This window comes from Macaca mulatta, chromosome 13 (genome assembly GCF_049350105.2).
Source record: "Macaca mulatta isolate MMU2019108-1 chromosome 13, T2T-MMU8v2.0, whole genome shotgun sequence".
NCBI lineage: Eukaryota > Metazoa > Chordata > Mammalia > Primates > Cercopithecidae > Macaca > Macaca mulatta.
The window spans coordinates 16,431,381-16,503,469 of NC_133418.1; the positions used below are offsets into that span (position 1 = coordinate 16,431,381).

Here is a 72,089-nt window from a genome sequence, read left to right on the forward strand (position 1 = left end):
CCCCTTGGCTATTGGGAGCCACCTCGCAGGGGGGTGAGCCACCCCCCGCGAGGTGGGGACCAAGAGCCACCCCCTCTCCCCCCCTTGGCTATTGGGAGCCACCTCGCAGGGGGGTGAGCCACCCCCCGCGAGGTGGGGACCAAGAGCCACCCCCTCTCCCCCCCTTGGCTATTGGGAGCCACCTCGCAGGGGGGTGAGCCACCCCCCGCGAGGTGGGGACCAAGAGCCACCCCCTCTCCCCCCCTTGGCTATTGGGAGCCACCTCGCAGGGGGGTGAGCCACCCCCCGCGAGGTGGGGACCAAGAGCCACCCCCTCTCCCCCCCTTGGCTATTGGGAGCCACCTCGCAGGGGGGTGAGCCACCCCCCGCGAGGTGGGGACCAAGAGCCACCCCCTCTCCCCCCCTTGGCTATTGGGAGCCACCTCGCAGGGGGGTGAGCCACCCCCCGCGAGGTGGGGACCAAGAGCCACCCCCTCTCCCCCCCTTGGCTATTGGGAGCCACCTCGCAGGGGGGTGAGCCACCCCCCGCGAGGTGGGGACCAAGAGCCACCCCCTCTCCCCCCCTTGGCTATTGGGAGCCACCTCGCAGGGGGGTGAGCCACCCCCCGCGAGGTGGGGACCAAGAGCCACCCCCTCTCCCCCCCTTGGCTATTGGGAGCCACCTCGCAGGGGGGTGAGCCACCCCCCGCGAGGTGGGGACCAAGAGCCACCCCCTCTCCCCCCCTTGGCTATTGGGAGCCACCTCGCAGGGGGGTGAGCCACCCCCCGCGAGGTGGGGACCAAGAGCCACCCCCTCTCCCCCCCTTGGCTATTGGGAGCCACCTCGCAGGGGGGTGAGCCACCCCCCGCGAGGTGGGGACCAAGAGCCACCCCCTCTCCCCCCCTTGGCTATTGGGAGCCACCTCGCAGGGGGGTGAGCCACCCCCCGCGAGGTGGGGACCAAGAGCCACCCCCTCTCCCCCCCTTGGCTATTGGGAGCCACCTCGCAGGGGGGTGAGCCACCCCCCGCGAGGTGGGGACCAAGAGCCACCCCCTCTCCCCCCCTTGGCTATTGGGAGCCATGGTGGTCCCACAGCCTGTTTCGAATATTATGAGTAGTATCGTCTCGACCTCTGCAAATAATGATCTATTTCACTGACCTGTGTGCATCTTTAGTGTATTGCTCAGAAAACGATATAATTATTTATTAAATATCAATAATCAATTGTAATAATTATCAGAAATACTATCAATTAATATTTTACTGTTAATATTGATGATTTTAATTAGATGATGGATGTCAAAAATTAATTTTTAATAATTATGTCATTTATTAATATTAATTCGTAATATTAATTATTTTTTTGCAGCATCACTTAGTTTTGATTTAAGTAACATTAATTTTTGATATCATTATTTTATTATTAATAGTGTTAATATTAATTATTAATACTAATATTAAAATTTTTAATCCCTATTAATATTTTGTATCTTTATTGTCATTGTTAATGTCAATGATTAGTATTAATTTCATTATATTTATTAATATTAATAATTAATGGACCACTTCCTGATATCCGATGTGGAGAAGATGATTTTACTCCCAATATCGCAGAAAGTGTACATTCCTCTATGATGTTGTTCCTAATAACCAGGGGGTAGAGGATGACATAATTGAATCTACCGCAGTGTTTTTACGTCGTTTCGGTCATTTTATTCCTTCTATCCAGGGAGCGAGAGGATGATATTACTCCCAATATCGCAAGCGGCGTGGAGCTCCATTTTGATATTTTCCCTCAAATCCAGCAGGGGTGAGGAAGTTATTACTAATAGCCAGCCGGGGAGAGGAAGATATCATCCCCAATATCACAGGGATGTACATCCCCTTTTGATATTGTTCCTTATATCCTGGGATGGACAAGATAATACTAGTGGCAATATCGCAGGGGTTTTACACACCCACTGTGCTTTTGTTCCGAATAACATGATATGACTCTTAGTATCACAGGTAGGGTACACCCTCCTGTGATATTGTTTTTTATATTCAAGGGGAGAGAATATTACCCCCAATATCGCAGGGGTTGTACACACCTCCTGCGATACTGTTCCTAATATCCGAAGAGGAGAGCATAATATTTCTCTCAATATCTCAGCGGGTGTACACCTCGTTTCTAATATTTTTCATACTATCCAAGATGGGAGAGGATGATAAGATTCCCAACATGCCAAGAAGTGTACAGCTGCCTGTGATATAGTTCCTAACATCCAGGTGGGGATAGGAGGATATTACTGCCCATATCGCACGAGTTGTAAAACCGTTTCGATATTTAGCCTACGAACCTGAGGGAAGAGGATGATATTACTCCCAATATCGAAGAAGGTGTACACCCCCCTAAGACACTGCACCCAATATCCACGTTGGGTGACGATGGCAATATGCCCAATATAGCAAGGGATGTACACAATCCCTGGAATATTGTTCCTTATATCTAGAGTGGGAGAAGACGCTATTACTCTCAATAACGCAGGGACTTTGGCTGTACACCCCTCCTGTGATATTATTCTTAATATCTTAGGCAATAGAGGATGATACTATGCCCAATATCGCAGGGGGAGTACACCCACCCAGTGATGTTGTTCTTCATGTACTCCACCTCCCTCCACCAGGGATATCGTTTCTAATATCCAGGGGAAGAGAGGATAACATTATGCTCCATATTGAGGGGAGTGTACACATCCTCTGTGATGTTGTTCCTAGTATTTAAAGGTAGAGACGATGATGTTACTGGCCATATTGCAGGGGGTGTACACCCTTCTGTGATGTCATTTTTGGCATTCAGTTGGGGAGAGGATAACATGAATCCCAGTATCTCTGACGGTGTACAGACCCCTGTGATGTAGTTCCTAATGTACAGGGGAAAGAGAAGAATATTGCTCTCAATATCGCAGGGGCTGTAACCACCCTGCCCCCTGTATGTTGTTCCTCATATGCAGCGGGGTGGAGGCTGATAGTACTCTCAATATCCCAGAAGGTGCACACGCACCTGTGATATAGTTCCTAATATCCAGCGGGAAAGAGGCTGATTTTACTTTCGATATCGCAGTGGGTGTACACCGCCCCCTGCCCCGGGGTATCGTTCCTAATATCCAGGCGGGAAGAAGATGACATGACTGACAATATCGAAGGGGGCGGACAACTCTTCTGTGATATGGTTCCTGATATCCAGGGGGTGAATGGATGTTATTACTCCCAATAACGTAGGAACCGTACAGCCACCCTGGGATTTTGTCCTTAATAACCACAGGGGAGAGGTGAGATTACTACCAACATTGCAAGGGGTGTACACCCTCCTGTGATATTGTTTCTTAGATCCAGGAAAGGAGAAGATGGTATTACTACCAATATTGAAGAGATATACAACCCCCATGGGATATTGTTCTAAAGATACAGGTTGAAAGAGGATGAGACTCCATCCAATATAACAAGGGGTGTACATCCCGCCTGTGATGTGAATCGTAAAACCTAGAAGAAGAGAGAATGACATTGCTTCCAAAAACACGGGGTGTACACCCACCCTGTGACATCGTTTCTGTCATCTAAAGGTAGAGATGATGATACTACTCCCACCACCAGAGAAGGTACACACCCCCCTGTGATATTGTTCCTCATAACTTGGGGGAGAGCATGATATTACTTCCAGTATGAGAGTGGCTTGACACCCAGTCTGTGATATTGGTTCTGCACGCCAACTCTGTGCCCCTCATTTCCCATGCGTTCTCTCCACACTTTTGGAACCTCGGGGAAGGCTTTGTCTTTGGTTACAGATGAAGAGACGAAGGGTCTGAGAGGTTAAGCAAGTTTGTTACTGGAAAGTGGTTCCGATCCAGACCCCAAAAGAGGTTTCTCGGATCTCACAGAGGAAAGAATTCGGGGCGAGTCCATAAAGTGAAAGCAAGTTTATTAGGAAAGAAAAGGAATAAAAGCATGGCTACTCTGGCCGGGCGCAGCGGCTCACTCCTGGAATCCTATAACTTTGGGATGCCGAGGCAGGTGGATCACCTGATGTGAGAAGTTCGAGACCAGCCTGGTCCAACATGGCAAAACCCTGTCGCCACTAAAATACAAAAGATTAACTGGGCGTGGTGGCAGGTGTCTGCAATCCCAGCTACTAGGAAGGCTGAGGCAGGAGAATCGCTTGAACCCAGGAGGTGGAGGTTGTAATGAGCCAAGATCACGCCACTGCATTCCAGTTCGGCCAACAGAGCGAGACTCCATCTTAAAAAAAAGAAAAAAAGAAAAAAGAAAATAAAGAATGGCTGCTCCATAGGCAGAGAGGCACCAAAGGTCGCTGGTTGCCCATTTTCATGGTTATTTCTTGATCATACGCTAAACAAGGGTTGGACTATTCATGAGTGTTCTAGGAAAGGGGTGGACAATTCCCAGAAATGAGAGTTTCTGTCCTCCCTTCTGAGACCATGTAGGGAAACCTCCAGATGTTGCCATGGCATCTGTAAACTGTCGCGGTGCTGGTTGGGAGTGTCTTGTAGTAGCTAATGCGTTATAATTAGCACATAATGAGCCGTGAGGACAATCAGAGGTCACTCTCGTGGCCATCTTGGGCTTGGTGGGCTTTGGCCGACTTTACTGCAACCCGCTTTATCAGTAAGGTCTTTATGACCTGTATCTTGTACCGACCTCCTATCTCATCCTGTGACTAAGAATGCTCAGCCTCCTGGGAATGCGGCCCAGCAGGTCTCAGCCTCCCTTTACCCAGCCCCCATTCAAGATGGAGTCGCTCTGGTTCACGTGCCTCTGACAAGTTGGCCTGGGTTGAGTGTTCCCTAGTGTGTGGTTGTTGGAGCTGTTCCTAGGAGTAAGAGGTATTGTCATTAGGAAACAGGCCTCTGTTAGCCCGGGGGCTGGCACTCTGCCCCATTATATCGGCCTCATTTTAGTGGTGACAAAACTGGGGCTCAGAGACATCAACTCCCTCATCCCGAACCCCCAGACTGTCAGTGGGGGGCTGGGGTTTGAATGTGGGGCTTGAAGACCCATCATCTCCTCTGGTCCCCCAGTCTCTGCTGCCCAAGAGGAACAGGATCCCAGGATCCAGGCCCCTCATGGCACCAGCCAGGGTGGGCGTAGATGGGGAGGCAGAGTTCCAAAGCCCCCCGGACTCTGAAGCAGGTCAGGGACCAAGAGCAACCCGGACCTACGGGCCCCACCCCGAGAAGAATGGCTGCAGGCCCGGCCCAGCGGGCAGGAGGTCTGTGTCCTCAGTCAACGTGACGGCGCTTCCGGCTGCTCCAGCCAGGCCGTGCTGTCTTCACGTTTCCAATCATGCGGCCTCCCCTCCAATTCCCAAACCCAACCCACAGAGACAGCGATCTGGGGTCTACGTGAGGTTTGTCAGCAGCTCTGACCCGCTGCTTCCCGCCAGCCCCGCGGCCGGTTCTGGAAAGCTCTCTGCTGCCCCCTGGTGGGGAGGCTTAGGGTAGGGCTCTGGCTGCAAGCATGGGGTCCCAGAAGCTCCTGGCTCTGTCACTTCTGCTGGGTGGAAAACCAACCCAGGACTGAACCAGTGACACCTGTGGCGCTCCCAGAACTTCCTGGCTCTGTCACCTCTGCTGGGTGGAAAAGCAACCCAGGGCTGAAGCAGCAGATGGGTGCCTGATTCCTTATTATCAGAGCGCTGCCCACTGGCAAGTCTCTCTCCGGGCCTCAGCTTCTCCTTCCATTAAACGAGGGGCTTGGGGGATACCAAGGAGGGGTAACTGCTTAGTGAGGATGGGAGGTTTCTTCTGGGGAGATGAATACATTTTGAAACTAGATGGCGTGGGTGATTGCACAGGACTGTGAATGTACAAATGCCACCACATTATTTGCGTGGAAATAGTTAATTGCATGTGATGTGAAAATCACCTCATTTAAAGTGTTTAAAAGAGGGGTCTGGGAGAGTGCAGTGTATGTGAGAATCACGTGGGACACCCACAGTCTCTGAACGTCAGTTTCCTTGCGTAAACTGGCAACGAGACCGTGTGAACTGTATTCCCTGGGGCCAAGAGATTCCAAGAAGGAAAACCTGGGATTCCTGGGACTGGGATGAGGGCCGGGGTCCGGAAGGGGAGGGGGTGGGTGGGGACAGCTGGGGGGCAGCCCAGATAAGGCTTTCAATACTGGGTAGCAGGGTCTACACAGGCGGAGATCCCTGCATCTCACTTCCCGCAGGGCTGACCAGTGGCCAGAGGTGGGACTGGCCAGGCTCGGCCCAACCAAGTCTGGGAGCAAAGGACACTGAGTGAGGGATCCCCGGGGCCACCCTCACTGGCCTGCGGCTCTCCTGACACCACGAGAGAGGTCCAGGAGCTGACCTTGGGTCCTAATGGGGGACACCTTCCTGGCTGCAGGCTGGCAGGGTGGTGTGGTGGTCAGTGTACTGCGCTCTGCGTGTCCGCCTCTACCTGCTGTGTGACGGTGGGCCAGACACCTAACCTCTCTGTGCCTCTATTTCTTCAATGGCGAACAGGGACACTAGCAGCTCCCACATCCGGGCACAGTGGCCTGAAGGTTAAAGGCAAGGGTGGCATGAGACCTACAGCAAGAACTCTGAGCAGGGAGAGCAGGGAGCTGCCCAGAGTTCAATCACCATCTCCCCTCTGGCCGCCGAGGAAACCGAGGCTCATGGTGACCTGGCCCAGGTCTGTTGGACTCACGGTCCTTCTCATCCCCAAGATCAGAGGGCTGCCACCAGGGAAGGAGCTGGCCCCTAGACACAGCCCAGGAAGCACACAGGGAAGGATGCCATGGGGACTTTGGTATGTTTTTGCAAAAAAAAAAAAAAAACATTTATTGCTATTTGAACCCTGCTTTTATGCTTCCATTACCCAGAAAATGAGCTACGGGAGACACCAGGAGAGGCAGGAGATCATCCTCCTTGCACAAAACCCACTCCCTCGGATACTGTCCTCAGCGAGGGTGGCTGGAGGCCAACCAGGGGGCCCACCCGCAGAGTGGCAGAGGAGGTAGGTTGACCCTGTGGACGCTGAGCTCTGTGGCGAAGGTCCTGGCCTTCTGGTAGAAGAAGAGCCACTTCTCGCAGTCCAGGAGGAAGTTGTGGGAGATGGTGGCTGGCCGCGTGTAGATCTTCAGCTGTGCCTTCTTGTTGCCCAGGTCCACGGCGGCTGCCAGTGCCAGCTGGTAGTACCCGGCTGCATCAAACGGGTCCTGAAGGGGACAGGTCATGGTCAGCAAAAGGGGGACTCGGAACCCGTCTTCCCAGAGGCCGTTCCTGTCTCCCGGTCATTCCACATGTCCTTCCGATGCTGGCTCGCCCCAGGAGCCCCGAAGCCTGTGACACTGCTGTGGTCTCAGCTGCAGGAGGTGGGGATGACCCTGACACTCCTGGAAGCCTTCCTGACTGTCCCTACGCCCCACTCACCCCAAGCCTCCTGCCCCAGTGCCACCCTCTCTGCAGGCAGTGGCTGCTTTCCCCATGGGCTGAGGTCAGGGCAGATCCTGCCTGCTCTGAGAGTTCCATGCAGGACCCGTGGCTCCAAGCCACAGCAGGGGCACGGTGTTGAGTGACCCAGGCTCCCCTCTGGCCCCTGTCCATGCTGACCATTTCCAGGCCCTCCACGGGCCAGGCCAGGTACAAAACCATCTCACAGGTGTCCTCTCTGGCAATGTTCCCTGAAATATCCACGGAGCGTGACTCCCCAGACATCCACTCCCATTGTCAATGCGTCTTTGGCTCAAACTCACCATCCCTGGGTTGGGATGCCGCCTCCCAGACCTCCTCCTTCACCCTCCCATCCCCCACCCGGCTTCTCCCCAGGCACCTCCTCCACATGGCGGTCACCCAAGGGACCTCTCTAAGACCCATGCGTTGCCTGTCCCTCTTTACCATCTCAAGATGGCTCCCAGGGCCAATGACAAAGTCCAAGATGCCGCAGTCCATTCCCTCACTGCCCCGCCCCACACACGGAGCAGGGGTGTGAGAAGGCCCCGAGTCACCGCCACTGCTCATCCAATGCCCCCTGGCCCAGCCGAACACTGGACTCTGTGCTGGGTGCATGGTTGAGCCTAACGTCCTTGCTTCCAGTCTGAGGGACCTGGGAGTGAACACTGACCACACAGGGTGGCCCGGGCTGTGGCAGAGGGAAGCCCAGGAGGCCCCAGACTCAGCCGGGGGTGGAAGGCAAAGGCTTCCTGAAGGGGTGGGGGCTTCCTGAAGGGGTGGGGGCTTCCCAACTAAACAGGAAGGAGCCAGGCAATACATATGTCTCTGCGTGTGCCTGTGCATGTGAATGTGCGTGTTTGTGTTCCTGTGCGTGCATGTCCCTGTGTGTGTGCCTGTGTGTGCATGTCTGTGTGTGCATGTCTGTGTGTGCGCGCCTGTGTGCGTGTGCGTGTGCCTGTGTGCATTTGCGTGTGCATTTCCATGTGCCTGTAGTGTGTGCTGCAGCTAGTGAGTGACAGCGTGAGCCAGTGAACACTTAATCCACCCTATTCCAGGGCTCACTCTCATGTGTAGACTCCAGGGGACCCCATTTTAGAGGCAATTGGCAAAGATGCTCATTTACCCCTGCTTCTCTGCCAGCCTTCCAGGTCCCATCAAGCCTGGCTTTTTCTCCCACTCCTCTGGGCCCTGGGTCCAGAGCCTCCTATACAAGGAAGAGGGTGTAGCCTTGGAAAGACAGCCGCCCTTGGGGAATTCCAAGGGGGCCTCCCTCTGGGAAGCTGGCCTGTGCTGACAGCATAGTCACGATGAGGCCCAGAGGGCTGTGCATGGGAAGGAGGGCTGTGCATGGGAAGGAGGGCTGTGCATGGGAAGGAGGGCTGTGCATGGGAAGGAGGGTTGTGCATGGGAAGGAGGGCTGTGCATGGGAAGGAGGACTGTGCATGGGAAGGAGGACTGTGCATGGGAAGGAGGGCTGTGCATGGGAAGGAGGGTTGTGCATGGGAAGGAGGACTGTGCATGGGAAGGAGGACTGTGCATGGGAAGGAGGGTTGTGCATGGGAAGGAGGGCTGTGCATGGGAAGGAGGACTGTGCATGGGAATGAGGGTTGTGCATGGGAAGGAGGGTTGTGCATGGGAAGGAGGACTGTGCATGGGAAGGAGGACTGTGCATGGGAAGGAGGACTGTGCATGGGAAGAAGGGCTGTGCATGGGAAGGAGGACTGTGCTTGGGAAGGAGGACTGTGCATGGGAAGGAGGACTGTGCATGGGAACGAGGGCTGTGCATGGGAAGGAGGACTGTGCATGGGAAGGAGGACTGTGCATGGGAAGGAGGGTTGTGCATGGGAAGGAGAGCTGTGCATGGGAAGGAGGGTTGTGCATAGGAAGGAGGGCTGTGCATGGGAAGGAGGACTGTGCATGGGAAGGAGGACTGTGCATGGGAAGGAGGGCTGTGCATGGGAAGGACGGTTGTGCATAGGAAGGAGGACTGTGCATGGGAAGGAGGGCTGTGCATGGGAAGGAGGGCTGTGCATGGGAAGGAGGTGAAGGAGGCCTCTGTCCCTCGACCCCAACCGTCGACTTTGGTCTCTCAGGTACTACTTGGCGCTTTCCTTTCTCCTGGACGGGCTGAGTGGGCGGCAGGCTTGACCAAGAGAGATAAAGGCCTCTTCTGGGAGGTCCGTCCCCCTGGGTCCCCGGCGTGCCCCTGAGCGGTGAGCAGCGTTCCCCTGGGCCTGATACTTGGCACCTCCCTGTCTGGCTGGGACTTGGGAGGCCACAGAAACCACGTCTGACCACCAGGTGTCGCCAGTACTGGGCGGGGGCCTCCCGGGCAGCCCCAGGCCTGCGGTGGGGTATACGGGGCAGGGTCTTAGGGCTGCCCCAGCTCCCCATGTTGTTCTAAGGCCCCCAAGATCTCGGTCCCTGGACTGGAGTGCCCTGGCCCCTCAGCCCGTAAGGAGCACTGACACGAGGCTGGTGTGATGCTAAGGAGGGGCGGTGCCTGCTGGGCAGATGGGTGGAGACACCACAGGTCTCAGTATGCCAATCTCAGCTCTCCACCCCTACAGGGCTGGGGGCAGAGGGAGCACAGCACCTCCCCTCGAGACACACCCGACCGAACAAGGCCTCAGCCTGGCTGGCTGGGGCCCCGCCCCACTGCACCTGCCCTGAGCTGGGGTTTCCCTGTCTGTGAACCCAATGGTAAGACACTGGTCCCACCCCACCCTTCCTGGGTGATGTGAAGATTCAAGGTGTCTCGGGACTCCAGGAAGGAGTTGCTCAGTGCAGGCTGGCACCCTGGGCAGGCTTCCTAGAGGAGGCGCCAGGATTTGGGTTGGATCTTGCAACGTGGATTCAATGTGAGGATGATGCCGTCCTCTGAAATGTCACTCTCCCAACCCTGTTTTCTTTGTTAAATGCACCTTGACACTTGACTGTCAAGACTCAGCTTTGGTGTCACCTCCTCCAGGAGGGCCCCCTGACTACAATCCCCCTTCTTTACCCAGAGGCCACCATTGCCCACTCATGTGGCAGCCTCCCTGGCTGAGACTGAGTTGAGGGTGGGGCCTGGCCATCTGGGGAGCTGGGTTTTACCTGCTAACCTTGCCGGCTCCTCCAGCTGGGTGTAGAGCTCGAGGGAGGCCACTGGGCCATTCCTAAGAAAGGCTGGAACCCAGGCCTCTGGGGTCTGGGTGGAGATCCCACTCCAAGGGGGCCAGGAACACCCCGAGCCCTGCTCCTCCCCACCCACCTTCAGGTCGTAGAAGATGATGTCACCGAGCACCAGGTACACCTTCACGTAGTAGAGGGTCTCCTCGTCGAACTCCAGCGGCGAGTTGCAGAGCTAAACGGCCTTGAGGTAGAAGTGCTCCGCCAGCTTGCCATGGTCCAGCCGGTGGTGCAGGGCGGCCAGCCGGTGGTAGGCCACGCGTTCGTTCAGCCGGTCCCCTGGGGTGCAGGCCAAAGGGGCAGGTGTGAGGATGTGGCTCCCTGGGGCAGGGAGGGCACAGGTCCCTCAGGAGCAGGTATACAGATCCCAGGCAGCACACCTGGCTTGTCTCCAGGCACCTGTGGTCACCCGGGCAGCTCTGGCCATTCCCTTCCAGGTTCCCAGACTCACTTTCCCATCTGCAAAGCAGAACTAATAAGGCCTGCCCCTGTCTACTGAGAGGCTTTGGCAAAGTCGGACTTGGATGGCCCAGTTCTGTGCCTACACATAGCCACCTGCCTTTGCTCACTGGTTTTAACCAGGGGAGCCCAAAAGCCATGCAGTGCAGGTGCTCCCGGGCTCCCCGGCTCCAGGCAACCCACAGACGTGACATCCGACTCCTCCTGGGTGTGTCATGATCAGAGCCCCCTACCTTGGGGAGTCAGCTGCATACCTACTATGTACTGGGCCACGGGGCACAAGGCGCTGGGGCATGTGGCCTGCCTAGGGTTCCCTGTCTCTGGAGGGGGACAGACAACCCTGGCACAGCACCAAGGGATGCACGGCCTTAAGGGGCAGACTGCTGGAAGGGGAACTGGGATTTTATCAGCCAGAGAACCGTGTGGTTGATGAGGGTGGGAAGGGCACAAGAGAAAGGGAATGTGCCACTCAGTCTGGCACATACAGGGACCAACGAGATGCCTGGCATGTCTGGAAGGCAGAGGGCACACTGGACGGCCCTTGTGGTCAGCAGCGGGAACAGGCACAGGAAGCAGAGCTCAGTCAGGCAGGGAGCTCTGCACTGCGTGAGAGACCTCGGGCTGTGCCCCACAGCCGGACGGGGAAGCCAGTTGGGCAGATCTGCCTGCCTGGACAGGAGACCAGGAAAATCCAGCAGCTGTTTCAACTCCTGGCCTGCAGACCTGGAGGCTGGGCTCTGGCAAAGTGTGGGTCCTGGCAGGGCGGGGGCTCAGGGGACTTACCCAGAGTGATCCTGAGTGCTAGGGCCATGTAAGCAAACTCCAAGTCCTCCTGGGGCTCCTCCAGTGTGGCCAGCAGTGACACCAGCTTGTTGCACAGCTGTAGCTGCAGCTCCACCTTGCGGATGCCCGTAGTCACTGCCGGGGCAGGGCCCGGTCCTACCACACAGGCAGGTGGGGTCAGGTTTCCCGCAGCACCCACCTTGCCCAGCGCCCTCCTCAGAGCTCAAACACGTGCTTGGAGCTTCCCACACCCCAGCTACCCCTGCACCTCGACACAGCTCTGTGCTCTGGGATAACACACAGTTCAGACATCCAAGTTGGGGGCTGAAGAGTCACCTGAGGCCCATCCAGCTACACCCGATAGCCGCAGACCAGCCTCTCCCACCTGGGCACCGGAGGTCTGACTGGGGGGAGCCAGTACTCCTCTCTGCTCTAAAAACACCACATTGATCTGTGCCCAGGGCTGAGCCACACCGTGAGCTCAGAGGAAGGGAGAAGCCATCCCACTTCGGGGTGCGTGCAGACCTGGGCCTCCCACTGATATGCTGTGTGTCCTTTGACATGTCCCTGTGCCTCTCTGAGCCTCAGTTTCCTCATCTGGAAGATGGGGACAGGACTTCCCACTCATGGTTGCTTGAGGTCATCAGGTACAAGGGTAGAGCCATTATCACGTCCAGGCCCCGAGAGTTTGTCCCAGGCAGGGGCATGGTCAATATCATTCCCGGTCAGACCACTTGGAAACTCATCATGTGCATGGGTGGCCCTGCTTCCATTTGGGAGGCCTCTACCCTGCCACACCTGTGCCTCAGCCCTCCAGGTGCCCCACTGAGGCCCACCCACATCAGCCCACAGGCCAGCTCACCCGGTAGAAGGACAGGCCTTCCTCCCGCTCCCAGGCCCCATTGAAGAAGATGTCTCCAGCTGCCTCAAACAGCTCCAGCCCCAGGTTGGGGTCGCCTGTGTACATGTCCACATTCTGAGCCACCTGAGAGGAGACAGAAGTTCCCTCAAGACTCACACCTGGCGAGGTGGCTATGCGCATCTTTGCCAGGCTCCTTCCTCTCCCACAGTACAGGTACACTTGAGCATTTTTCAGAACCTGTGCATGAGGGCTGCCCCCACCACTGGCATGAGGACAATGAACTGATGCTCCTGAGTGCTAGGAAGTGACTGAGCAGCTGCAGCCCAGGAGCCCGACACCTGTGAATCCTACCACCAGGGCTAGCCCTAGCCCACTCCCCCTGCACTCAAACCAGTCTCCGTGGCCCCCAGATTGCTGGGAGCCCAGCCCCTGGCTCCTTTCTGCGTTGCCACATCCCTGCCACATCAGCAGTGTTTGTGGGTGGGCCTGGTCCCCTCTTGGCCATAAGCTCTTCATCCCTCTCCTCAGCTCAAGGAGGTATACAGCAGGTGCTCAATAATGAAAGCTTCATCAGTCTCGTGGGCTTCACAATTTGTTCCAGATCACACTGTGTTTGGGAAAGCCTCTGAAAAGAGCCACTATGATAGATTCATTTTGTAAGTAGATGTGCCACATGTGGCTTGGAGCAAGTTCTTCTGTGTGTTAATTGAGTGGTCACATTATTTGAGCATGTGCTGTATACCAGCAGGTGCTGTGCACTGTGAGGGGCCGCGCCTCTGCCCTCAGGGAGAAGATGCTGGCCACCGGGGGAGGATGTGAGGGAACCAGTTGGAGGAAGGGAAAAGGCACACAACAGGTGCTCAGCAGTGGCTTAGGAATGAGTGGGTGGATGGATGAATGGATGAGGAGATGTAGACACATGGATGGATGAATGGGTGTGTGGATAGATTAATGCTTGGATGGATGGATGGATGGATGGGTGGGTGGAATGATGTGTGTATGTATGTATGTATGCGTGGATAGACAACGTATGGATGGGTGGAGGGTAGATGATGTATGTACATGTGGATGGATAGATGGTGGATAGACGAATGTATGGATAAACAAATGGAGAGATAGATGAATGCAGGGATGGATTAATAGGTAGATTGGTGGGTAGATGGATGAATGATGGATGGATGAATGGACGAACAGCTGGATGGATGGGTGAAAGGATGGATGATGGATGGATGGAAGGATGAACAGGTGAATGGATGGATGATGGAAGGATGAATGGACGGATGGATAGATGAACAGATGAATGGATGGATAGACGGGTGAATGGATGGATAAATGGATGGATGAATGAATAGATAGATGGATGATGGATGGATGGATGGATGGAAGCATGAACAGATGAATGGATGGATGATGGAAGGATGGATGGATGGATGGATAGATGGATGAATGATGGATGGATGGAAGGATGAACAGGAGGTGAGTGGATGGATGATGGAAGGATGGATGGATGGATGATGGAAGGATGAATGGATGGATGGATGTACACATGAAAAAGTGAATGGATACACGGGTGAATGGATGGATGATAAAAGGATGGATGAATGATGGATGGATGAATGGACACTGGGATGGATGATGGATGAATGGTTGGATAAATGGATGGATGGATAAATGGACGGATGGATCGATGGAAGGATGAATAGATGAATGGATGAATGATGGAAGGATGAACAGGAGGTGAGTAGATGGATGAGGGAAGGATGGATGGATGATAGATTGATGGATATATGGACGAATGGATAAATGGATGGATGAATGATGGATGGATGAATGATGGATGGATGGAAGGACAAACAGGTGAATGGATGGATGATGGAAGGATGGATGGATGAACGGATGGACGGACGAACAGGTGGATGGATGGTTGCTGAATGGATGAACGATAAAAGAATGGATGAATGATGGATGGATGAGTGGATGATGGATGGATGAATGGAAGGATGAACAGGTGAATGGATGGATGATGGATGGGTGGATGGATGGATGGAAGGATGAGCAGGCGAGTGGATAGATGATGGAAGGATGGATGGTGGAAGGATGGATGATGGAAGAATGAACAGGTAAATGGATGGATGAGGGAAGGATGGATGGAAGATGGATGGAGGGATGTATGAACAGGTGAATGGACAGATAATGAAAGGATGGATGGATGGAAGGATGAGCAGGTGAGTAGATAGATGATGAAAGGATGAATGGATGGAAGAATGAAGAGGTGAATGGATGGATGATGGAAGGATGGATGGAGGCATGGATGAACAGGTGAATGGATGAATGAACAGGTGAATGAATGGATGGATGGACAGGTGAATGAATGGATGATAAAAAGATGAATGATGAATGAATAAATGGACAGGTGAATGGATGGACAGGTGAATGGATGGATCATGGATGGATGGAAGATGGTTGGATGGATAGAAGGATGAACAGCTGAATGGATGGATAATGGAAGGATGGATGAAAGGATGGATGGATGGACAAACAGGTGAATGGATAGATGAACAAGTGAACAGATTAATGAATGATGGATGAACAGTTGGATCGATGACAGAAAGATAGATGGAAGGATGGATGGATGGACGAACAGGTGAATAGCTGGATAAAAAGATGGATAGATGATGGATGGATGCCTGATGGATGCGAGGAAAGACGAACAGGTGAATGGATGGATGATGGAAGGATGGATGGATGGATGGATGGAAGGACCCACAGGTGTATGGGAAGATGATGGAAGAATGGATGGATGGATAGTTGGTGGATGGATGGAAGGATGAACAGGTAAACAGATAGATGACGGAACGATGAATGGATGGATAGACAGGTGAATAGATGGATGATAAAAGGATGGATGAATGATGGATGGATGAAAGGACAGATGGATGGATGATGGATGGATGGAAGGATGAACAGGTAAATAGATGATGGAAGGATGAGTGGATGGGTGGATGGACAGAGAGTGAACAGCACAGGGGCCCTCCTGCATCCCTTGCCAGTCACCTGGATGTACAGGTCTACCAGCTCGCTCTGCTGCAGGAGGTAATAGATCTTCCCTGCTTGCAGCCAGGCATGCGCCTCCTTCTCTTCTGGAGGTCAATGAAAATTCCCAGACTTCGTTTGGTGTAGTCCAGAGCGGATTTGTAGGCCCTGGAATCACTGGAATCAGACACAGGTGTCAGAACAAGGGCTCTCATCCTCCTGGAACCAGTCTGCCTCCTCCCGTGGGTCTGGTGACAGATGAATCTGGCATGTGGGGACTGGGAACGGCCCTCTTGTGTGTGCAGTGTTCTGCCCTTCCCAGGCTGCTGGGAGGGCCAGGGTGAACACACACGGCATGGAAAAGATGAAGGATATCCTTCTGAGGGAATCGAGCATCATGCTGCCCTGTGGCAGGAGGAGTGTGCTCGTCCATCTCCCCTGCCTCCCAGACATGGCCTGTGTCTTCTCCAGACGCACCAGGAGCCGTTAGTGTTCAGAGGCTATCTAGGCCGATGGTTCTCAAGGTGTGCAGGCATCAGAGTCACCCGGAGGACTGTCCTTATAGCTTGCTGGCCCTGCCCCTAGAGCTTCCGGCTCCACAGGCCTGGGGCAGGCCCTAGAACTCCCACTTGCCACAAGCTCCTAGGTGACATGGATGCTGCTCTGCTGGTCCAGGGACTACACTTTGAGAAGCATGGCTCTAGCACACTGGCCCATTTTCCTTCTGTGAACCTGAGGCCAAGACTGGAGCCAGTCTCCCGGGTCCCCATGGAATCTGGCCCCTTCCCTGCTCTCTCAGTAAGTCCAACACTTGAGGGGCTGTGACTGCAGCAATGTCACCAGGCCCTGTGGGTGGGGTGGCCAGGGCCATGGTTACCCCACCAGGTCAGCATGCTCGGGGGAAGACCAGTGGGCCACATATGGGACGTGAGACCTTGAAACCCTGCCCCAGGGAAGCAGGTGACACAATTGGCTCTGTCATCTGTGGGAGAGAAGCCACAGGTGGCTGCTGTGGTCACATTTAAGGGGACAGATGAAGGCCAGGAGTGAAGACTCGGGGCAGGCAGAGGTCAGATGACAAAGGCCACCATAGTAGGAAGAACAGCCCAGTGTGCATGTACTGTCTCTGCTGGGGTTGAGATGACCTTTGACCCAACAAGGGAGACTCAAGCTGGGACTCACAAGCCAGCAGCAGCCCTGGGACGACCCCAGACCCACCAGCTCAAAGCATCTGATGCCAAGGAACCAAATGATCCAAAGGAAAGGGGCTGAGGAGGCCCTGGGCCAGCTTCCCTGTGCCCCCCTCCCAGCCCCCTCAACCCCCTTGCCCCCCTCCACACCCCCACCACTGCAAAGCCAGCCCTCACCGCTCGGTGCCCAGGGACCGGTAGAACTGACTGGTGGTCTCCAGGAGCTGCCCCCTCCAGCACCTTGTCGGCCACCTTGCGGGCAAGGGAGAGCTGGAACTCGTGGTAGATGACACACTGGGTCTCGCTGGGCATGACGACGCTGTAGAAGTAGCACAGCCGCTGGACGGCCCGCAGCTGGCCTGGGCAGAAGACAAAATGGAAGACGTCAGCCTCCCAGCATCGAAGCGAGGCTGGCTGGGTTCGGAGGCCCCTGCTCTGTGCTTGTCTCTTTCACACCTCTGTGAACCTGGGCCCCATAGGCGGGGAGCCTGGGCTCAGACAGGCCATGCACCTGTGCAAGGGCAGGCGCCGAGCACACCGTGACATGGGCACAGCTTGGTGCACATGTTCATGGTACAGGCTGGCCTTCTTTACAACTCCCAGGGCCAAGGTCCTGGCCAGGCTCGGCCCCTGCACCAGGCCATCTATTTCTGCTTCACAAAGCCCCTCTGGCCAGGACCAGGGCCGTCTTCAGCCTGAGATGATGAGACCAGGGGCACAAGTAGCCCCTGTCGCAGATGGAACCCTGAGAGAGCAAAGCCAAGCGTCATGTCTGCCACACATGGCATCATGTTGGGGGAATGGGGTTCAAAGCCGGCCCCTGGCATTTCCACACATGCTTCTCTCATGCAACCAGGCTCCAAACCCACAGGCTCGCTGGCCTCTCCCAAAGCCAGGGCGCTGGGAACGGTGGAAAGCTTCTGATTTTCTAGTGTCAGAAACATTCCGAAGATTAACACTGGAAACCAGGTACGCCAAATGGACATCTGTCACACACGCCCCCCAACAACAGCTGAATACACAGTCCTCTTGAGCGCCCATGGGACATTGCCCATGACAGACCATGTGCCAGGCCACAAAATGAGCCTCGGTGAAGGGAGAAGGACCGAGACCAAAGCAGAGGTGTTCTTCAGCTGTACTGGCACGAAACTGGAAATCGACAGTGAAGGAAACGTGGGAAATTCAAAAATATGTGGAAACTACACACTCCTAAACAACCAGTGAGTCAAAGAAGAGACCATCAGGGAAACTGAAAATTAATTTGAAAAGAATACAAACAAATGCACAGCCCGGGCCAGCACGGTGGCTCACGCCTCTCATCCCAGCACTGTGGGAGGCCGAGGCGGGAGGATCGCTTGAGTCCAGGAGTTTGAGATCAGCCTGGGAAACATGGTGAAACTCTGTCTCTATAAAAAAAATACAAAAATTAGCCGGGTGTGGTGGTGCACATCTGTAATTCCAGCTACTCAGGAGGCTGAGGCATGAGAATGACTTGAACCTGGGTAGAAGTTGCAGTGAGCCAAGATTGCACCACTGCAACCCAGCCTGGGCAATAGAGCAAAACTTTAAAAAGAAAAAAAATAGCACAGTGTATCAAAAACACCAAGATGTAGCTAAGGCAGTGCTGAAAGGGAAATTTATAACTGTAAATGTCTACATTCAAAGAAAGAAGAAAAATCTCAAATCAAAAGCCTAACTTTCCACCTTGAGAAACTAGAAAATGAACTAAACCCAAAGTGAATAAAAGGAAGAAAATAATAAACGTGAGAGTGGAAATGGGAAGTAAAAATACAGAGAATGGAAAAACAAAAGAGATAATCAACAGAACCAAAAGTGGGTTTTTTGAAAATAATAACAAAATTGACAAATCTTTCACCAGACTGACCAAGAAAAGAAAGATGGGGCACAAACGACTAAAATCAGAGACTGAGCACCATGGCTCACGCCTGTCATCCCAGCACTTTGTGAGACCGAGGGGGAAGGATCGCTGAGGCCAGCATTCAAGACCCCCCTGGGAGAACATGATAAGACCCCATCTCTAATAAAAATAAATAAACAATTACAAACCCAAGTTTCTAAAATCAGAAATGAAAGAGGAAACATTATTGCCGACCTGACAGAAATAAAAGGATTCCATCAAAACACTACGAACAATTGTACACCAAGAAACCAGACCATCTAGACACAACAGCCAAACTCTTAGAAGGACACAAACTACCGAAAGTGACTCAAAAATGACCCCAAGGAAGCATGTGGGGTGTCAGCCCCGCCCTCGGTCTCCTCGACCGTTCAGCGCAGGGTGGGGAGACAGGGAAGCATGATCCCCGTTCCCTGGCCTGCATTTCCAAGTCTGAATCCCCCAGCACCCAGGGGAGGGCCTCGTAGGAGGAGGTGCCACAGGCTATTGTGCCAGGAGCCACCGGAGGCTGCAGCGGGGGCTGGGGCGCTGGGTTCCTGGAGGGTCTTCTTCCAGTCACAGAATGCCCCTGGGGAAGAAGCCTGGGTCTGAACCCCCCAACCCTCCTTGGGCAGATGTGTGGGACCGGGGCCCCTTCACACGGTCCTTTCCAAAATCTCATCCCTCCTAGGGCCAAGAGTGGGTGCCAGGCCTGTGCTGGGAAATGAGCACATTCAGATTTGGGCACAGCCCCTGGAGCTCTGGTCCAGGCCACAGGAGGCACCTCTGAGTAGTCTCACTATGCCATGACAAAGCGCTGCAAGGCAGAGGGGAGTCAACAGTATCCCTTGTGTCAGCCATTTCCCTGCACTCAACTTCCTCATCTATTCTCTGCGACCTACATTTCGGACAGCCCTGCCCACCTACTGTCCGTTCACTGCTCGGTCTGCACTGACTGTTCGATAGCACTCCATGGCTCCCCAGTGCTCTTGGGGAAAAGGCCAAGCCACAGCCTGAGGCCCCAGACCCTGCTTAGCTCTCCAGAAGAGCTTCTCACTATCCAGCACCCAGCCCACCTACTCCCAACTCTGCACCTCCCTGCATAAGCCCTGCTCACTCACCCCCACTCACACCCCACTCATCCCCGCTCCCACTCCCGTTCACTCACCCCCACTCACACCCCACTCACACTCCCGCTCACTCACCCCCACTCACACCCCACTCATCCCCACTCACACTCCCGCTCACTCACCACCACTCAAACCCCACCCATCCTCGCTGACTCACCCCCACTCTCTCACCCCTGGGCCTTCACACAGGCTACACCACCAGCCCCTCATCCACACCTATTACTTGACTAAATCCTCTCAACCCTCTGGTCCCAGACTAAAGAGGCTTCCCTCATCCGGGGCCAAGTGCTGCCCCGCCATCACGCCACTCACCCTTTTGTGGCTTCTCTGGCCTGAAGCTCACATTCCCACGCTCAGCACCTCCCTCCCGAGGACCCCACAAGCCCCATTTGTGGGTGTGGCCTGGCACACTCAGCACAAGCTGCTTTTGCGTGAACTGCTCTGTGGCTTTGGGCAATCACCCGCCCCGTGTCCTCTGTGAAGTGGGATGACCGGTACACAGGGCTGCCGAGATTCCAAGCAAACACAGGCACAAGAACTGGCGTTCAGGGCCTGGCTCATGGAGGGGCCCCAAGTCCCAGCTCAGCACAACATGCCTTGATCCCAGGGTTATGTCTAGGGATTCCCAGCATGCAGGACTTTCCATGCTCAAGGCAGGATGGTCCCTGGGCAAACCAGGAAGAACTGGCTGCTTCAGTAGGGCACAGAGGGCCTGGCCCTGCATGGGAACGGCCTGTCTCCAGGGCGTTTGCCAACATCTGCTGCTGGCCATGACTCAGCACTTTCGATGGTGGAAAAACCACCACTTGTTTCCGAATCACAAACCCTAGGTGTGCCCTGACCCAAGTGGTCCCAGAAGGCGCACAGGAGGAAATGGGGCACTCACTCTCCACGTGGTCCATCTCCACGGCGACCAGAAGGGCCCACTCGTAGTAGCCCTTGCACTGCTGGGCCGGGTCCTGGCGGGTGAAGAGGTAGCCCAGGAGTATGTGGGTGAAGTCCCGGCCACACTCCCCACGGGGAAGCCTCGAGAACAGACGTACAGCCTCCAGGAGGTAGTGCTGGGCCAGCCTGCTGGCACCCGCGTGCAGGCACAAGGTGCCAAAGTTGACCAGCAACACTGCCTGGTTCCTCCGCTGGCCCAGGTCCCAAGCCACCCATAGGGCGTGGTAGTAGCCCTCGGCTGCCTGCCTCGTCCGTCCCGTCCTCTTCAGAGCCACGGCCACCAATGTTGGCAATCACACCCTCCTGGTCCTCGCTGACTACCACTGCATCCTGGACAGACTGCAGGATGTTCAGGGCCACCAGGCTCTGCCCATGAAGCACATGCAGCCAGGCCAGGGCCACCAGGGGGTCCACGATGGCACGGACTCCGGCAACAGCACTGGTTTCCACCGACTGTGTCATGAAGGTGATGGCTGGGCCATGGGGTAGCCATGGTGGCTGTACGGCTGGGCCAGGCTGGCGTGGAGAAGGCCGCGCAGTGCCTGGCCTGTGCCTGGGGTTAGGGAGGCCAGCGCTCGCCTGAGGTAGTGGGAAGTCTGGGTGGGGAGGCTGTGGGGCTGGAGGGCGTTCTGGAGCACCAGGTTCACGTTCCTCAGCGAACCAGCCAGCGAGTCCTGTGTCCTCAATGAGGCCACCTTGACACAGGTCAGCACCAGGTGGGGCAGGCACTCGCGGCTGTAGATGTCAGCCAGGAGTAGGCAGCAGTCTGAGAGCCACGCAGCGTCTGGGGCTCCCGAGTCCCCGTGCAAAAACAACAGCTGCTCTAGGAAGGGCAGGGCCTCCTCAGGCTGCTTGAGGTGCACGTGGTGCCTGGCCAGCAGGAAGCAGGCCCGGGCCTAGGCCTGCTGGCTCTGGCCACCCACCGCCCACTGCAGCACCAGCTGCAGGAGCTCCCCGTCTGCCTCGGTGCTGCAGATGTGGCCGGGCGTCCCCAGGAGCAGGGCCATGGCTTTGGGAACCACCTGTGTACACTTCTCCTGGTTCTGCTTCCAGTAAATGCTGGCCAGGTTGGCGTACACAGCCACCACCAGGAACAGGTCCCCAAAGCTGCCCTCCAGGACCCCCAGTGTTTCCTCCAAGTACACCCGGGCCTGGGACAGCTTGAGCCTCCTGCTGCACAGCCGCCCCAGGAGGAAGCAGAACCTGGCCAGGGCCATGAGGAGGCCACCTTTCTTGGCCGCCCCTGGGGCCTGTGCCAGGCGCCCAGTCAGCTCCTCCTCGTCGCTAAAGCTGCTGAACATGCTGCTCAGCCATGGCAGCGCCACGTTGTACAGGCCACAGAAGCTGGCCTTGAATCCAGAGGTGTTCAGGAACAGCAGCAGTGATCTCAGGGCCTCTGGATCCTCCCAGTTGTCCTCAGCTTCCAAGCAGAAGGAGGGCTCCTCGGGGTCCTGCAAGCTCACGTTGCTGGATGCTACACAGAGACCCCAGGACGCTGGCTCCTGGGGGCAGCCTGGGCAGGTCTTGCATTGTTCCAGAACATTCTTCACCTTCGGCAGGGTCTCCTGTGGCTCCAGGCCCAGGCAAGGTGGAGGTATTTCTGCAAGTCACAAAAACACCTAGACAGATTAGAGTCCAACAGTGAGTCCTTGGTCCACTTGGGGCAGGATCCCCGCATCCCCGTCCTCTGTGTCCCTGGCGCAGCTTGCCATGAGCCCTTGAGAATTATGCGCAAGGCAAACCCGGGGTCTGGAGCACGTACGAACTCCGGGGACACACAGAACACGCAGGCCCGTGGCCCGACTCTCCTACAAAATCACCCTTCTGTCCTGCTTTGTCGCCACCTCACAGCATGGTTTTAGGAGACTATGTCAGCTCAGTGATCCCTCAGAGATGCCTTTCCCTTTAGAAAGAATCAAAGCCTTCTAACTGGACCCATGTATATGCAGCACAACAACTACAAATGTAACTTTTGTCAGCATGTTGGGCCCCCCGGTGGGGTACAGGAATCCATGAAATCCTCAACAGCCAATCAGAGCTATGGATCAGCTCAAAAGCTGCTATGCAAAATTGGTAAAGCCACCGACGGCACAGGACAGGGGTGTTGTACCCATGTACCCAGCTCCGTGCAGGGAAACGGACCATCCCTGCAGGAAGGATGGGAAAGCTTCCAGGCCCCTGTGGCCACTTTCACCTTGGATGGTCTGAAAACCTGAAGCCCACAGTTCCTAAAGGGTTAACCAAGGCCAGACTGCTCCAGCAGCCCACTGGTGTCTGCTGGCTTTGGTGGATTCCTAGCCAAAGCCCCCTCCCAGAGGTGAGCAAACAAGCGCATTTCCTGTTGGAACACCTGGGATGAAAGGAGGCATTACTGGGAAGGAAAAAACTAGATTTAAACAGACTCTCTGTTTCAAGCTCACATGTAAAAACTATTTTCAATACAAACTGTCTCCTTATTCATCTGTAAAGCCTTGGAATTAAAAAAATAAATAAATATGATTTAGAGGCAAATGTGACTTGACTACACTAGATGAGCTAAGAAATCTCCCCCACCCGGCAGAGGCACACAGCCCCTCCCAGCCACTACCCTGGCCTCCGGGGCAGCTGGAGAGCCACGTGCCTTTGCTCCAGAGACTTTGGCAGAGAGTGGAACCACCCCCTCCCCGAGGCAAACCTACAACAGCCTTCCCTTCCCCACTGGCTTCCCGGGCCTCCTCTGGGACCTTGTGCCTGCATCCCAAATGTACTGGGATGGATCCCATTCCCAGGGAACTTCCAAGGGCCCTTGGTGCATCCACATCACCAGGCTGTCCACATGCGGGCCCTGTGTGAGGGGAAGCGACAGAGTCGCACAGGGGAGACGGGAGGGCCTCCCTGAATCAGCCCCTCAGGAAGGAGCAGACCCTTCAGGGACCTCAGTCGAGGCCCCTGCAATCTAAGGCTCTGAATTCTGCTCCCCGCTGAGGGCTGTGTGGCCTCCCATCTCTGAGGCAGAGCACAGGGCAAGCTGCAGCTTCTCCAGGTCATGAAAAAGGAACCCACAGCTACGTGTGGGCCCCAGCAGTGGAAAGGATGCCCCACCTCGGTCGGGGACCAGGCGGGGGTCAGCATGTTCATTGGAAGAAGTGTGGGACCCCACAGCCTCCAGTGCCAGAGTAGACGGGAGGTTCAGGCCCACCTCAGGCGACGTCCCCCAAGCCCCCAGCCCGCACCACAGAGGGGTGACTGTCGCATCCAATGCCCACTGTACTCAGCTCTGTCCCCTCCCCCGGCATTACCCCAAGGCCCAACTCATAACCAGAGGAAGCCTGAGCCACTGGCAAAACCCACCTTGTTCCTGTGGCTGTTCGGTCTCAGCTTCCTCTACTGAGTCTGGCAAGGGAGAAAAGAGAAGCAATGAACACCCCCAGCCAGCACCTCTGCTCCCATGTCAGGTTGAGCTGGTGTCGGTGTTGCAGGGTGAGAGCATTGCAGGGTGCAAGGGTTGAAAGTCATATCATCCTCTTCCCTCCTGGATCATGGGAACAACATCACTGGGGGGTGTACACTTTCTGCGATATTGGGAGTAACATCGTCTTCTGTGCCTTGGAATATTAAGGACAATATCACGGGGGGGCGTGTACATCTTCTGCAATATTGGGAATAATATTATCCCCTCTCCCCATGCATACTAGGAAAGATATCAGAGTGGGTGTTCACCTCCTGCGATATGGGGATTAATACCATCTTCTCCCCTTCTGGATATCAGGAAGAGTATCACACGGGGGTGTACGGTGTCTGCGATACTGGGAGTAATATCAACCTCTCAGCCTTGGAATATTAAGAAGAATATCACAGGGTGGATGTACACCCCCTACCATATTGGGAGTAATATCAGCCTCTCCTCTCCGTGGATATTATGAACAATATCCCAGGCTGGATGTACGCCTCCTGCTCTATGGGGAGTCATATCCCTTCCAGGATACTCATAACAATATCACAGGGCGGGTGAACACAGCCTGCGATACTGGAACTATTATCATCCTCTCCCCATCCGGATACTGGGAACCATATCACAGAAGAGCTGTACCCTCCCTGCGATATTGGGAGTAATATCATGTGCTTCTTCCATGAATATTAGGAGCAATGTCACCGGGTGGCTGTCCATTCATTGCTATGTTGGGAGTCATGTCATACTCTACCCCCTGGATATTAGGATCAGTATCACAGGGTGAGTGTACACCTACTGCGATATTAAAACTAAGATCATGTTCTCTGTCCCTGGATATTAGGAACACCACCACAGGTAGGTGTACACCCCCTGCAGTATTAGGAGCAATAATATGATTAATTAGTAAACATCAATGATCGATTTTAATAATTATCAGGCTGATCTCGAACTCTTGACCTCAGGTGATCTGCCTACCTCAGCCACCCAAAGTGCTGTAATTACAGGCGTGAGCCACCGCGACCAGCCAACACTTCTTGACATCTCTTTTTGGACCTCAAATTTAGCATGCCAAAAACACATTTGATTCCCCCTGCTATAACCCACTCCTCCCATAGTCTTCCCGATCCCAATAACAGCATCTCTAGTCTTCCAGTTACTCAGGCCAAAATCCTTGACATCATCCTGAAAACTTCTTTTTCTCTCTCTTGTCATCCAACCCATTTAAACTCTCCTTTCAATATATATGCCAGACCTAACCACTTCTCACCTTCCTCATCATTTCCAACCAGGTCCAGCCCTCATCATAGCACTTTGAGTTACTGCAAAAGCCTCCCAATCGCCAGGCACAGTGGCTCATGCCTGTAATCCCAAGCACTTTGGTAGGCCAAGGCAGGTGGATCATCAGAGGTCAGGAGCTCAAGACCAGCCTGGCCAACATGGTGAAACCCCTCTACTAAAAATACAAAACATTAACCAAGCATGGTGATGGGTGCCTGTACTCCCAGCTATTCGGGAGGCTGAAGCAGGAGAATCACTTGAACTCAGAAGACAGAGTTTACAGTGAGCCGAGATCGTGCCGTTGCACTCCAGCCTGGGTGACAAGAGCAAAACTCCATCTCAGGAGGTTAAAAAAAAAAAAAAGCCTCCCAACCCACCTCTCTCCTTCCACCTTTCACCCTGCCCTGCATTCTACCTTCCTCTCTAAAACATTTCAGAAGAGAAAAAAATTATATCCACAGAGAGAGAAAGTACAAATGGGGTGAAATGTTTGGGGAATCTGAGGGAAGAGTATATGGGAATTCTCCGTACTATTTTTGCAACTTTTCCATAAGTCTGGATTATTTCGAATTGAAGAATTAAACAAAGAAAAAAAAAAAAAAACACTATCTCCCTTTGTGAATCCATCCTGTCTTTCCCCTGGCAACTTAAGGACGCTCTCAACTAACACATCTATTTTTTCATGAACACTAAAAGAAATGTTGCCTAGCTTTGACTTTCTGTGCTTGGCAGTAGAAGTGTGTGTGTGTGTGTGTGTGTGTGTGTGTGTGTGTGTGTGTGTGTTTCATATATATGTGTGTGTGCATATATATGTGTGGGTTGTATGTACATATAGAGAGGGAGAAATATATATGTGTGTATATATATAAATATATATTGTATATTTACAACGGTAATGTGTGTATATATATAAATATATGTGTGTGTGTAGATATATATAATACATACCCCATAGCCTGTCCTTAAGCAGTTCTAAACTTAGTCAGAAAAATACATACCTAAGCAGAGAATTTCAATTTAATATGATGAATATTTTGATAGAGGGATGTGTTGCTTTGGAACACGTTGCTAAGACACAAAACCTCCTAGATGGGACAATGAATGAACGAAGTTTTCCACCTATAGGCACCCCCTCTGATATCCCCTCAAACCTTTATAGTTATATGCATTTGCTTCCCCCAGGACCCTCGTTTCATAACGGTTAGTCCTAGAGCCTAGCAAGTTCCTACTACGGCTGGCACACATATGCCATTCAAGAAACAGTGGCGGAGTGAATGACGAGTTAAGAACCACTTGTCAGCCAGTGCTCAGTAATACAACATGCACTGGTATGCAAATTATATTTTTGTTGAAAGCAACAGCAGGATCACAAATTATCTTTCCAGAGAAAGCAAACCTCAAAAGCTTCTTTATCCTACTAAAGCACGTTATAAGAAGTTCCCCTTATATAAAAGAAAACCTCCTCATTCGTTATCAATGGCATGTAAACCTAATAAGCCTCCGCCTCTGATGACATCTCTTCCATCCCCAGGGCTAGATAAAGGAGGTTCCGGAAACCCTGGTAGTTGTGAAGGTGGCTCCCAGCTCTGACAGTCTTGAACCCTGCGGGCGCGGAGGTCACACAGCAGAAGAACAACCGAGGGAAGCATCATCAGGCTTCGAGCATGTTTGAACCAGAGACGGCAAATAGGCTGCAGCCAACTGAAAACACCAGAGATTCATGGTGGCCACCTGAGGGGTTGTGCTCTTAAAAAAATAATAATAAAATAAAAATTAAAAAATTAAAAAAGGAAGAGGTCAAGAATCCATCAGGTCTGACTGAGACGTGTATCAGTGACTAACACCCCGTATGGCAAAAGTACTGTGGTGCGCTTTGGGTACTCACAGCTGCAGCAGTATTCAAAGGCGTGTGTTTCCCTAAGACTAAGCCACGGGAATACCCCCAGCAACACTGCCAGGAGAAACGTCTCCCATGGATTTGGTAGAAACACAGTTGTCTTTAACAAATTAACACTGAATAAATCCTAACTTATTAGAGCCTGTGAGAATGACATTCTCAATGATAACAGTTATCACTACAATCTCCAAACATCTGAGATCCTGCAGGGAGGAGCTGTGACAGTGCAGGCCAAGTATCCAGAATGCTTCCCAGACTGCCTGTTAAAGAATAAAAGAAATGAAACCCCCTGTAAGAATGTCTTCCCTCACATTTAGCCAGTTGTTCCTTTGTGTGCATCTCTGGGCTAACATGGCCATTCTTCCCCACAGCCTGAAGTCATATGCTAAAATCAATGAGACTCACATGAAGCCAGAAACGTGCAGATGCGAGGAAACCACCACAAAGGAAATGGGCTGGAGAGTGTGGCCAGGAGGATGGTACTTCCTAGGAAGCAATTACTTCATCTCTGCCCATGAAGCAGGCAGCTGTCATTGTCCCCCAGGCCCACGCCAGCCACTCGAAGTAGGTTCTAACCAAACTACCTCCAACAAGCAATGTAAATACACCACACAATCGGCTTCTGAAAGGACACCTTGCAACCAACAAGAAACTGTAAGCACAACTTTGACAAACTGTGCAACTAAAAACCTTGGAAAGGGATAAACACTGCCACATTTTGACTCAAATACTGTTACGTGGTAGCACTGCGATAATTCACTGAAACAAAAGAATGAATGAGGAATACATTTATATAGGAATCAGAGGAAGCATGACTAATCATTTAAAGAAATAGGTCAAGAAACTGCTACGTTCAAATGCTACCGTGAGACACTGTCTGGGCCTTAGGCAAATTCACTTCTCTTGGTCCTGTTTCTAGGTTCATCAAAACCCAGCTTTGGACTAGGGAATCTGTTGCTTCCCAAAGCCTTCCTTCTGTGATTCCAGCCCAGATTTTAGGATTTTAGGACTGCTCTCCCACTTGGTATATGAAAGCACTTTCGATGTAGAACAGCAAGAGTACATTTCTGTGTTGAATGTGGTTTGGGACCTACTCTATGAGGCAGAATATCATCATGTAACTTTAAGCATGATGCCAAGGCACACTCTAGATAAGGATAACACATAAGATGTGGCCATACACCTGTGCGTGCCTGGCAGGGAGATGGAGAAGTCTCATTTAATGAAGCCGGGGTGCCTGTTGCACCTGAACATCCTCAGTCCACATCAGGTTCACAACGTCCTTCTGACATCATACCACAGGTTTCACATACTTTTCCATACTTTCCACCCAAGATTAAAATATGCAGAGCACCGTGATAAAGACGCCTTCATTCCCAGCATGTTGGCTCTCATTCCGTAGAATTACATACTTTCGGTGCAAAATGGTGACCAGGTTGCAGCGGCAAGCAAGACTGGGCTCCGTGGGAACAGCAGGCCCTGCAGGAGCCACCACTCCTGTCTCCACAGTCTGATGCAGCTGCAGAGAAGCTGTGGCTGAGGCCATTCACTTTGTGAGAGAACCGCACAGGAGGGAAAAGGTAGGGAAGGTCGGGAAGAGGGCAATGTCATGCTTCTGAGCCCAAGCCGAGCCATCGCATCCCCTGTGACTTGCAGGTATACACCCAGATGGCCTGAAGTAACTGAAGAATCACAAAAGAAGTGCAAATGCCCTGTCCCGCCTTAACTGATGACATTCTACCACAAAAGAAGTGAAAATGACCGGTCCTTGCCCTAAGCGATTATATTAGCTTGTGAAATTCCTTTTCCTGGCTCATCCTGGCTCAAAAAGCTCCCACACTGAGCACCTTGTGACCCCCACTCCTGCCCACCAGAGAACAACCCCCCTTTAGCTGTAATCTTCCTTTACCTACCCAAAACCTATAAAACGGCCCCACCCTTATCTCCCTTCGCTGACTCTCTTTTTCGGACACAGCCTGCCTGCACCCAGGTGATTAAAAAACTTTATTGTTCACACAAAGCCTGTTTGGTGGTCTCCTCACACGGACGTGCATGACAGACAGCTGCAGAGCCAGGGAAGGACCTGCGATGAGAACAGAAAAGAATGTGTCTCCCTGTACGCACACTCGGATTTTATGACAATGTGCGCAGGGGGCTGAACTGGATGCCTGAGAACATTCCTCCAAGTTCTTTTGCTGATTTTCTAAATATTGGTGTAAAATCTGAACTCAGACAAAATTTTTTAAAATCACTTCAATCAACATTTTTGTCTAGTGCTCAGCATCATGTCTACGTGATCATCTAGAAAAGCAACTTCTCTTCTAAGGCTCACAGCCTCCTATAAAGTCCCAGGGATTTTACCAGGGAATGCACCTCTCATTCACATCAAGAACACACACAACTACCATTAAATAAATGCTTAATTTGCTTATATAATTTTTTAAACACCCAGATTTGAAATACAATAGAGAAGATAACTTTTGATAGCTCTGCTTTCCAACTGCGAACTGCGGGTGAAGAAAATAACCTGCCATGATTTCTAACCAGTCAACAACCTGTCTTCCCTGGCTGCAGTAGGAACAATCTTTCTGAGCTCAGGAGGAAAAAGAACCCAGCTGGTTAGGGGACAGACAATCATCAGTTCTCAGTGGGCTCCCCGAGTCCCAAATCCCCATGTGATACGTGGAAGTAAAAAGCTATCAATGACCAAGCATCTGAACACTTATCCCGCCTCGCCATCTGATTCTCCTGCCATGCAAATTTAAAATTAATAAGCCTGCTGTTAGAGAACAGAGTTGGTGCTGCATCTGTATTCCTAAAATTATGGATAATTACCAGCCCACAATGGCTTCTAATCAGATTTGAGTAGTCCCTTAGACAGGAAGCTAAAGTACCTCAGCCCTAAACTGAGAAGAAAACAGAAACTGGAATGCTCTAGGTTTGATTTTTTACCCTTTGTTCTAAAGTTGCTGTTCCCGAATCTCCTTCTAATGTCTTGTTTATAAAATGTATGAGAAACAGGGAAATTTAAAGACATGATAGAAATGGCCACTTTTTCTAGGTACAAACTTTGTGAACATTATTTTCAGCTGCTGGGCTTTTTCTCCACAAACTGTGAGCCTGGAGTACATTTTCTCCCTCGTGGTTACACATTCAGAGTCAGGGAAGGTGGCTTTAGCAGTAAAGAGGGGAGTGCAGTGAGAAGTGCCCGGACACTGAGAAGGGCAGACAGGGACTCTACCTCGGTGGTCTGCAGCACTCCTGGCCCTTGGCCTTTATTTTTCTATCTGTACAGGGGATCTAAAGGCTCGTGATTCTAGGCCACGACAGCTCTTCATACACACATACGCAAACATCACACGCCTGTGTGAAAAGCTGTGACACTTGGCTGATTTTCTGAAGAAGTTATCTTGTATCATTTCTACTCAAGTACTCCACCTCCTTCCAGACAAGTATCTGAGGATGATGGGCTATCCCACAGCCATGTGTGTAACCTCTCCTGCTTATGATCCCTGTTCACATAGCGTTTTCCAAAAGCATTTGGTGGGAAGTGACAGAAGAAAGAAGAATAAGGTTCTTTCAGCCCATTCATTCATTCATTCATTCATTCAACAAATATTGACTATCTATGTGCCAGGCACTGGTGATATAACAGGGAACATATATTTTTGTAGGTAGAAACAGACAAACAAAAAGTATGTTAAAGAGAGATCAATACTCTAGAGGAAAATACACCAGGAAACAGGAAAGAAGAATACGCCTAGCCACCCTACACTGGGGTGACGCTAGCGTTACAAAATGGAAACAGCGGCCGGGCGCAGTGGCTCACACCTGTACTCTCAGCTCTTTGGGAGACTGAGACAGGCAGATCACCTGAGTTCAGGAGTTCAAGATCAGCCTGACCAACACGGAGAAACCCTGTCTCTACTAAAAACATAAAAATTAGCTGGACGTGGTGGCACACGCCTGTAATCCCAGTTACTCAGGAAGCTGAGGCACAAAAATCACTTAAACCTGGGAGGCAGAGGTTGGAGTGAGCCGAGATCACACCACTGCACTCCGGCCTGGGTGACAGAGCAAGGATCTGTCTCAAAAAAAAATAATAATAAAATAAAAATAAAATGTAAACAGAGAATAAGATACCAAAAAAAAAGAACATGAACGATTAATTGTAACAAAAGCCTTTGTAAGCTGATACTTCCCTTCCTGGATCCTTGTCCCTTACAAATGGAAAAAAAGGGCGGATAGTGGGTAGCATCAAAATGATGTTTTAAGATGGCTTCGGGTTTCAGATGTCTGACAGCCATACTCATGTACTTCAAGGAAAAAGCTCTAGCTCTAGAAGCCATCTGGGCAATGGTTTAATGTCTTTTTTTTTTTTTTTCCAGAGAGTTTTAAAATACAGGAAAATGTGTGTGTTTATTTGGCTGCTCTGTGCCCGCACACGTGCAAACTGTGCTAACGAGTTTTTCCATGTTTTGCTGAATTTGCCAGCTTGCCATAAACAGGCTTCCATGTCTTAATTGTCTATAAATAGCACAAACACACAAAAATGCAAGTCAAGACAAACTGTCCCTTCCGTTGCTGCTACCATGATGACAGCGAGCGACAATTGGCCAAATCAATACGCGGAGACTGAAGCTGTCGGGCAGAGAGCACAGGGTCCACGGCTTTTCCCATAGCATTTAAAGAAACAAGCGGAAACGGCTCTCCACACAGGACAGACACGTCCTTTGTTCTTTGAATCAATACTGCCAATGCCCAAAATACTTTCTCCATCACACTATCTATATGGAATTCACGTTCCTTCCAATACCATGAGTAACACCAGTGATAGACTATATTTAGCCATAATGACCCATTAGCATTCATTTTCCTCTAAAATGTTGAAATAACAACATTGAGTGTGGGCTCACGAGGTGCCAGGCTCTGAGTTTGATCTCGTTTAGTTCTCATTGAAATCCTGCAAGATCAGTACCATATTCTCTCATTTTTCATAGATGAGGAAACTAAGGCAGAGAAAGGCTAAGTAAGTTGTCCATGGTCACAGGTATTTAGGAACTGTTCTCCAAACTTTCAAAAGTTAGCTACTGCTACTATTACACATGGGTTTTTGTTTGTTTTTGGATTTTTGGGAAAAGGTCTTGCTCTGACCAGGCTGGAGTGCAGTGGCATGATGATGGTTCACTGCAGCCTCGACTTCCCGGGCTCAAGTGATTCTCGCACCTCAGCCTCTCCAGTAGCTGGGATTACAGGCATGAGCCACCACACCTGGCTAATTTTTTAATTTTTATTTTTTGTAGGGATGGGCTTTCACCATGTTGCCCAGACTGGTTCCAAACTCTGGGCTCAAGAGATCCTCCCAGATCAGCCTCCCAAAGTGCTGGGATTACAGGTGTAAGCCACTGGGCACAGCCCTACACATGTGACTTATACAAAGTCAGAGCAGTGACAGGAAGAGAACAGAGAGTTCAGCGAGTCTCCTGGCTGTTGTAACACCATATCCCTCCTCCGTACCGTAATGTGTCTACACCCACCAAGCTCCTAGACGTTGAAGGCAGGCCAGCTCAGAGACGAAACAGCAGTCAAGAAAGGGAAGATGCAGACATGCGTCTTGATTTCAGCTCGAGCGTGCCTCTCTGCCCTGCAGCTGCACAGGCAGAAACCAGGGGCCGTGAGTCTCAGGCAGTGTTTGGTTCCTGGCAGGTCATCTTTTGGGAGACCATCCCATACAATTAGTGTTACACTTCTCAAAAAGGAAGTGTGACTTTTATAGAAAAATCGATTCCATTTGGGAGAAAGGCCTAATAAAACCACAAATGCATAGCACATTCATACAACAACAAATTCAATTCATCTGTCACAAACTGAAATCCCAAAGCCCTCTGGGCACACAGCTGCTTTTCTGAGCTGAAATTCAACTCTAGTTGAGAAACAGGTCAACTTTTCTAAAAAGATTTCTTTTTCACATGCCTTCAATAAAAATTCCTTTCCTTCACTTGCCATTTCCCGGATTTAATGGCTCTGTTGGCCTTCCTCTCATTTAGGCCATGAACACTGACTGCATGTCTGCTACGGCCGGGACTCCAAGGGAGGCACACTAGGGAACACAGATGACCGCCACACAGCGACAACCTCAAGAAAGACACACGGGGAAGGCAAGATGATACAATCGCAGACTTCACACAGAAAAGAACTTGGCATCCATACCCCGTCCCATTTCTAGAAAGCAACGATGCTGAGTCAGGAACATTTACCAAACAGCCTGCAGTGTGGAGGCAGCACGAGGGGGTTCCATGCCGGGAAGAGAACCTTCAGAAGGGAGCATGCAAACAATGTGGAGGCAGGAGACGCCCCCATGGACAAGGGCCAGCCTGGGGGCCTGCAGAAATGCCCATGCATCTGGGAAGAGGGAGAGAGGACAAGATACTTAAATGCTCCAAAATGAATAGAAGCCTCCCAAGAACCTCCCCCGAAATGGGGCAGGGATTTACAAAAGACCAAACCGAGCATGTGCCCTTACCTGAGCATAGCGCCACGAGGGCGAGCTATTCGAGGAAGAAACAGGGTCCCTAGAAACCTGAGCCTCTACTCCCAGCTCTGCGACTCATTCACCCTGTGACCTTGGTGAAGGCTCTTAGCTTCTGTGAGCCACAAGAGAATCACGGGAAAACAGAAGATAGGAAAACTGCTCTGCCTTTTTCACAGAACTGCTGAGGGAATAAAATCAGATAACGGATTTTTAAATTCTCTGTGAATTACAAAGCAAAATGCAAACGTATGAAATCATTCTTACCATTCATAACAGCACCATCAAATTAAGAGCAGAGTTAAGACCACAGCATTTTCCAACCCCCGACTCCCGAGAGAAATAGTGAGTCCAGCCAATATATTTGGGCAACCCCAGTATCTAGGCTTTGAGAGCCTCAAACCGCTCATGAACTCTGACAGTGTCACTCCAGCCCAGTGCTCATTAAGTTCTCCAAGACAGCCAACTGACATAAAATACTACAGCTTTTCCAGCTGGCCTTGAAGCCCTCCAAGCTCACAGCACAGCTCAACAATGAAGAAGAGGTTTTCTGCCACTAGACTCAAAACCTGGCTTTTGTAGCTTCCCATAGAAAGAACATTCAAGGCCAGGTGTGGCGGCGCATGCCTGTAATCCCAGCAATTTGGGAAGCCGAGGCAGGAGGATCACCTGAGGTCAAAAGTTCAAGAACAGCCTGGTCAATATGGCAAAGCCCCATCTGTACTAAAAATATAAAAATTAGCCGGGCATGCTGGTGAGCACCTGTAATCCCAGCTACTCGGGAGGCTGAGGCAGGAAAATCGCTTGAACTCAAGAGGCCGAGGTAGCAGTGAGCTGAGATCACGCCACTGCACTCCAGCCTGGGCGACAAGAACGAAACTCCATCTCAAAGGAAAAAAAAAAAAAAAAGAAACAGCATTCTTTTTTGCTGATGTTAAATTTCCTGTGCTTAACACAGAGAAATCACACAACACTGACATCCTGAAAAACATATCACAAAAAGCATTTAGTGACTGAAAACACATTCAATATAACCTGTAACAGTGAGTTCTCCTCCTCTTTCCAGCCTGCTCCACTAACGCTGTCACCCTTAACAATGCTTCTACTACCACAGAGGAAAATTAATAGAACCGCTTACCCCTCTCAGCGGACAGCTAAACCACTGTTTCTCCCTGGGCTCACTAAAGATGACCTTTACCCAAAACTAGGCTGCAACAACCCTGTAGATGTTGACTAACAATTTCAAAATTCCCATATTCTTTGTCCACTCCTAAGGAAGATGAACTGAAGCCAGGTGTCTCCAAGTCAAAACTAACAGAGACCTTCAACATCAGACGGCCCATTCCCTTCTTTGACAACCGGGGGACCTAAAGCTGAGCTTATGGGAGAAAACAGCCTGTTTAGTAACAAAGCGAAAACCAAACCCTAGTCACCCAACCTCTGGTCCGGAACTCCTGCAACAACCCAGCGCCCATACAGGATGAGTCTCCCTAACCAGAAACTCCGAAATCCACAACTTCTGAGTGCCGGCGTGACGCTCAACGAAATGTTCATTGGAAGAGCTCAGACTCTGGATTTTTGAATTCAGGATGCTCAACCAGCAAGTATAATACAAATATTCAAAAATCCAAAAATGCAAAAAAATCTGAGACACTTCTGGTTCCAAACAGTTTGGATGAGGGATTTTCAACCTGCATTTTTTTTTTTTTCCTCTAATGAAGGAAATTAAAAACGAGGCCTGAGCAAAGTCATTCAATCCATACTAAAGTCATTCAATAGTTTAATTAGTACCCATTTAAAGTTAAGTGCTACCCGCAGATATTTAAAAGGATGAATACATACATGCCTATAATCCCAGAACTTTGGAAGGCCAAGGTGGGAGGATCACCTGATGTCAGGAGTCCAAGACCAGCCCAGCCAGCACGGTGAAACTCCATCTCTACTATAAATGCAAAAATTAGCCGGGCGTGGTGGTGCACACCTGTTATCCCAGCTACTCGGGAGGCTGAGGCACGAGAATCGCTTGAACCTCGGGGGAGCACGTTGCAGTGAGCCGAGATCACACCACTGTACTCCAGCCTGGACCACAGAGCAAGACTCTGTCTCAAAAAAAAAACAAAAAAAAAAAGAAAGAAAAAAGAAAATTTAAATTGTGTTTTCACATGGAGCCCCTGTTCCCAGAACACAAGCCCTGCTCTATGCTCCAAGGGCACACAGGGTGCCCCTTTATCTTAATGCTCACCATATTCCATGGCAGCCATTGGCACGTGTCTGTCCATCGCACTAGACTTCCTGTGCATGAGGCAGGGATCATATATTATTACCTTTCTGTCCCCAATGTCTGGCCTAGAAGACATTCAGTAAATGATTCCTGAACTAAGTCAGTTACTAAGATATGTTAAACTTGCATTAACAAAATTGATTGAATAAGTTTGCCAATGCAGCATTCATACCACACAGCTTAAATCTCAACCTGTGGATTTATCTTGTGTTCTGCTAGATTATCACCTATTAACATTCAGGAAGCACCTAGTATATGCTAGGCATTACTAATTGCTAGGGACCTAGCAGTGACAAAACAACATTCCTTGTTCAAAGAGAAGTTCTAGTATAAAGAGGAATAGAAGGAACAGGCTAGATTGATGAGAGAGCTAAGAAAAGGACAGGCTGCCATGGGAAGCACCTGCTCTTGTCTGGATGGTACACAGTTAACAAAGTCTGAGTGCTTCATATAGCATAAGATCATCTCCTCCAAAGAGGTTAATGAAACTTTGATTCCCCAGTACCAGAAGTCATCATAAAGGTGTGCACAGCCGCATGCTTAGTGTAGGAAGTGAAACCAAACAAACAAACAAAACTCCAACTTCCAGAGGCAATGGTCCAATTATGAAATCCTCTGGCTACGTTCAATTGAAATTCAAGGTATTCAAGAGGCCAATATTTAAGGCATAAATTAACCCAACCACTTAAAACTAAAGTAGTCTTTGGTTCAAGGGGTAAAGGTATAGTACCTTTTACAAATTTATTAGCTCTTAATATTTACATTTAAATATGATGATGATGGTGTAATAATAACTTTACTGAGTAGTTACTATGTGTTAGGCACCAAACTAAGCACTTTACACACACATTTGCACGATCCTGTAAGATGATAATGACCCCTTGTCATCCCATTTCATAGATGAAGGTCAGGTTTATATAAGCTTAAAAACTTGTCCCAAATGGCACAGCTAGTTAGCAAAACCCAGGCAGCCTGACTCCATAGGCCTTGTTTAAAGAAGTAATATCTATAAACTGTCCAGCACAGCGGTGGTACAAACAAGAGTTCAATAAATGTCTAAAGAGTACTTCATACCCAAAATCGTTTCCTGCCAATCAAACTAGACTTACTCTGGTTCTGCATAACCAACTGTCAAATTATTGTTCCATGAAGAAAACGTGGAATGGGTAGAGATCAGAACAGAGTGAATAACTGGTAAATATACTTCATGACAGGTAGTAACAGGATGTGGCATTTAGGCTATTTCCACATTTGTTGCATAACACTTTTTCACAGTTCTAAAGCATAAGAGCCATTCTAAGCTGGTGAAAGCGTAAGGCATGTCTATGATCCAGGACTCCAATTCACTGTGGATCAGTGGATCTCAACCTGTACGGTATATCAGAAACACCTGGGGTTTTTTTTTTTTAACAGCACTACAGCTGCCCAGGCTCCATTCCTGCAGATTCTATTTCAACTGGTCTGGAGTAAGCACGCATGCTTTTTTCACAGCCCCCCAGATGCAGCTAGGTTTGCAAACCACTGTCCAAGATGCTCTCACACTTTCGCTCCGTTCAACACACACTCACTGAGATTCTAAGCACTACGAATCGGGCTAAGTTAACAAGTCAGGCTCCACTCCCTAATAATATTGGCAAAGAAACCAATAGCAGAGATTTATTCCAGTCCAAACCAAATAAATTGCCAGGTGAAAAAAATGCCCTGGCATAGTTTGTCATACAAAACAACTTCCTGTATCTTCCCGGTCAGTAGCCTAGAGACTGACTCTGAGCCATGAGAAATCAGAATTCAGAAAATGCCAATCTCAGGCATCTGCCACACTCCTAGCACACCCCCAAAAGCGCCCAGCTACATTTCACATCCACTGTCCTAACAGGGGTCGAAATAGGGAAGAGCAGTGCAATACAGAAAACAGAGCCTGCTGGGCAACAAAAGGCTGGGAAGTTCCAGTCCTAGCCCTGCTACCAATCGGTCTGGTCACTTCTCTCTGGTCCTGGTGTGGCCAACAGTTATGTGAGAGGGTGAGGCATAAAAACACAGATGTCAGGCAAGCTCCAGCATCCAAAGTACATCGAAATTAAAAAGCATTAAGGTGATATCAAGGAATGTATGCCATCAACCAGAAAAGTAACTGAAGTATTCCTTTTCCCATTCTTAGGAAATCAAAACTGGAAGCAGAAAATTGAACAATCAGCCTACCAAGTTGACTGGGGCAACAGAATACACTCACGGATTCTGTTCACAACAGCGGGGGTGACAGACCAAAAGGAGAACGGCAGAGCGTCCCTTTCTCCTCTGTCCACCCATGCCACCAGCACATGAGTGCGTCCACACGCAGCGCCCAGTCTCCTGTTACACTGACGCCAGCGTCCACTCACCACAAGCCTACTAAGTGCCACATGTGATAGGATGCTCCCTCATCTCATCACCATAGACGTCCCTGCTGGAGGTGAGTATGTGACAGACGAAAATCACAGAGGCCTAGAGAGGTTGAGACCCGCATTCCCACTGCGGTCAGGGTGTGTTTGAGAGGGACCCCACGGCTGGGCCCTCCATGCCGCTCTCCTCAGTAATCACTCCCAGACCAGAGCAGCGACGGTGAATTTTCTTCCTCTCACTATTTGCAGCCCCTTGGTTGACCCACAGTTCCCCAGAAAGCTATCGAGTTCTGGCAGCTCTGAGGCCACAAAGCCATAAAGGCACGGGACACACAGCCCATCTGTCTCTAACGGGTCTTTTACTTGTCATGCTGGTCATTTCTAAGAGCAGATGGGTTAAGAAAGACTTGGCAAGTTACCACGAAATGACCCCTCCACTCCTTCGTGGGGGAAGGCTGACTAGTTAGCAGTCAGGCCGCCTTTCTTCCCCAACTCCCTACATTGCTGTCCCTAAGGAGCCACAGACAATCCCACCAAATAGAGGCAGGAGACAGCCGCCTCCTTCCTACAGCTGGAGGGGGGAAGGGTCCTCTCGGGCCTTTCTAACTGAATGAAAACCAAACTGTGAGCTGTACTGACCCGGGCCTCACCCATGTTGCAGTCACGTACAACACAGGTGCCCAGTGGTATCATCAGGCAGAACTACGAATGTGCTTTCCATCATTTTCACACAATGATTCCGGAACCACTATTCACACAGCTCCACTTCTCACACATACGACGTGCTTCACGGATTACACAGCATGTTCACCATGCCCCTCATCTGCTCCTCCCAGTAGCCTTGTGTGATCCCTTGAGTATGCTTCCTCATACTGAGGTTTGAAACCAAAACTTTCTCAAGAACATCCAGCTAGTGTTAGAACCAGGATATGAGGGCTTCTGATTCTAGAACCGGTATTTGTGCCACTATTCCACATGGGCCCCTCCAGGGATTTCTGCCTGATCTTAAAATGCAGACAGCAAATCCGTCTCTCTACAGTCCTGGGGTTCCCTATAGACAAGAAGTCAAACTTCTAACAGAAAGCTTATTCTTATTTGGAAGGCTACCTGGGATATTTCTTTTAAGTTAGTTTGTTCATGTTTTGGAAAGATTGCTCCAATGACAATATGGGGCATGAAGTGTAGAAAGGATTCCATGATGAGGCAGAGAAACAATTTGGTGGCTCTTAAAACAGTTCAAATCAGGCATGAGGCGCAAGCAGAAAGGACAGAGGGAAAATACATTGGAAAGAAATGCAAAATGAAATCCACTCAGACCCAGGTTGGAAAAAAGGGGAGTAAGCATGATGGTGGTTTCTAGTTTGAAAAACTGATGAACAAGGATGTCATTAACTACTGCAGAGTGGTATCTGGGGCCTGGGTGCACCAGTTTGTTTAACCATTCACCTGCTGAGCAGTCTCCGGGCTGTTTCCAGTTTCTAGCCTTCATAAATAATGCTGCTATGAAGAGATACATAAAGGCTTTTGTGTCAACATAAGTCCTCATTTCTCTGGGATAACTGCCTATGAATGTGAGTGCTGCCTCCTATGGCAATTGCACATTGAGTTTTTTAAGAAACTGTCAAGCTGTTTTCCAGAATGGCTGTACCGTCTTCCTTTCCCACTAGCCAAGTGTGAGTGATCCCGTTTCCCTGCGTCCTCACCAGCATTGGTCTTGTTACTACTTTTTATTTTAGGCATTCTGATAGGTGTATAGTGACGTGGCTTTAGTGTGCATTTTTCTGATGGTTCATGATGTTGAACATCTTTTCATGTGCTTATATGTTATCTGAAATGTCTCTTCAGGTCTTTTATTCATTTTCAAAGTAGACGATTTGGTTTCACTGCTGAATTTTGATAGTTCTTTATATATTATAGATATGAGGCCTTTATCAGACATGTGGTTTGCAAATAGTTTCTCCCAGTCTCTAGCTCCTCTTTTCATCTTTATTTTGCATTTTACATTTTATCCCACGATCCATTTTGAGTTAATTTTTGTATGACGTATGAGGTTTAGAGCAGAGTTCAAGTTTTTTTCCTATGAAAAATCAGGTAGCCAGTAACTTTTTTTAAGAGACAAGGTCTCACTCTGTCACCCAGGCTGGAATGCAATGACAAGATCAGAGCTCACTGCAGCCTCGACTCCTAGGCTCAAGTTATCCTCCTGCCTCAGCCTCCTGGAGTAGCTGGGACCACAGGCAGGTGCCACCATGACCAGTTAATTTTTTTAGTTTTTGTAGAGACAGGGTCTTGTACCATGTTACCCAGGCTGCTGTGGAACTCCTAGGCTAAAGTCATCATCCCACTTATATAGGGCCAGGCAGTGGCACATGCCTGTAATCACAGCACTTTGGGTAGATGAAACAGGAGAATCACTTGAACCCAGGAATTCCAGACCAGCCTGAGCAACAGAGGGAGGCCCTGTCTCTGCAAAAAATTTTAAACATTAGCTGGGCATGGTGTTGTATACCTGTGGTCCCAGCTACTTGAGAGGCTGAGGTGGGAGGATCTCTCGTGCCTATGAGGCGGAGGCTGCAGTGAGCCATGATCGCACCACTACACTCCAGCCTGGGAGAAAGTGAGACCCTGTCTCAAAAAAAAAAAAAATGCTAGCGCATCACTTATATTAAAGACAGGTATTGTCTTTTTGAAAATTTAATTATGGTTATATAATGGACATGTAAAATGTCCAGTTTGAAAGTTTGAAACATATATAACTCTAAATATTCTTACCTTAAAATTCTGATTCCTACCTAAGATATCGCATACTGTTTGCATAAGTATCACAATGTCTGGACAACAACTAAAAATGTGTACGGGGGAGAAAACTGAGCATTTATGCCTATTAATTAAGGTATATTTCCCCCTTATTACATAAAAAAGTCATCACGGCAAACCCCTGTGACTGTATCTAAAGCAAGCCTACAGTTTTACTTCTCTGTATTATAAAATGCAAGGCTAAAATTCAAATACTAAACGTTTCCTGAAGCCAAGGGTAGTTTACTTAAAATAAATGCCTAAGGTCTATATCAAAAATATGAAAAAGCTACCTACACTTCATAGCCATTCCAATCTAAGTTCAGCTTTTTTAAATTGACACATAATTGTGTACTGTACATATGTATGGAGTACACATAGTGATGTTATAATACATGTAATGTATGTGATCAGCGTAATTAGCATATCCACCATCTCAAACATTTATCATTTCTTTGTGTTGGTAACGTTCAATACCCTTCCTCCAATTATCTGGAACTATATATTCTTTCTTTTTTTTGAGACAAAGTCTTGGCCTGTTGCCCAAGCTGGAGTGCAGTGGTGTGATCTCAGCTCACTGCAACATCTGCTTCCCAGGTTCAAGCTATTCTCCTGCCTCGGCCTCCCTGGTAGCTGGGGTTACAGGCACCCACCACTATGCCCGGCTAATTTCTGTATTTTTAGTAGAGATGGGGTTTCTCTACACGTTGGCCAGGCTGGTCTCAAACTTCTGACCTCAGGTGATACACGCACCTCAGCCTCTCAAAGTGCTAGGATTACAGGCATGAGCCACCGCCCCCAGCCTGAAACTATATATTCCTATTAACTATAGTCATCCTATGTTATAGAACACTAGAACTTATTCCTATCCAGCTATAATTTTGTATCCTTTAACAAATTTCTCCCTATCTCCCTCTTCCCCCACCCTTCTCACCCTCTAGGATCCTCTGTCTACTTTCAACTTCCATGAGATCCACTCTTTTTTGCCTTCCACATAAGAGAACATGTGCTGTGTAACTTTCTGTCCCTGGTTTATTTCATAATATCTTCCAGTTCCATCCACGTTGCTGAGAATAACAGGACTTCATCCTGTGTTATGGCTGAATAGTACTCCATTGTGTATAAACACCACATTTTCTCTATCCATCATCTGCTGTTGGACACCGAGGCTGATTCCGTATCTTGGCTATGGTGAACAGTGCTGTAGGAAACATAGAGGTGCGGATGCCCCTCCGACACTGATTTCCTTTTCTTTGGGTATCTATTCTGTAGTGGGACTGCTGGATCACACTGTAATTTCATTTGCAGTTTTCTGAGGAACCTCCATACTGTTTGCCATAGTGGGTGCCCTAGCTTACTCTTACTCTTTTTCTTTTCTCTCTTTGAGACAAAGTCTCACTGTTGCCCAGGCTAGAATACAGTGGTGTAATCTCGGCTTGCTCACTGTAGCATCTGCCTCACGGGTTCCAGTGGTTCTCATGTGTCAGCCTCCTGAGTAGCTGGGATTACGGGCACCCGCCACTGCACCTGGCAAATTTTTGTATTTTTTAGTAGAGACGGGGTTTCACCACGTTGGCCAGGCTGGTCTTGAACTCCTGGCTTCAAGTGACCCACCCACCTCAGCCGCCCAACAGTGCTGGGATTACAGGTGTGATCCACCGCTCCCAGCTAATTTTTGTGTTTTTAATAGAGACGGGGTTTCACCATGTTGGCCAGGCTGGTTTCAAACTCCTGACCTCAGGTGATCTGCCCGCCTCCGCCTCCCAAAGTGCTGGGATGTCAGCGTGTGCCCCGCGCCCAGCCAGCTGCTCTAGTGTACACCCCCCTAGAGTGTGTAAGAGCTCCCTTGTCTCCATATCCTCACCAGCACTTGTTATTTTTTGTCTTTTTGATAATACTCATCCTAACAGGTGAGATGATACCTCACTGTGGTTTTGATTTGCATTTCTCTGATTATAAGTGATACTGAGCATTTTTTTCACATTTTTTTTGGCCATTTGTATGTCTTCTTTAAAGAAATGTCTGTTCTGTTGTGTATGGTGACACAAACCTGTAAGCCCAGTACTCAGAACGCTAAGGTAGGGGGACAGCTTGAGCCTAGACCAGCCTAGGCAGCATAGCGAAACCCTAGCTCAAAAAAAAAAAAAAAAAAAAAAAGAAGAAGAAGAAGAAAAAAGAAATATCTGTGTCTGTTCAGCTTTTTGACCTCCAAAAATTAAGAGCCCATTTTGGAATCCGATGACCTGCCTGATTCAGAGACAACCTGTGTTTCGTTCTACTCTGCTACTTCCTATGTGACTTTGGGAAGTTCCCTTAGCCACTTTGAGCTCAACTTTCTCAACATTAACCAGGAATAAGTACCACCTGCCTCTGCTGGTTAACGCTGAGGACTGAAAGGAGAACATCCACAATGCCATTTGACAATGCCGCCTGGCGAAAGCCCCTCAATGCGGGGCTGGTAGGATCATTTGAAGCTAAATACAACTTTCCTTTCCACTGTCCCAGGCTCACTCTGCATACGATTAGCAAGGAATAGTGAATAAAGGAAACCAAAATACTGCTCAATTTTTAATAAGAAATTTTTAAGCCAGGCGCGGTGGCTCAAGCCTGTAACGGGCGAATCACGAGGTCAGGAGATCGAGACCATCCTGACTAACACAGTGAAACCCTGTCTCTAACAAAAATACAAAAAACTAGCAGGGCGAGGTGGCGAGCGCCTGCAGTCCGAGCTACTCGGGAGGCTGAGGCAGAAGAATGGCGTAAACCCGGGAGGCGGAGCTTGCAGTGAGCTGAGATCCGGCCACTGCACTCCAGCCTGGGCGACAGAGCGAGACTCCATCTCAAAAAAAAAAAAAAAAAGAAATTTTTAAAAAGTGGGGGTGGTGGAAAAATAGGAAGGAGAGGAGGAGAAGGAAAAGCAGCCGGTCACAAGTTCTAGTCCAGGGCTCATCCCCGGCCTCCTCACTCAGGCAATCATCAGTCCCCACCTCCTGGGGGGGAGGTACTTTCTCGGCTGGCTTCACCCACATGGAAGGCACTGCCACAGATGTTCAGAAACCAGGAGCACCTTGAAATGGGCAATGTGCTTTGGGTAGGAGACCTACAATTTCCCCCAAGGAAATTACGGCACAAAAGTGACCCACATAGGAGGCACCAATGGCTGTAAATACTTGGTGGCAAAAACTGATGTCATACCTTCTGTACAGGAGACACACACCCAAATAAAACTTGCCAAAATAGCAGAGAAAAAAATACAGCAGACATCCAGTGCCATTCTGTTACAGAAATATTTATATCCCAAAGCCAGGGACCTCTCTGGAACACTGTGTTTATTTCCACGTTTCATGGAAGATGTTTGAGTGCACTCACGTGTGTCTCAACAAACTTCCAGTCCCTGCTCTAAACCCTGTGGCTTCTCAGCAAAACCCAAAAACAAGTATCCGTTTTCCTTCCAAATGAGAAATTTCCTAACCTAGCGAAACCAGCATCAAATCCACTTATTATGAGATAGCCGATTACAGGCGAAGCCCTCTAGTCCCAGGATGACTCCCCTCCTGCAGGAGTGGGAAGGATGGCCATAGCACTGGCCTTCCAGACCACATCTCCAGCCAGTTTGAAACCATGGCTGCCCAGGTGAACCATGATAAAAATCAAAACCAAGTATCTCTGAAAAGTGTACATGTCAAGAACCAGACCGCGGACCAGATTCAGCAGAAATGGATGTTGCAAGGTTTGTTCAGAGATCTCCTCTCCATGCCCCCTCTCCTCAGGACCTCCCTCCTTGCACTAGGGGCAAAGGGCCAATGGACAGCTCCCTTACCACTAGCCCAGTGCATTTTCAGGAACAGTTCCCAGACTGTACCAGACCCTGAAATGTATTCACTGAATGCACTATTTCTTCAAATGATCATAAATCACCTGACTGTAACAACAATTGTTTTAAAAGTGTTCTCTCTCTCTTTGGGGGAATCGGGCCATGAGTTTGAGCAAGCAGCTTTGCTTCTCTCTACTGCAATTCTATCATTTACAAAATGTTAACAATTACTGCGTTCACCCATAGCATTGTTGTAAAAAGCCTTAAGATCCACTTCATGTAGTCTGCCTGGAGCACAGACCCTGTCACATGGTAAATCCCCACTGAAGGTGAGTTATCTGTAGCTATTAGTACCTAGCACTCCAGCAAACAAAAGGAGTCGATCAGGTCTCATCGTATCACCATGAAAGGATGTCCATGTAGACTGCAGAGTGGGAGTAGGGAGACTCAGTGTTTATCAGGTACTATTTTGTGTTTTACAAAGTGTACATATATATTTGTAGGTACACTGGAAAAGATCTGGAAGGAAATACACCCAGTGTTAATAGTGACTACCCCAAAGACACATTCATCCAAACACACAACAGAAAAACACTCACTATCTTTCTGTCTTCCATATCATTTGAACTATTTTCAATAAGCATCTATGGCTTTTGTAAAGTTTTTGAAAGGAATTTATTGCATTTTTTTCTGGAGAAACAAGCAGGAGCATGAAAAAGGTGGAAACAGAAGGTAAAATGGAATGGGACTCAATGGAATTGAGTCCAAGCCAGGCTCAGCAGGCACATGAACCATGCAACTATCACTACAACTCAACACCAGCTCTCTCTGCTCTTGGTCCAGTGGCCCAAGACTTAGAGATAAAATGTTTATTGTGATCACATCAATCACACCAAGGAGCTTGGAACCACCCTTCCAAACTCCTCTGGTTCTGTGTACCTGCCCGGGGCTGTTAGCTTTCCTCCTGTGTCTTTGGCTGGCCTGTAATCCCCTAGTGGTGGAAATGCACCCTGACACTTAGCCATCATCCCCACAACACTCAGCCCCGCATAGAGACCAGGGCAGTGATGTCCACTCGGACTGTGATTCTACTTATAAAGTGAAGGACCAGAGGCCAGATGCGACCTATCTTTGGTAACTCACCAGCTGTTGCTTGAACCAGAACAAAGCCAGGTCTCCTGATGCCCAGAAAAGAGCTAGTGCCTGTCCCACTAGAAACGCGGCGAAAATGTTTTGCTTGCTGTGAAAAGATGCACTACTGGAGAAGATGGGTGCAACTTCTCATGGAGCCACTCAGCCCAGATGACCAGGAAACAGGGCTGCCAGATGAGACACTCGGCCCAGATCACCAGGAAACAGGGCTGCCGGATGAGACACTCGGCCCAGGTCACCAGGAAACAGGCTGCCGGATGAGACACTCGGCCCAGGTCACCAGGAAACAGGATTACAGGTGTGAGCCACCACACCCGGCCTGGTTTCTCTTCTTCTAAGGGCACTAATCCTGTCAGACCAGGGCCCACGCTCATGACCTCATCTAACCCTAATCACCTCCCAAAGGTCCTACGCCCTAATACCATCACACTGGCAGTTAGGGCTCCAGTACAAGAATCTGGGGGAGACATAAACAATCAGTTTATAACAATGTCTTTTCAATCCTGTTGAAAAAAACAACCAAATGAGTAGGCGACAAAGTACCTTATATGTAAACAAGTCAGGACTTTTCATATTTCTGCTAACACATTAAGGTCAATTTAAAATGTCTGATAACAAGAGTCAGAAGCAGAGATAAATGAAAGTTAGTTACTCTGCATTTTAGGCCCACATTGAGCTGTCTTCCAATGACATTGTGACACAAAGAACACTGCTTTCTATTCCTGGTTTTGCCACCAAAAAAGCTGGAACATTTCCCTGTATTTCCGTTTATCTCTAAAATCACTGGGCTGACCCAGCAGACCTCCAAAGTCCCTTTCATTCACAAATTCCACAAATAACTTCCTACCAACAGATGCTACACAAATAAACTACACTGACGAAGGGGAAAACTAACACTAGCAAACAATGAGATGCACACAAGACAAGACGTATAGAGAAGTGGATCAACCACAAACTGGTGGACGATGAGCCGGCCGTGGATAAAAACACATTCCCTAACGATGGACAGAGAGGCAATGGCGCCGAGGTAGTATTGTTGACGATTTCCTATTTTCAACTTTCAAGATAAACGGCCCAATTGTTTATATTCATTCTGATTAAATGTGAACGTGCAAATTTCCTCCAGGGGACACAGACACGTAAAAAATTCCCAATGTATCCAATTTGTCATTTGATATCTTTACTGACAAGAAAAATGTGGGACTGAATATACAAACAGACCATGCCTGATCATATGTAGAAAGACAGAACTCAGACCACAACCTGTAGCTGACCACCCAGGAAACCAATCCCCTATCTACAGTCAACAGGCCAGCCAGGCTAGCACATCAGACAGGAAGCCAGACTGCTCTCTCTCCACAACCCAGAAACTAAACCACAACTCTGTCCCACGTGGCCAGGGCTTGACTCAAAACTGACAGCCACCCTAATTTTGGCCCCTGTTTCCAGTTAGGATACTTCAAAGAAAGCCAAATGTGCCCCTACCCAATCACATAGGACACCCCACTTCTGTACAGCCGCCTCCAGCCCCCACAACAGCCTCCACTGGGGGCCGTTCTTTCCATCCTGAAGCTTCCTCACTCCTCATCCGCCACTCACTTGCGTGTCAGTCTCTGCCACACGCAAGTGATAATGCCGACTCCCTTGCCACAGCAGCTCTGAGAAAGTCGCCTCTGCCTGTCTCATGTGGGCGGCCTTCCTTTATTTCCCCCAAAGAATAAGTCTTAAGTGAGGGGCTTCTTTCTATATGGCCAAGCTATACAATTCAGAAGCCCAGCATGGCCGATTCCAAGCCTGGAAAGACCATACACCCCTCAGGTCCTCTTTCCACAAAACACAGATTCCTTCAGTTCTTCAGTCACTCCGACCAACCAGGGAAGGAACCACGTGTTATGGAAAGATCAAGGGCCTTGAAGTCAAACTTCTGAGTTCATCAAGTACTTCATCTTTCCACTTAAGAAATTACATGGCCTTGGCCAGGCGTGGTGGCTCACACCTGTAATCCCAACACTTGAGGAGGCTGAGTTGGATGGATCACCCAAGGATGGGATGGGAGTTCAAGGCCAGCCTAACCAACATGGAAAAACCCCATCCCTACTAAAAATACAAAATCAGGGAGGGCGTGGTGGCTCAAGCCTGTAATCCCAGCACTGTGGGAGGCCGAAATGGGTGGATCACGAGGTCAGGAGATAGAGACCATCCTGGCTAACACGGTGAAACCCCGTCTCTACTAAAAAATACAAAAAACTAGCCGGGCGAGGTGGCGGGTGCCTGTAGTCCCAGCTACTCGGGAGGCTGAAGCAGGAGAATGGCGTGAACCTGGGAGGCAGAGCTTGCAGTGAGCTGAGATCCAGCCACTGCACTCCAGCCTGGGCCACAGAGCGAGACTCCGTCTCAAAAAAAAAAAAAAAAAATACAAAATCAGCCTGGTGTGGTGGCACATGCCTGTCATCCCAGCTACTCAGGAGGCTGAGGCAGGAGAACCACTTGAACCCGGGAAGCAGAGGTTGTGGTGAGCCGAGATCGCGCCATTGCACTCCAGCCTGGGCAAGAACAGCAAAACTCTGTCTCAAAACAAAACAAAACAAATGACGTGATCTTGAACAATTTTCTTAACTTCTCTAAGCCTCTATCTTCATCTTCAATAAAATGATTTTCCCTCCAAGAGTGCATTAAATGGAATCCCACATGTAAACCAGCTGACAAATATCAGGGACCCAACAGCTGTGCGCTCCTACTGCCGCCCCACTTTACCCCAAGGGAGGAGCGCAAGATGTCCAGAAAAAGCCTGTTGATCCCTGCACCTCAGCATCCTGTGTTCACACAAGGTGCAGTGGCATCCAGACTTACCGGGGTCACCCAAATACAAGACATGTTTACATGTTTTGATTTTTCAACTTAGGTACATATGGCTTCTAACGTTCACCATATATGATCCATAATTTAGAAGAGATTTTCCTACACTACCCCGTGGTTCTATTTTAGCAGACTTAGATGTGCCATAATAGCTCACTCTCTTAAGCTCTCCTCAGTATCAAAAACAAAACTTTCATCTGTAACACAGTTATCAGTAGTGAAAGTGGAAAAGGCACCTATGAGTCAAAATGACCCTCTGCCCCGCCCTGCCCCACCCTACAAAAAGCTGTTCAGGAGTATTTGGGCTGCTTATGAGAATGCTGTCTGTATTCCCAGGGACAGACAAACGCCTACCCTGGTTAGAAGCTGCGCTGCTCAGCCTCCAGGGTAGAAAGCTCCCCACACCCTCTACCCAAGGAGAAGAGAAGCAAATGGGGTGGCCAGGCTCCAGGATGTGGACTATTTAGTTTGGTTTCTGCAGTCCAGGTCACCGCCATGGGTGAAGCTCTTCCTTCCTTCTTTTCCACCCAAGTGGCCAAGGTCCTACGGCTGCTGTGGGACCTCTTCCCTATGAGTCAGCTTAGCCATTCCCCTTCCCCATTCTTCTTCTTCTTCTTTTTTTTTTTTTTTTTTTTTTTGAGACAGAGTCTCACTCTGTCACCCAAGCTGGAGTGCAGTGGTGTAATCTTAGCTCACTGCCACCTCTACCAACTGGGTTCAAGCAATTCTCCTGCCTCAGCCTCCCAACTACCTGGGATTACAGGCACCTGCCACCACGCCCAGCTAATTTTTATATTTTTAGTAGAGATGGAGTTTCAACTGGTTGGTCAGGCTGCTCTCGAGCTCCCGACCTCAGGTGATCCACCTGCCTCGGCCTCTCAAAGTGCGGGGATTACAGGCATGAGCCACCGCATCTGGCCGAGTCAGCTCAGCCATCCTGACTTTTTGTTCTGGCAAAATTACTCTCTTCTACATCTACCTTCCAAGTAGCTAAATCAGAGATCTGGCCCTTGGGGCAGGCTTGAAGAATCCCTGTTTTTGGTCCTCAAGAGGTCCTACCAGGGTCTGCGACAATTCCAAGACTTGTGTTCTTAAAGAGGAAAGAAACCTCACATACACGGCTCTCGCAGAGCTCAGACGAGCCCGTATCGGAGGCAAGGCTTGGGAGGCGGCCCTAAGGTTTGGGTGTGCCATCTATGATAACAGCTAAGAGATCTGAAGCCAGCTGTCTGGGTTCAAACCTCAATTCCAACAACACTGGCTGTGTGATGTTAGACGACGTCCCCAGCCTCTCTGTGGTTCAGTTTCCTCACTGTAAAAGGGCCACAATAATAGAGCTGCTCTAAAAATTAAGTGAATTGGTGCATATAAGGTATTCAGAACAATGCTTGACATATGGGGGAGTTCAATAGACACGTATTGAACAGAGTGACTTAGCAATTAGTAAAGATACTCATGCAGGCCAGGTGCGGTGGCTCACACCTGTAATTCCAAAACTTTGGGAGGCTGAGACGAGAGGGTCACTTGAGCCCAGGAGTTTGAGACTAGCATGGGCAACACAGCAATATTCCATCTCTAAAACTGTGTGTAACATACATGTATATATATACTCATATATTTCCAGTGTATTTATAGTATACAAAATAGCTGGAATACAGACTTAACTATTCACAATGGTTACTTCTAGAGAGGGGGAATGCAAATTTCAGCTTTTTAGCCCACACATATATTCTTGTATCATCCGAAATATTTAAGCAAATTGTATGTATAAATTTGCCCCGAAACACAGCAGAAAAATGTAGTTTTGACTCAAAAATCTTCAAATCATGATGGAATTGTCCTGTGAAAGTAAAGTTACAGAGATGAAAAGTCTCCCTCCAGCCTAAATGCTCTTTCATATGACCTGTATTACACACACCAATGCAGACGCCCCAATCCTTTCCCCACTGTCATAAGAATTTTTCAGTGAACTGCATTCCCCTTTACAAACTAGATGATAGTTAGAGTTACCAGGCAAGAACGTGGATCCAGTTCTGCTTTTTCAAAGCCCAATGTTCCTCCCATAATAGCAATGCATTCTTCAACCGGTCAAATGCCCCCAACACCTGAGCTCTCTGTTGTACACAACTCAACGAGGCCTGGGAGAAAACAGAAGCAAATTTCACTTACTCAGTAACAACACATCCCGCCTGATTCCTCTGCTGGGCTAGTTCTCAAGTCATCTTTTTCTAAGCTTTCATTTGGCTCTACCACACGTACCTAGCCTGGGTAAAACACTTTACCAGGTTTTCTCTTTTTTTTTCCAGACGGAGTTTCACTCTGTCGCCCAGGTTGGAGTGCAGTGACGCCATCTCGGCTCACTGCAACCTCTGCCTCCCGGGTTCAAATGATTCTCCTGCTTCAACCTCCCAAGTAGCTGGGACTACAGGCATGCCACCACATCCAGCTAATTTTTGTATTCTTAGGTAAGATTGGGTTTCACCATATTGGCCAGGCTGGTCTCAAACTCCTGACTTCATGATCCGCCCGCCTCGGCCTCCCAAAGTGCTGGGATTACAGGCGTGAATCACCGCACCTGGCCTACTTTACCAGTTTTGTTCCTGAATTAAACCTGTTATTACTATCAATAATGTCAATCAGTGCCATTTCATTCACCATATGACACACACACACAAAGCACTTTCATACTCGCTCCACCTATCTGCTTTTCTGCAATGGCCACAGTGTTCCCCATCTTACATGAGAGGCACAGAGAAAGACAATGACTTCTCCAAGGTTCTGTAATTCACAATCAGTGGCAGAACCAACATGCCCAACCAGGTCTGGCCAAGGCCTGTGTTTCAGCCACACCACCTGGTTGCTGCCTCTAAGGCTCAATGGGCAAGTAACAGATCACTCCGATTGCAGAGGCTTCAGAAATGCCTTCCACCGTGGTACAATGGACGGTTCGCTCTCAGGAGGGGAGGCGGGGTGGGAATCAGCACACAGTTCTGCTAGGTCTCTCATGCAGGGCACAGACTATGTATTTTGTGCCTTGCTTTGCAGGTGAAATGTCTCCTGCCCCCTGTACAACAGCTTTCTTTGTCCTCTCCACATAAAAGTACAACTGAGTTCCTCAGGGGCAGGCAGTGATCACTGCCCTGTGCCACACCTGACTGGTGTCCCAACAGGTGGACACACAGGCTCTTCTCTTATGGCCCAGGCTGCCCCCATCTGCTAAGCATCGAAAACTACACGCAGGATTTGCAGAACATGAATGACATGGAGGTGATTGCTTCATCTCTGTTGAAAACTTACCGCAGTGTTGTAAAAAAGAGAATTCAGGAAAAGCTGAACATTTGAGACTGGCTGGCTGTAATCTTCAGCTGCTGAGAAAGCCTCAGCTGCTCGGTTCCACCGTGGAAATCCAACTCCTCCCTCAAAGTCCAACTCAAGTACACCTCCTCTGTGGTGCCTGCCCCTTCCTCCCTTTCACAAGCACGTGCTCCCTCTGCAGTCCCAGAGCATTCTATCGCCACCTCTGGAGCCACACTGTCCCAGCCTACAGCCAGCTCAGTGCAGAGCTGCCTCTCCCTGTGTGTACCTGCAGGCCCCACCTGGGCTGGAAGGCTGCCTCCTTCTCCTCCACACAGAGGCGGCACTCAGGAACTACTGAAGGAGGGAGGGAGTGGATAAGCAAGATCAGCCAAGGGCTACAGGGAGTGGCCTGCAGCTCCCAGCAGGAACAGCCCCTGCCCTGCCAATCCGGAGGTGCTGACTCTGTTCTCAGCAGGGCTGCTAAAAGCTCCCTTATAACAGCTCTAGACTACAACGATCAACTTGGTGTCAGGCCCTAGAGACACCAAAAATCCTAACAAATAAAGAGGCCGCGTATGCAGCATGCTGGTTAAAAGCACAGGCTTTGGAGTCAGAGCTTGAATTCCACTTGTTATGTGACCTTGAGCAAGTTACTCAATGCATCAGTCTCATTTTGTCACCGGCAAAATGAGGACATTATCTGCCACACAGTTTGCTGAAAAAGTAAGAGAGGTGACAGATGCAAAGTGCTTGGCACTTACTCTTACTGGTTTATTACAAAGAACAGAACACAGGAACAGCCAAATACAAGAGATGCAAGGGGCACACCATGGGGCAGAGAGGTCGGGGCTCCCATGCCGTCCCTGGAAGCGCCACCTCCCCAGCACCAATTGAGTTCACCAAACCAGAAGCTCTCCAAACCCAATATTTAGAGGGTTTTATGGAATTTTCATAACATAGACATGATGAAGTCATTGGCCACCCGTGACTAGCTCAATCTCCAGCCTGTCTCGTCTCCCCTCCTAGAGGTAGGGGTGGGGCTGGTATGTCCAACTCTTTACTCATGACTCATCTTTCTGGCAACCACCCCTAATCCTGAACCTGTCCAGGGGCCCGAAGCCACCTGTCATCTCATTACATAGAAAAGACACTCCTATCACCCCAGAGATTCTACAAGTCTGAGAAGCTCTTGTGTCAGGTATTGAAACCTAAGACCAAATCTTATAAGCAATGATGTTCCTATCACTCAGGAAATTACAAGGGTTTTAGAAACTCTGGGCCAAAAACCAAGAAGAATACTAAATATATACACTATTGTAGTATGTATCCCACTATCACGATACTTTTTGTTTGAGACAGAGTCTACCTCTGTTGCCCAGGTTGGAGTGCAGTGGTGCGATCTCAGCTTATGGTGCGATCTCAGCTCACTGCAACCTTCACCTCCCAGGTTCAAGCAATTCTTGTGCCTCACCCTCCTGAGTAGCTGGGACTACAGGAGTGCGACACTACAACTAATTTTCGTATTTTTTAGTAGAGAGGGGGTTTCACTGTGTTGGCCAGGCTGGCCTTCAACTCCTGGACTCAAGTGATCTGCCCGCCTCGGCCTCCCAAAAATCTGGGATCAGTCACGAGCCACCATGCCTGGCCTCATTATCACAATAATTATACTGAGAGGATGGGGGAGAAAAACGTGGGCAACAGGAGGAGGGGGGAGGGTAAGCAACCTGAATCCTTGTCTTCCACAGTAGGACATCTCCCTGTTTTTCACACAATCTAGAAGAACCAGCTAAAACATAAACACAGTAACCTCCAAGGAGCAGGGATCAGGGTGGAGAAGGGTAAGGTAGGGGATTGCTGGGTTTTGTTCTAAGCCTTGTTAATTTCTGACTCTTAGAGCTGTATGCCTGTACAACTTTGCTAAAAATGAGTATTTACCTGTAATCCCAGCACTTTGGGAAGCCAAGGTGGATGGATCACGAGGTCAGGAGATCGAGACCACCCTGGCTAACATGGTGAAACCCCATCTCTACTAAAAGTATAAAATATTAGCCAGGCGTGGTGGCGGGCACCTGTAGTCCCAGCTACTCAGGAGGCTTAGGCAGGAGAATGCTGTGAACCCAGGAGGCGGAGATTGTAGTGACCTGAGATCATGCCACTGCACTCCAGCCTGGGCAACAGAGCAAGACTCCATCTCAAAAAAAAAAGAGTATTTAATTTTTAAACAAAATCTGATACTTGACCAACAACAATAGTATATTAAGTGATATGGTTTTTTTTTTTTTTTTTTTTTTTTGAGAGAGGGTCTTGCTCTGTTGCCCAGGCTGGAAGGCTGTGGTGCAATTCTAGCTTACTACAGCCTCAAATTATTGGGATCAGGTGATTAACCTCCCGAGCAGCTAGAACCACAGGTGTGCACCACCACGTCCAGCATTTTTTTTTTTTTTTTTTTGGTAGAGGTGGAGATCTCGTTATGTTGCTGGTCTTAAACTGCTGATCTCAGTGGATCCTACTGCCTCAGCCTCCCTAAGTGCTGGGATTACAGGTGTGAGCCACCACACCAGGCCCAAGTGGTGTATTCTAAAATTTTTTGGAATCCAACCACTTTGAAAATGTATGGAGAGCTATAAATCGTCTCCCTTAAACACACATGGATGCATATACAAAAAATTGTTGCACAGGATTTTGGGGACTTCATAAATTTTTGAAAGCCAGGTTAAAAACCTTAGGATTATAGATTCTGGTTTCTTTTTTCTTTTTTTTCTCTTTTTTTTTTTTTTTTTTTGAGACTGAGTCTCACTTTGTCGTCCAGGCTGGAGAGCAGTTGCGTGATCTTGGCTCACTGCAAGCTCCGCCTCCAGGTTCACGCCATTCTCCTGACTCAGCCTCCCGAGTAGCTGGGATTACAGGTGCCCGCGACCATGCCTGGCTAATTTTTTGTGTTTTTAGTAGACGCAGGGTTTCACCATAGCCAGGATCGTCTGAATCTCCTGACCTCATGATCTGCTCTCCTCGGCCTCCCAAAGTCTCGGATTACAGGCGTGAGCCACCGCGCCCAGCCCTAGATTCTGGTTTATTAAAGGAAATGTATTTCAAGTCAGAGCTTGTCATTTATTGCACAGGAAAATAAAAACTTCATTTAAAAAATCAAAAACACCCACATGATAAAATGAGGTCCTGCTTGGTTTTAAACTACTTGGTGACCACCATCAGTTGTTTATTGACCACGGGATGCGCCTAATTCCTAACTACGAATAAAGGTACAAACATTGTTTATTGGGCTTTTGGCTTCGGCCTTGAAATAATCAGATTCTCTCAAACTCAGGAATGTGAATCGCTGTTGGGTTGATGCAGCTGTTTCCATTCTAGAAATGCACCTGGAATCATGTACCTTTCACCCATGAAGAGTCCTTTGTGAAAAACTTGAAAAGTCAAAGTCCCAAATTCCCCATATGGGTGTTTCTTCCAGTAGAGGAATTACTCTAATGACTTCTTAGCAAAACTTACATAATCAGGGCAGGCCATCAAAATACTCCAAAACACAAAGTTTAGCTCCGTTTCTGATGGACCTGTCGCCACTGCTATCAGTCTCACCAACAGCCTCACATCAAGTCAGAGGAACGGTTTTCTCATTTAAGAAGGATCTTCATGGCTGGGTGCAGTGGCTCACGCCTGTAATCCCAGCACTTTGGGAGGCCAAGGCGGGCGGATCACAAGGTAAGGAATTTGTGACCAGCCTGGCCAACATAGTGAAACTCCATCTCTATTAAAACTACAAAAATTAGCCAGGCTTGGTGGCACGTGCCTGTCGTCCCAGCTACTCAGGAGGCTGAGGCAGGAGAATTGCTTGAACCCGGGAGTTGGAAGTTGTGGTGAGCCAAGATTACACCACTGCACTCTAGCCTGGGCAAGAGAATGAGACTCCGTCTGAAAAAAAAAAAGAAAAAGAAAAAGAGGGATCTTCATGTTCCTGCCAATTTGCAAAAAAAAAAAAAAAAAAAAAAAAAATTGTATCTGTTAAACAGAGGCAATGAAAAGCACCTCTCAGGCTGCTGTGGTAAGTGGATCGGTAACTGTGGTGGGAGATTCCAATACCCGAGACCTGTGACTATGTCATGCAGCAAAAAGGCTTTGCCACAGGCCTTAGTAGGAGCATCCTGGGCTATCCAGGGAGGTCCAATCTAATCCCATGAGCCTCTAAGAGCATAGAACTGGCCAGGCGGTGGCTCACGCCTGTAATCTCCACACTTTGGGAGGCTAAGGCAGGCAGATCACGAGATCAAGAGATGGAGACAATCCTGGCTAAAATGGTGAAACCCCATCTCTACTAAAAACACAAAAATTAGTCAGGCATCGTGGTGGGCACCTGTAGTCCCAGCTACTCAGGAGGCTGAGGCAGGAGAATCACTTGAACCTGGGAGGTAGAAGTTGCAGTGAGCTGAGATCATGCCACTGCACTGCAGCCTGGGCGACAGTGTGAGATTCCATCTCAAAAAATATTTTAAAATAGGGCATAGAACTTTCTCCGAGTGGAAGAAGAGAAATGCACACAGGGGAACTGGAGAGCCTGACCAGGTCCCTGGCCTAGCTAGTCCTGAGCTGATGGGACCACGTGCAAAGACCAGATAAAGGCCTCAGGAACTGAGGGCAGCCCCCAACAGATGGTCAGCAAGGGAACAGACACCTCAGCCCTGCAACCACAAGGAACTATATTTGGCTAAAAGCGCTTGGAAACAATTCTCCAGTGAGGAATGCAGCACAGCCCACATGGTGATTTTTGCCCAGTGACACCCACGTCAGGCTTCTGCCCCTCAGAACTGTGAGATGATACAATTTCAATTGTTTTAAGCCACGAAATTTGTGGAAATGTGGTAAAGCAGCAACAGAAATGAATATGGTGATTTACGTGGAAACCCCTAGAAGAGTGTCTGGCACGGTGTTGACACCTGACAAGCATTTCCTGATTTCCTTACATCACAAGGCAGGGCTGGCCACACTCCGTCCAAAACAATAGATGATAGACTTGTTCTGACAAAACAGATTCAGTGAATTATAAATGGCCCAGAACACCTACAAATTTCAGGTTTCAGGTAAGTGATTGCCTTTCCTTTCACTTAGAAACCTCCCAATGCTCATCTTACTGATACACTCTAAGTACCACGCAGGAGACTGAACACCAGACAAACCCAGCCCCAGATGCCCCGAGGGAGCCCATCCCAGCACTCACTCCGCTGCACTGAAATGATGTCCAGGTCAGTGTATCCCACTAGATCAAGAACTCCAGCTCTCCATGTGTGTCACCAGTGCTGCCTCCGCATCTCTGCTTCTAGGATGGTGCTTCTGCACTTCACAAGAAATCTGTATCAATGTTTGTCAACACTATGTATGACAGTGTCACTTAATATCTGCACAGAAAACATCAATTCTTTGAGGACCAGGGCCGGGTTTATTAGCCTCTGTACTCCCACTGCCACTGTCTGGGACATCACAGGCACTCGGTAGAAGTTGGTGAAGAGAAAGAAAAGGCAGAGGAGAGACAGGAAAGCAGGACCAACACCGCAGACACAGATTCTGAGGTGGCTGGAGGAGAGGCAGGGCAGAGAAACTTCTTGGATGCTGGAATGGGGTTCACTGTGATACCTGCTGCCGGATTTCAAATGTCAAAGGTGATGCTTTTCTGACCTTCACCTCTGACTGCCCTTTAGCTTTCCCAACCTCAAGACAGGGCACTTAGAAACTGCAATGTCAAGAAATTATGCTTCATTAAAGCATGGGAATGTTATTTACATGGACATTCATGACTGCATTTTTTACATGGGAATGTAAATAATTGAAGAGATTGTTAAAGACTAAATCATGCACATTCAATAACTTCGTAAAACATTAATAACTGAAACACAAATTTTGATGTTCCCCAAAAATGTTAAAATATAAAACAATACTGGCCAATTAAAGATAGAAAACAATCCTAATGAAGTTCCCCAACAGATACATTAAAATTTCTCTGTACATTAAACATTTGGGATTTGAAAGGAAAACTCAGATTCATTCCATTCTTAATATGGCATTTTAAAAAAAATCTGAGGTATTACAATATTTCATTTAAAATTTACAAAATTCCATTACATTCATGATTTCATTTGATCCCCAAAACAATCTCCTGAGTTAGGCAGAACAGGTATTACTAACAACTAACTCCATTTTACAGGTAAGGGAACTGAAGTTCAGAAAGTACTTGGACTTAACAAAAGCTTTAATAGGGCCACATATCGAAACCAAATCCTCTGCTCAAAAGAACTAGAAGAAGTTATCTTTTACATATTATTCATACTTGTATCCTGTCAATATCCAAAAATGTTTTGAGGTAGCCTGCAATAATAGACACCTATCCAATAAAAACATTAAAATGAAAAACGGTGGGGGGGGGAACAGCAGGTGACATGGGACACAAAGGTAGATAGCAAAGACTGAGACTTATAATCTAAGAAAACTTCATCTCTGACCTTCCAGTTCCAGGGAGATAATACTAAAGGAAACAAGATGGTTTATAGACTCATCAACTGACAAAAGAGAGGTTGCATCAGTTCTTAACTATGAAACACTCCTGGCAGCCACAGCAAATCTCTAGGACAACATACCAATGGCATCAAAACAAGAGTATACTTCAGTGATAGAGTGAATTCAGTTCCCTGTTTGGGACCCAGGCCAGGGCTAGAGAAAAGAACTCTGAAAAGTAGAGCTCAAAAATGTATCCTCTGTCGGCCAGGCGCAGTGGCTCACACCTGTAATCCCCAGCACTCTGGAAGGCTGAGGCGGGCACATCATGAAGTCAGGAAATGGAGACCATCCTGCCTAGCACAGTGAAATCCTGTTTCTACTAAAAATACAAAAAATTAGCTGGCCGTGCTGGCAGGCGTCTATAGTCCCAGCTGCTTGGGAGGCTGAGGTAGGAGAATGGAGTGAACCCAGGGGACAGAGCTTGCAGTGAGCCGAGATCCTGTCACTGCACTCCAGCCTGGGCAACAGAGCAAAACTCCATCTCCTACATATATACATATATATACATATATGTATATATATGTATATGTATATATATATATATAAAATACCCTCTGTCTTTTCCATACCCATGTGTTCCCTTCTGTGAGAGACTTCCTTACACCTTTGCGGGGAAAAGAATTTTTCTCTGCTATATTTGCTAGGAAGAATTAAAGGTGTAGGACAAAAATTCTTGGAAATTATGTAGTTTACAATCCTCAAAAGTGAGAAAAATGAAGCCCAGAAGAGAAGGCCTTCCAGGAAAATTCCAGAGCCGGAGGTAGACCCAGTACATTGTTTTTGTTTTTGTTTTGAGAGGAAGTCTCACTCTATGGCCCAGGCTGGAGTGCAGTGGAGCCATTTCACTCACTGCAACCTCCGCCTCCTGGGTTCAAGCTATTCTCCTGCCTCAGCCTCCTGAGTAGCTGCGATTACAGGCGCCCACCACCACGCCCAACTAATTTTTGTATTTTTAGTAGAGACAGGGTTTCACCATGTTGGCCAGGTTGGTCTTGAACTTCTGACCTCAAGTGATCTGCCTGCCTAGAACTCCCAAAGTCCTCCGATTACAGGCGTGAACCACCGCGCCTGGCCGACCTGGTAAGTTTTAATCAAGTACTCTGAACTATGCAACGAACACTAGGAAGTAATAGAAAAAAAATGAATCTAAAAACCCTCTGGAGAGTCAAAGAAATGCAGATTTAAAATAGCATGAATACTTGGATTCATGGTATTGAAAAAGGACCTCGCATTTACCCGCATGTACAAACTGCCTGTCCACCTCTATCAGAGCATTTTTCAAGCTGTGCTACAGTTAACTATGTACTGCCCAAAGCCAATCTGTCCCTGCAGATCATAAGCTCTTAAAGACCAGGACTTCAGGAGAACAAGCAAAACTTCAGAGAGAAGGGAGCCACCGAAACAGAGTTCATAGCAATGGGTTGGCAGGAGCTGATGACTGGAGGTGCGTGGTAGCGTTGGGGTCTGGGACAGGGGAGGGCAGAGAAGGCAAAAGGGCCTACATGACGCGCTACAGGGCTGGAGCCACAGTTGCGGTGATTAGTTCAGTTTTGTCTCGTATGCCTGTTACTTATACACCACCTCTTGTTCAGAAAGAACTTCAGGTTGAGTATTTGGACTCCTTGAGCCTTCTGCTGTTTGTCTCCGGGACGTTTAACACTCTTAAAAGGGGAAAACTGTCCAGTTCGATTTTCCTTCCTGGGACATTACAGGTTTTTCAAAAGTTTGATGAAAGCATTCACTAAGGAGTGATTCCACTTTCTCTGGTGGCTGAGAAATACAGCGTCTGAGGGGCAGCATCAGGTCTCCCCACCCACGGACCTCACCCTCGCTCTCCCCTCATAAATCTGACCTCTAACTGTAACTGCCTTGGCCTCATTCCGTGGATGTGGATGCTCCTGCTTGAAACGCATTTTCCAGCCGGCCAAATTCTTGGGAGAGTTTCTTCCACTCTCCAAGCGCTGAGAGCTACAAAGTTCAATCCGGCTTTCCAGATTTTTTTTCTTCCCATTACTAACGGAAGAAATCAAGAAGCGCAGGGCAGAAGGGCCCTGCTCCCTCCAATCAGAGCCCAGTTCGGGGCCAGAGGAGGAAGTGCGGCGGTGGGACGTGCGGTGACAGCCCCTCGCCCCCCGGGACCCGCTGGCCAGGGCAGAGGTCGGTGCGGCCGCTGCGCGACAACTCCCGGCCCGCGCCTCCCGCTTCCTCCCGCCGGGCAAGTGAGAGGATAAACCATGCGGCGGGGGCAGTGCGCCCCCACCAACCGCGCCCCCCGCGCACGGACCCCCATACACGCGCGTCCCAGGCGGGGTCGACCCAGAAGAGCCACGGGGCGGCGCACAGCCCCACTAACAGGGCGGCCAGTACTCACGCGAGCGGGTCCACGCAGCCACCTATATAGGTGACAAAACACTCAGGAAGCCGTCATGCGGCGTCGGGAAAGAGCCCCCACCCAGAGTCACGGACTCCCTCGTCGGAGGGTCGGCTCAGTCCCCTCGGTAGTGAGTCTAGCGAAGCGGTCTCGCTGCGAGAGAGGGCGGGGAGGACGGCGGAGTCTCCCACTCGCGATGACCCGGACCCCACCCCACGAGTGGGTCCTCGCAGGGCTCCCTCTGCCGCACGCGGGGACCAGCCACGCAGCGCGGGAGCGGGCAGAAGCCAGCGCCCGGGTCCATGCAGTCCCCTCCGCGGCAGACGCGGGGAGCCGGGGAGGAGTGGGGACCTGCCCCCACCCGCAGTGCGACCGGGACCCCCGCGCGGGCCCACGCGGTATCGCAGCAGGCGCGAAGCCCCTGGTGCCACCCGAGGCCAAGACAAAGCCCAGGCGCAAGGACCCCGGATCCCGACCTCGGACCCTGAGGAGCTGAGCTCGGAGCCGCCACGCCCGGGGCAGAGACCCCAACCCGGTCAGGAGACCCCGTCTCCCGTCGCGCCATCTCACCTCAGGCAGCAGCCTCGCAGCGCTCGTTCCTCCCCGCGGCGCCTGGGCCGACTGGAGCGCAGCTGAGCAGCCGACAGAGCCGCGGCAGCCTCAACAATGGAGCCCCGGTGCGGGGCCGCCCCCGCCGCTTCAGCCCGTGTTCCACGCTCAGGATCCGGCTCAGATCAAGGAGCTGCAGCTGGCGCGGGGCTGCGGCCGGGACACACACAGTGCAGGTGCACACGGCCCCGCCCGCCGCCCGCCGCCCCGGGGGAGCGATCCGCGCGGAGAGGGCGGGGCCTGGGGAAACAAAGGGATGTTGGGCGGGGCGGCGCTGGGACTGGGCGTGCGGGGTTCCGCGGGAGGACCAGACCCAAGAGCTGGCCGGGTGCTGGCCTCCTAGAGACCCAGCTCAACGTCCACCTGGAGTCTGCTCTACAGGACGCGCGCATCTCAAGCCCAGAACTCAGGCTTTTAGGGCAGAGAGCGAGAGATAGCCTTGCTTTACAAAAAGTGAAACTGAGCTCCAAGAAATACGATTGCCTGCTGCCCGAAGTCACGTAGTCCCATTCACTCGTTCACCTTGTCATTCAGCAAACATTAGGAAGCACGTATGGTGGGCGTTAGGAGTGAAGTAGGAGTGAAGTAGGGCAGGGCGCGGTGGCTCGCGCCTGTAATCCCAGCACTTTGTGGGGCCAAGGCAGGTGGATCACTTGAGGCCAGGAGTTCGAAACCAGCCTGGCCAACAAGATGAAACCCCATCTCTGCCAAAAATACAAAAACTTAACCGATCGTGGTGGCGCGTACCTGTGGTCCCAGCTACTGGGAAGGCTGAGGCAGGAGAATCGTTTGAACCCGGGAGGTGGAGGTTGCAGTGAGCTGAGATCGTGCCACTGCATGCACTCCAGCCTGGGCGACAGAGTGAGACTGTCTCCAAAAAAAAAATTAATAGATGGGAAGTAGAAGCGAACTTAGGCCTTCCCTGAAGGAGCTCGGCCAAGGAGTACCTGAAATGTCTCTGCATCTCTTTAAGGTCTGATAAAGGAACCAGGAGCGAGCACTAATCACTACCCTTTCCTGCCTCAGAGCTTTCATGTGTTTGCTGTTCCCCGCCTGAAATGCCAAGTACCAATGGTATTTATTTATTTATAGAAATGGGGTCTCCTTATATTGCCCAGGGTGGTCTCAAACTCCTGGCCTCAAGCTATCCTCTCATCTCAGCCTCCCAAAGTCTTGGGATTACAGGCATGAACCACTGTCTCCAGCCCTGATCGTCTTTAAAACCTCTTTCCTCATCTTATTTGAGCTTCCTGCATCATGTGCCCCCACACCCTTGGTTTTCCTGTACTTCCATAGCTGCTTCCTCTGTGGGTACCGGGAACCCACCCCCTTCTCTGCCCAACTGGTATATGTCTGGGCTCAGGCCAAATGTCCTTCCATTTGCAGTGGGCGCTGCTACAGGAAATCTCATGCCCTTCCAGGCTTCACAAACCATCCACATGCTCTGCTCCCTGCCAGACATCCATCCCAGTCAGATGCCAACCCTGACCTTTCCCAAAGCCCCAGCTGGACAGAGGGAAGCATCTCAAATTTTCCGTGGACCAAAACAGAGTGGTTTATTAGTGCCCTAACCTGCTCATCCACATTCTTGTGATTCTCTGTAAACAGCCCCTCCATCCACCCAGTTGCTCAGGTGAAAATCTCAAATCCTCCTTCAGTCCTTCCTCCCCCAACATCTCATGCAGCCCTCTGCCTTCCTAGGACGCTGAGCACCTCTCACTCCCAGCACCAACTACGGTGCTGTCTGAGTGGCTGCCACCCACTTGGCATGAAGTGTGACCTCTCGCCCGGTGTGGTGGCTTACACCTGTAGTCACAGCACTTTGGGAGGCTGAGGCGGGCAGTTCACTTGAGGCCAGGAGACTGGGACCAGCCGAGCCAATATGGTGAAACTAAAATACAACAATTAGCCAGACATGGTAATGCGTGCCTATCATCCCAGCTACCCTACCCAGGAGGCTGAGGCAGGAAAATTGCTTGAATCTGGGAGGCAGACGTTGCAGTGAGCCAAGGTCACACCACTGAACTCCAGCCTGGGTAACAGAGTGAGACTCTGTCACAAATTTAAAAAAGAAGAAGAAGAAGGAGGAGGAGGAGGAGGAGGAGGAGGAGGAGGAGGAGAAGGAGAAGAAGTGTGACCTCTCTAAGGCAAGGCAGTGTCCCACTCTGATTCACTTCCATGTGTAAAACAAGACCTGCATCCTGAAGACACTCACTCAGGGAGGCTGCTGGGATGGGTGGATGCACAGTTAAGGTCTTCATGGTGGCTGGGGCTGACCCCATCCCCATCGCTCTTCCCACACACACCCGCACACTCATCACTCCCACACTCGCACCCACCACTGAAAGCCTGGCCCCTAATCTGATTTGCCTAACAAGGTCTCCAGATGAACAACACAGGCTTCCCTACCTCTCCCCTGCTAGGGCCCCACCGTGTTCTGGGATGTACTCAGGGATCAGGAGAACAAAACCTCAGGGAGTGAAAGGACATTCCAGGGTGCAGGCCTCTGCATCCCCCTGCATGCCCTCACCCCTGCCTGACACACCCTCACCCCTGTACCTGGCCAGCTCCTACCAACCCTTAAATTCTCACCAAGTTCAGTGGTGGCAGCCACACCCTAAAGTGGCTGACCCCCCCAATAACCTATGCCCTTGTATAGTCTTCCTGACCTTGGGTACGAGCAAAACCGGTGACTGGCTTCTAACCCATAGAGCCTGGCAAAAGCAATGGGATGTCACGGTCACGGTGCATCACCTTCGCACACTAGAGAGAAAAGTTCCACCTGCAGGCGCTGCAGGAGGTAGATGCTGTGGTGAGAAAAGACCTTTGGAGGGGCTCCGTAGGCAAGGAAGCAAAAAGCTGGGCCCTTGCCAAGCGGGTCCGAGGAAATGAATTCTGCCAAAAACCTCAACGGACCTGGAAATGGATTCTGCCGTGGTAGAACCTCAGATGAGGATGCAGCCCAGCTGCTTAGCGTGAGATCCCAAGCACAGGACCCGCTAAAATGTGCTCAACTCCTAGCTTGCCAAAATTGGCTTAAAGATGTGTGTTGTTTTAAGCTTCTAAGTATTTAGTTATTGCCTGTGAAAGTGTTAAAATATGAGACAATAACTTAGGTCCCCTCCCGATCACACACATTTTTCTTTCTGGCATTCATCACAATTCTACTTATTGATTGAAAATCTCCCTCTTGACTGGGTGCAGTGGCTCAGGAGTTCCAGACCAGCCTGGCCAACATGGTGAAACCCCATCTCTACTAAAAATACAAAAATGAGCTAGACGTGGTGGTGCAATCCTGTAATCCCAGCTATTCGGAAGGCTGAGGCAGGAGAATTGCTTGAATCCAGGAGGCAGAGGTTGCAGTGAGCCGAAATTACACCATTGCACTCCAGCCTGAGTGACAAGAACAAAACTCTGTCTCAAAAAAAAAAAAAAAAAAAAAATTGTCTCTTGCCACTAGCATGAAGGTCCCATGAGAAGAAAAATGGGAACTCTTGCTCATAACAGTGCCCCAAATGCCCAGCATGGTGTAGTTCTAGGGCAGTGGGTCGATGGTGGACGCTGCTGGTTGGAGGGCCCAGCTGGCCCTCCCAACTGCCTCCTCCCTTGTCACGTTCCATTATAGAGAACAGAATAGTTTCTTGCCTTTCTAGAGTCCCTCTTAGTGGGGATTGGCCAAGTGACATTGTCCCGCCCCAGGAAATATAAGTGGAAGTTGGCTGAAAGGTTTCTAGCCTTGGTGTGCTGGGACGATTTGAACCAGGACATGACAGCTGACTGTCCATTGTTCGGGAATTCTGCAAGTTGGTTGTTCAACACATTCAGTACTTCAAAATCTTAAATAACATAAACTCCCAAATTAAAAAATGCATTAGACCAGATGCAGTGGCCCACGTCTAACACATTGGAAGCCTGAGGCAGGAAGATCACTTGAGCCCAGGAGTTCAAGACCAGCTTAGGCAAAAAAGGAAGACTCTGTCTCTACAAAAAATTTTAAAATTAGCTACGCATGGTGTTGTGTGCATGCAATCCTAGCCACTCAGGAGGCTGAGGTGGGAGGATCGCTTGAGCCATCTGTTCAAGGCTCCAATGAGCTATGATAGTGCCACTGCACTCCAGCCTGGGTGACAGAGCCAGACCCTGTCTCAGAAATAAATATATTTCATATATTAATAAATTTATAATAAATGTATGTATATACACATTTATGTATTATAATTATATATTTAGACATAAATATGTATTTCTTGTTTTATTGATTGATTGATTGATTTTGAGATGGAGTTTAACCCTTGTCACCCAGGCTGGAGTGCAATGACGCAATCTGGGCTCACCGCAACCTCCACTTCCCGGGTTCAAGTGATTTTCCTGCTTCAGTCTCCTGAGTAGCTGGGATTAAAGACATGCACCACCACGTCTGGCTAATTTTTGTATCTTTAGTAGAGATGGGATTTCTCCATGTTGGTCAGGCTAGTCTCGAACTCCTGACCTCAAATGATCTGCCCACCTCGGCCTCCCAAATTGCTGGGATTACAGGTGTAAGCCACTGTGAACAGCCCATATGATATATTTATATATTATAATTATGTATATTAATTTTATATAATTATATATAAATATAAATATAAACTTTCCTTGCCTTCTCTTGTTTCTACCTACAGTCAGTCCCATGACTTCAAATATCTACAAGTAGTAATTTTAAATGTATTTATATATATATTTTTTTGTTGTTGTTGTTTTGTCGTTGTTGAGACGGAGTCTCGTCCTGTCACTAGGCAGGAGTGTAATGGCACAGTCTCAGCTCACTGCAGCCTCTGACTTCTGGGTTCAAGCAATTATCCTGCCTCAGCCTCCCAAGTTGCTGGGCTTATAAGATCCCACCACCACGTCCAACTAATTTTTGTACTTTTCGTAGAGACAGGGTTTTGCCATGTTGGTTAGGTTAGTTTTGAACTCCTGACCTTAACTGATCACCCACTTCGGCCTCCCAAAGCGCTGGGAATACAGGCGTGAGCCACATTGGCCAAAATATTTTTCTGTTTCCAAACATTTTACATGAGAGGAAAGCGGAGAATAAATCATCTGACACTCTACTATAAAAAGTAATCTTGTGCCTCTCTTCTTTTCGTCTTTCCTAAGTGTGCATATTACCAAAATGTCTTTAAGTTGAGGTCCCCCCGTGAAAACTTGACAGGATGTTGTGTCCTCAGCCACCCTCCTGTCTTTTCCTACTCCTGGCATTTTAGAACTGTTTGGGGATGACCCAGGATACCCACTATGGGTGTCTGTTGGAGGGTCTAGTGAGTATCAGCCCCGGGGTCATCTCATCGCCAAGGACAGCCTGAGGTAGGGGGTAGAGTCTCTCAGGGGAGCAGCTGGATGCTCTTGGCCTTAGAGGAATCTCCTGGTATAGTTTCATCTAAAATGGTGACCCCTTTGGGTTATTAAAATTTTAGGACATTAAAATGAATGGACAATACAACATAATGTGATTAAATCTAGGTCATTAAAACTGTTCCTCCAGCTGGAGTTTTTATTCCTCGGAGACACATTGATGGTCTGTCAATGGGATGCTGATATTGAGAGGAAAAGGCAGAAATGGTTTCTGCTCTCTAGATTGTCTCAGACTTGTGAAGAGAGAAAAACTGTCCCAAAGGACAAGGAAAACCCACCCCAGAGAGGATGTGCAACAACCTGAACATGAAAATGCACTGAAGGCACACAGGAGGACAAAGAGCAGTGCCAGTGCCTCCTAGGTGGTCACTGAGCACTTTACTGAACACGATGGGTGTCCCGAGGGATGGAATGGCCTGCCGTGACACTTACAAAGGCCTGTGTTGGAGTCAGCACTGCCTCTCCCTGAGTTTGTTACCTTGAAAAGGCTTGTCCGCTTCTTTGTGTTTCAGTTTTTCATTGACTGTAAGATATATTTTCTCAGTACAGCTTGAAAGATAAACATACTATTTCCAAAAAGGCAAGGTAAAATGGTGTATTTTATTTGCTAAAAATTCATATTTATTTCTTCCCCAGAGTGAGTGTAGTAAGTTTTAAAGGTCTGTTCTTTTTAAGGGTAAGTTCAAATGAAATTGTAGGACTTAGCTTTGTCAATGTTACTGGTGAAATAAAAGTGTGATAGATAAATTGATGATTTACAAAGATTCACCAAAATGTCAGTTTCCTTCTTGTAACATGGTGAAGAATTTATGACAGTGGACACATTTGTAACCTCTTATCTGGATATTCGAGGGTTTTTTTTTTTTTTTTTTTTTTTTTTTTTTTTTTTTGAGACACTGTCTTGCTCTGTAGCCCGGCTGGAGTGCAGTGGCGCCATCTCTGCTTACTGCAACCTCCGCCTCCCGGGTTCAAGTGATTCTCCTGTGTCAGCCTCCCGAGTAACTGGGATTATAGGCACCCACTACCACACCCAGCTAATTTTTGTAGTTTCAGTAAACACGGGTTTTTAGGCCTGACACAGTGGCTCAGGTCTGTAATCCCAGTCCTTTGAGAGGCCAAGGTGGGCTGATCATGAGGTCAGGAGTTCCAGAGCAGCCTGACCAACATGGTGAAACCCTGTCTCTACAAAATATACAAAAAAATTCTCTGAGCCTCGTCGCAGGCACCTGTAATCCCAGCTACTCGGGAGGCTGAGGCAAGAGAATTGCTTGAACCCGGGAGGTGGAGGTTGCAGTGAGCCAAGATCTTGCCATTGCACCCCAGCCCAAGCGACAATGGGAGACTCCGTCTCAAAAAACCAACAAACAACAAAGAGACGGGGTTTTGATATGTTGGCCAGGCTGATCTCAACCTCCTGACCTCAGGTGATCGCTCTCCTCAGCCTCCCAAGCTGCTGGGATTATAGGCATGAGCCACCATGCCCTGCCCATTGTATTTTCTTTTTGTTCCCTAAATTTTAATATGTTTGAGTTTGTCTGTTCCTTTATCACTGTTTTCTTACATAAAAGAAATTCTGCCTAACCCTTCATAAAAAAAAATCTTCCTGTAATTTCTGAAAGTGTTCTGGTTTTATCTTTCATATTCGAATGTATAATAAGTTGATTATGGCTCACGGAATAGAGAAGAATGCAATGCATTTTCCCAAGTAGATGCCAGCCTGGTTTGCCTCATATTTTAAAGTGCATGTGATTTCTTTTTCTATTCTACAGTGCCTACTCTATCATTCCTCAACTTTCCATATAAATGCTGGGTCATTAACACTTTTTTTCCCCTTGGTCTGCTTGCTCATCTCTCTGCTAATACTGTGCTGTCCTGAATATTTTCGTTTGAAAATCTTAGAAGTATGTTAGACAAGCCATCAGTCTTTTTTTAGATGACTAAAAATCATTAGACATTTGTCATTTTTACTACTTATGAAAAAATAGTTTTCCTTGCCTAAAAACAACCTGAGTTGGGAATTTATGTGATTTCATAGGAATAGCAACTGGAAGTGATGACATTAATGTCATTTTAAAAAACATGTGTCGTATTTCCTCTTATTCCTTTCTGCCTTGACATTGTGCAATAGAAATTTTTAAAATTGTTCTATTAGTATTGTCAAATATCAATTATTGGTTTTATTTACTACTCAATTAAATTTAATGAGCCTACTCTGTCTTGGTGTAATCACATGGAATGGGCTCAACTCCCCAGTTAACAAGTGACAGCACGTGTAAAATATTGTCTACCAGGGAAACTCATTGAACACTTAGTGTTCAGACAGTGTCTTGGTGTCTGGTTCCCTAAGAACCACTGCAGTGACACAAAATAATACACCTTCAGCAGAAAAAGTTTTGGCAAATATATTGCATAAGCCATTTAGATGCAGTGAGTCATTCTTATTAGGGTTGGTGGAATCCCTTTCAAAATGTAAGTTACTAATACAAAGATGGAACTTTGCGAGCAGGCGTTTTTAAGAATAAGTAGTCTGAGGACTGATCATATTAACTCCCTTATGCACATCAGGTAGGACTTTATTATGACAGATACTAGAAATGTACAAAGTGAAGTTAAATGGTAACTCCTAGCAGCACATCTTACTCCCTGGATTCTCTAATAAGATGGGTGTTTCTACTTTGCTGTTGCCTTTTTGAATAGTTCAATTCTAGCATTCATACTGCTGTGTGGGAGGGAGTATGTGTGAACAGAGTAAGAGTTGTGACAATCAAGTCACAGAATAAATGCTTGGAAATTTTAGAATCATGTAAGCAGCTTATGGATTGAGTACAGATTCCCAGTGCTGTCAGTCCCACCCATCCATCTATCTACATGTGTGGAATGTTCTAGGACTCCGTGGCTTTTGAGGATGTGGCTGCGAACTGTACCCAGGAGGAATGGGCTTTGCTAGATCCTTCTCAGAAGATTCTCTGCAGAGAAGTGATGCAGGAAACCTGCAGGAACCTGGCTTCTGTAGGTGAGAATGACAACACATTTCACTTAATTACAGAAGTATTTCCCTATCATCAGTGCTATTTGTGATTTGGAATGTGGCAAGGGAATGATTTGGTGAAGAAATCAGGCATGGCACTGTGTACAATAAACATTAAATCTAGTAATGTTTCTATAGTTTGTAATAATTTGTGATAATTTTGTGGGTCTGCATTTTAGGAAACAAATGGAAAGGCCAGAATATTGAAGATCACTTTGAAAAATCTGGGAAAGAGATAAGATAATTTGCACTGAGAAGAAGAAATAAAGTCCTCTGAAGGAATCTTAGCTTGTCATGAACTTAAAAACAAGCAATCAAAACAAATAAGAGTCACTTGAAATTTATTTCTTTTTAGAAAAATTTCACCCAAAATGTAATGTGCTTCAGTGTAGCAGTGTTTGGAAAACAGTTTACTTGAAAATAGTACTACAAAATTGTGTACATGAATGTTACTAATTTGGTCATAGCCATGCAGGTGGTAGCTGTGTTTTCAGTAGTAACCCATTTACTTTCAAATAATTCAGTTATGGCAAAAAAAAAAAAAAAAAGCATTTCCCTTGGTATTGGTAGCAGTGTAAGTCAAAGACCTATTAATAAGTAGAAAGTTATTAAACCAAGCAATAATAATGTGCTTGTCTTTTTTTTTTTTTTTTTTTTTTTTTTTTTTACAGAAATCAAATGATACAGAGACTGTGTGAAAGCAAAGACAGTAGTCAGTATGGACTGTTGTCAGCCAAATACAAAAGCTTGATCTGAATGAGAGCATTTCTCCTGGATTGAAACAATGTGAATGAAGTATTTGTGGAAAAGTCTTTGTACGTCATTCCCTCCTTAATAGGCACATCCTACCTCACTCAGGATACAAACCATATGGAGAGAAGCAATATAATGTGAACAGTGTGGCAAATTCTTGGTTTCTGTTCCAGGTGTTAGAAGACACATGATAACGGACAGTGGAAATCCAGTTATACCTGTATGATATGTGGAAAAGCTTTTTATTTTCTCAATTCATTTGAAAGACATCAGAGAACTCACACAGGACAAAAACCCTATAAATGTAAACAATGTGGTAAAGCGTTCACTGTTTCCGGTTTTGTCTAATACGTGAACGAACTCACACTGGAGAGAAACCCTATGAATATAAGGAATGTGAAAAAACATTCCGATTTTCTTGTTCTTTTAAGACTCATGAAAGGACTCACACTGGAGAAAGATCCTATCCATGTACCAAATGTGATAAAGCCTTCAGCTGTTCCACTTCCCTTGGTTACTATGGAGGCATTCATAGTTACTATGGAGGCATTACATTACATTCATGAATGTAAACAATGTGGCAAAGCCTTTAGTGGTTTGAGTTCCCTTTGTAACCATAGAAGTACTCATACTGGAGAGAAAGCCTATGAATGTAAACAATGTGACCAAGCCTTCAGTCGCCTCAGTTCCCTTCACCTCCACGGAAGAATTCATACTGGAGAAAAACCCTATGAATGTAAGAGATGCGGTAAAGTCTACATT

General features: G+C 48.9%; 1 pseudogene; it reads right to left on the bottom strand.

The window, feature by feature from the left end:
* Positions 1 to 6,825: 6,825 nt before the first annotated feature.
* On the bottom strand, positions 6,826 to 36,322 carry LOC114675866 (SH3 domain and tetratricopeptide repeat-containing protein 1-like; annotated as a pseudogene).
* Between the last annotated feature and the right edge of the window lie 35,767 nt (positions 36,323 to 72,089).